This window comes from Neoarius graeffei, chromosome 13 (genome assembly GCF_027579695.1).
Source record: "Neoarius graeffei isolate fNeoGra1 chromosome 13, fNeoGra1.pri, whole genome shotgun sequence".
Lineage (NCBI taxonomy): Eukaryota > Metazoa > Chordata > Actinopteri > Siluriformes > Ariidae > Neoarius > Neoarius graeffei.
Window position 1 is genome coordinate 44,702,201 of NC_083581.1, and position 60,948 is coordinate 44,763,148.

The 60,948-nt window shown below is 42.4% G+C and overlaps 3 protein-coding genes across 4 annotated transcripts in view; all 3 read right to left on the minus strand.

The window, feature by feature from the left end:
• The window catches only part of LOC132896753 (uncharacterized), a 14,052-nt gene extending 651 nt beyond the window's left edge, over nt 1-13,401 (minus strand). Inside the window, exons 1-6 of one of the 2 annotated variants that reach the window (XM_060937797.1) lie at nt 13,266-13,401; nt 4,127-4,377; nt 1,384-1,740; nt 1,226-1,293; nt 409-967; nt 1-316 (exon numbers count right to left, since the gene is read on the minus strand). The exon at nt 1-316 is cut by the window's left edge and continues 651 nt beyond it. In XM_060937797.1, coding sequence (XP_060793780.1) covers nt 101-316; nt 409-967; nt 1,226-1,293; nt 1,384-1,740; nt 4,127-4,273 — 1,347 coding nt within the window. In that variant the 5' untranslated portion in view covers nt 4,274-4,377; nt 13,266-13,401 and the 3' untranslated portion in view covers nt 1-100. Of the gene's footprint in view, nt 317-408; nt 968-1,225; nt 1,294-1,383; nt 1,741-4,126; nt 4,378-6,049; nt 6,214-13,265 lie in introns of those variants that run through there. The other variant, XM_060937796.1, reaches the window with a different exon arrangement.
• A 5,836-nt stretch (nt 13,402-19,237) lies between these two features.
• On the minus strand, nt 19,238-34,868 carry LOC132896755 (protein SOGA3-like). The gene is made up of 8 exons (XM_060937798.1): nt 34,756-34,868; nt 29,668-29,892; nt 28,766-28,924; nt 28,559-28,621; nt 25,407-26,112; nt 24,703-25,178; nt 23,591-23,664; nt 19,238-19,429 (listed from the first exon to the last, which is right to left on the minus strand). Exons 1-7 carry the CDS (start codon nt 34,846-34,848, stop codon nt 23,656-23,658), a joined length of 1,731 nt encoding a protein of 576 aa, XP_060793781.1. The 5' UTR covers nt 34,849-34,868; the 3' UTR covers nt 19,238-19,429; nt 23,591-23,655.
• A 10,751-nt stretch (nt 34,869-45,619) lies between these two features.
• elovl4b (ELOVL fatty acid elongase 4b) lies at nt 45,620-60,594 on the minus strand. Its single transcript, XM_060936846.1, has 7 exons — nt 60,408-60,594; nt 58,063-58,152; nt 57,632-57,819; nt 54,607-54,687; nt 51,372-51,543; nt 49,206-49,333; nt 45,620-45,972 (listed from the first exon to the last, which is right to left on the minus strand). The coding sequence occupies exons 2-7, from the start codon at nt 58,127-58,129 to the stop codon at nt 45,688-45,690; spliced, it is 921 nt and encodes a 306-aa protein (XP_060792829.1). The 5' UTR covers nt 58,130-58,152; nt 60,408-60,594; the 3' UTR covers nt 45,620-45,687.
• Nucleotides 60,595-60,948: the final 354 nt, after the last annotated feature.

A 60,948-nucleotide genomic window follows, 5' to 3' on the forward strand; every position in this document is an offset into this window, starting at 1 on the left:
ATAAAGTCAAGTGTGAAAAGATACAAAAAAATGAAAGATGGAAACAATCTGAAAGGACAAAGGTCAAAGGTGAAGATTTTACTATGTCCATCCCTCCTGCTCACATGATCATGGTTTCTGTGTAGAAACTGTAGTTATTGAAGTGCTGCTTAGTTTTACAGGCGGGACTAAGTGAGCGGGATCGAGGAACAATGGGAGTGGTTACTGTAGCTGTTGGGGTGTGACTTGCCCACCGGGATGGAGGCCGCTGACTGGCTGGACGAGATGGACGAGAGAAACTCCTTCTGGGTGTAGTAGGGGATGAGTCATGGCTTGCCTAGAGAATCATAAGACATTATGAGTTTGTGAACTTTTAACTTGCCCTTGAAGGAAATTTTAGTTTTTGAAAAAAATATTTAGCCCTTTCACCTGGTGTGGTGATGGTGTATTCCTTGGTGATGGTGTAGAGCAATTACCCAAAATCCTCTCTCCCATCTTGAAGTCAGTCTGTAAATTGTCCTTCCCCCAACGGGAGGTCTTGACATCCACTCTTGCACCTCTGTGTTCCCAGTTCTGAAGTGTTACAGGCACTTCGGTGTCCTTGACAGTCATATGCTTTGATCCCCGGCTTCCACCAAGTTTTGGGGACTTGGGCACTAATTTTGGCACCAACGTGGTTACAATTCCATCCTCAGTCAGTGTTTTCCCTTCATTTTCTTGCAACATGGCACCAAATTTTCTCACAACAGATGGGCTGCCACACCTCCGGTCTACTAAAGGGTACTTTGGCGAGTCCGAAAAGTGTGCAGGGCGAGCGGGGACATGGGGGCTGTCTCTCTGCTTCATTGGAGGTTTACTGACTGATTTCTCAGGGGAGGTGGCCTGGTCTTTCCAGCTGACATGTCGGACTCGTGGTTCATCCCAAACTGAGTCTTTATTCTTCCTGTTCTGCGCTTCCTCAAATTCGCCCAGTGACAGACAGTCAATCCTGTGGCAGAGAGGATAACCCAAACAACTAATCAGAGAAAACAAATGGCTCGCAGAAAATAACTTATTTATAACTGAGATGCACTGTTTAGAGGTGTAGCTAGCTTATGCATTTAACATGCTTGCTTTTCTCATGGGTTATTCCTCATGCCGTTTTTGACTAACAAGTGATAAAGACAGGCGACTATTGACAGGTGACTGTTAAAGTTTTGGACGTATATTAGTGAAGAATGATAGAATTGTTTTTTAAAACACAAACCTTCCAGTCACTGGCCACTCATTACTTCTGTTCTGATCAGTGTAAACATTACGATTCTGGATGGAGCTCTGAAAGACAGAGAGAGAAAATGGATAAATCACCAGTCTAAGCACTGAACTCGATAGCGTAACAGCAAAATAAAAATTCTGGATCCTCACCGTATTTGGAGCACCATCTGGTTTCTCTCGACTTTGGCTCAAACTCCCACTTTCCATCCCGAGGTATCCATCCAGAATGTCTAACATCACATCCTGACCATTAACGGTGCAACTCTGAGGACCCACAAAGCTATTATTCTGATAATTAACACCATAACTGCATGTGTCATCACTGTAATTACTCAAATGTTTAAAGGTCTTGTGTTGCACTGGGATGTTGTTTCCATTTCCACCATGGTAACCATTTTTAGGGTAACCACCGGGGTTGTTGACAGGAAGTAAGGTGATGTCCAGCTGAGCATTTGAGTTTGGCTTGATCTCAGTGGCTCCCCTGCGTGCTTCCACTGCCTTATATAACTGCAACACACACACACACACACACACACACAAAGCATAAACCGAACCATCAGATGCTATCAGTACAAACTACCTGTGTGTGTACCATGTGCATAATTTGTTTTGTGTGTGTGTGTCAGCAACCTAACACTTGAATCCTTGTGAGTATTAATGATAGTGAACACAGCAACACATCCGTTGTAAATGCGTGTGTGTCCATTCCAGCATAATGTATTTAGTGTCCCATTAAAGTGCATGTGTATGTCTGAGTGTACATTTCAGTGTTATTACATTTGTTCATATCCACTTTCTGTGTGTGTGCATGTGTGTATGCGTGTGTGCACGCCTGTGAGAATTTGGCTGGAGCTATTCTTATACACAAACACACTCCGAGACACACACTCTGCCAGCTACAGAGATAGACACACTGTGCTACCAATTCTGGGGGTCAACACTCGTTCAACCAATCACAAATCTCGCCCCATCACCACAGCGGCAACAACAACAGCACTGTGCTATGGATTTATGCTTCTGCAAAATTTGCTGCAGCTCATTGGCCAGTTTATGTTTGTGAGTTTGTTCTCACTGTTGTTTGGTTGATGTTTGTTCAGATTGGTGTGCTGTGTATTGCTGTTAGTGATTGTAGTTTGTGTCTGTTCGTACATATTAGTTTGTATTAGTGTTTGTTTGTGTAGCCATTTGTTGGTATTCATTCAGTGTTTGCTACTGAATGGTGTTTGTTAGTTTTGCTGGTGCTTGTTGGTTCTAGCTGGCATCTGTTGGTGTTCGCTGGTGTTCGTAGTATTGTTAAAGGAACAGTCCACCGTACTTCCATAATGAAATATGTTCTTCTCTGAATTGAGACGAGCTGGTCCGTACCTCTCCGAGCTTTGCCCGACCTCCCAGTCAGCACCTTAGGTATCAATGCGCTGTCGAAGCGTGCAGAAGGTGTTAGTACGCCTGTCATTATAGTGCGGACTTTCCATAGCACAGAAAATCGCCACGTTTCAATTTGTGTAACTGAACTTTGTTTCATGTCACTGGTCATATAAACCTATGTAAACAGGAAAAACATGGAAGAGTTTGGTCGCATCTAACTACAGCCCCAAAAAATACCATTGGCCATGCTGAGCCTAGCTACATTGCTAACAGGAGTAACAGCGCGTCTGACTGACTGGGAAGTCGCGCAAAGCTCGGAGAGGTACGGATCAGCTCGTCTCAATTCAGAGAAGAACATATTTCATTATGGAAGTATGGTGGACTGTTCCTTTAATTGTCTGTATTGTAGTTTACTCAGTATTTGGTGCAGAGTAGTATTTGTAACCCTGAGCTCACACCGGCAGCAAAATATACTGACAGGAGATGCGTCAATTTTCTAAAAAAATGTATATCCTAATAAATATTGTAAGTATATCCTCCTGAGAACCAACCCATAGACTTGTGTTCTCTGTAGTTGACATTTGTTTTACGTGCACAACCTCTTACTCTTTCAAGCTATTCACTTGAATCCTGGTGTCTTGGAAAGAGAACATCCTGGGCTTTCCAACGATATATCATGTGACTAGGAGGGTTGCTGGGAAATTCCTAGTAAGGAAATCACAACAAAAGAGGAATTGAGAGACACATTTTTTTCTTGGTTCCCAGGAGGATATATTTAATTTTATATCTATTTATGTTATATTTATGTCATCTTTGCTATACTCATCACGAAGTTGTAGGTTTGTATTTTCTTAAAGGCAGACCTATTAATATATCAGCCAATATATGCGTGAAACCACAAATTAGGTGCATTCCTGCTGAAAAATATGTTTTGGAGGGAATTTATTTTACTATAAATAGTGTGATCTTGCTTCACACACTACTGTTTCACCATGGACCACAAAGTAGCACTCACAATCACCGCTATCCATGCAGGGAGACAACGGCGCCGTAGATCCTTGAGGGTGTACAGTATTCTGCAGACCCCCCACAAGCACGATGAATTCCATGGTAACTACCGTAAAATGCTACTATAGGAACGAAAGTTTAAGAAAATATTTCACAGCAAAGAAATATAAGAGGATCACATCTGCCCTCTGATTGGTAATCACTTGACTCTGTCAGTGCTCATTTACATAAAGTTGAACTTTGCTGAACCTTTTTAGTCGGCAAGTCACAGCGATGATGTCGCCAGGTGACTCGTTGCACCATGCCACTCAGTGTAGCCCAACCTCCATTGGAAATAAATGACTTGCAGTCACTTTGTCGTGTGTTGTTGACGCCGGTGTGAGTGCAGCAATAGTGTTTGGCAGTACTTGTTTGTGTTTGTTGGAGTGTATTAGGAATTTATGGTGTTTGGTATGTCATTGAATTTTTTTCAGTGTTTGTTGTAGTCCGTTGTTGAGTGGTATGTGTTTGTTTGTCTCACCTCTTCTATTTTCCTCTGCACTTCCTGCAGTTGTTCCTCCCATTGTTGCATCTCTGAGTCGAAGGAGTCAAGTGAGTCCACACACTCTCCACTCCACACACACACTCCAGGATCCACACCACAGTGCAGCTCCAGAGCAGCCATCATGTACTCTGTGTGTGTGTGTGTGTGTGTGTGTGTGTGTGTGTGTGCGCGTGTTCCACGGAAGTATCAAAATCAGCTGTAGATCAGAATGGGAGGTAAAACTGTTTCTGAAAGAGAGAAAGACAGTGAAATAGAGAGGGTCAGTACTCTAAACCCTGGGCAGAGTTTATTCTGCTCTGTCTCTTCCTTCTGTCTGACATCTCAGTGTTTCCTGAGTGAGAACAAGAGGAAGGTCAGAGGAGGAAAAAAAGAGTACAGTGAGGAAAGAAGGAAATTTGAAATAGGAAAAAGTGGAACTTTAAGAATGTGGGAGAAGAGAAACAGAAGGAAGGTACTAAAGGGAAAGAAGGGGAAGGTTAAAGATAGGAAAGAGACAGCGGAAAAGAGGAATGGGAAAGGGGAAAGGGAAAAGAAAGAGTAAAAGGGACCAGAAAGAAATGTGCAGAAGGAAAATAGAGGAACTTAAGAATGGGGGGAGGGAAGAAAAAAAAAGAAAGTTGGAACAAGGAAAAATATCAGAAAGGAGAAGAGAAAAAGGGGGGAAATGGCAAGAGAAATGGGGAAAAGGAAAAAGAAAAGAGAACATGGATAAAAGTATTTAGAATCAGCATTTAGTATGCCATACTTCTTCACCTTGTATAAAGTGTATATTTATTTACATTATACACTACAGCATATAGTAATTATATGTAGTGTTTTACAGTAAGTCAGGAAAGTAGTAGCAAAGCTTCGAGATCTTTCCCTTCACCCGGATCTGACGAGGTCAACGACCCCTGATACATGAAGACCTCTGACCTGCTTGGAACAGCCTGGAGTTCACTCCTTTCCAAAATACCACCTAAGTGTTATTCCATAATGTGTGTTTAATTTATGGGTGTGGATGAGCTGTGGGATCAGCAATCGGGCACCTGAGGGTCTCTTGGTTGCTGGATGGAACCAGTGTGTGATGCAAGAAGTGTGGAATATTTAGATCACTGTCACTAGGCTATGGATCAGAAACTGATGCACGGAAATAAATTACAATATCAGTGTAGTCTTTAAATAAATAAATAAATAAATAAATAAATATATATATATATATGGACAGAGTCCATCAGAGAGTTGCAAAAGAAACTTCACATGCTAATTTTGTGTCAGAACATGCTTCAAACATTCCACATCCATCATGGAATTTTAATGTTATTTTCCTTTTCAAACCAATTTAGCTCCTGCGTACGTCATCACAACTTGCTGTTTACTTGTTCAATATAGAAACACAACTTGGCTATTTAAACAGAGTTAGCAGACTAATATAGCTAGCTACTCAGGTTGTATTTCATTAGCGAGCGAAATCTATCTACGAGAACGTTTGTAATTTACAAACAACTATCACAGGCAATCAGAACAGCCAGTAATGCAAGAGTGATGTTTAGCACAGAGGAATATGATGATACGATATTAATACTGCAATACATTGTTACAATATTTTTTCGGCAAATTTAACAAATTTCATCAGGAGAATGATTCACTTAATTGTTAGTGTTACAGTAGCTCAACAAGTAGCTAACTCAATGTTACAAACTATTTTTGTACAAATTATAAATGTTACAATTTAATTGAAAACAGTTTCTTGGAGTTTTTTTTTTGTTCACAAATTTGAATGATTCAAACTGTAGCATATATCGTAAAGATATAAAAATGTAAGTAGGATAATATATTCACACAATAATATATCTCAAGCTATGATATACTGTAGCTATAGAGTAAATATTACACAAGTTTGCACTTCACACTTCTTACCGGTTGTGAGATGTGAAGCCGGTCTATGAGCGTGAATCGTACACAAATGAAGTCACGTATTTGAGAAATTTCTCCTTTTCTCTCTTCAGTCCTCTCTATAAAGTCCCCTGGAGCTAAAATTTAAAATATTTTAACAACACCAAGCCTCTTATTCCTCCTCTCTCCAGAGCAGACACTTACTGAATGATGGTACGGCTGAAGAAGGGAAACTTTATAGTGCTTCTTTTTTTTCTATTTCCACCATGGCGTCACTCAGGCCGATGTGTCATAACAGCAGATTTATTACCACCATGTGAGTGCCTGTCGTCACCGACATCCCCAGGTTATAATTACAGCAGCGCACAGGGCCTGGTTGGACATGAGTATGTTTACATGGCTATGTTTTCAGGTTTATTTTTAATGCCGCTGCTGCCTTTGCTGTTGCTGCTCTGATTTAGGACACGGCAGATCCTGAGCTCATGTGAGTTTCTGCACAGGCTGGAGTTTTTCCTCAACAACAGAATCCTAAACACGGTCACACACGCAGTCCATTGGTTAATGGTTGTTTTTATTGCTTATTATTATTGACTTATTCTAAGAGCAGGATTAGCGCAATTCAATCTGTCTGCATTCTACACACTGGCTGTGGTTTTAATTTAGGGATACGCTTGCACGATAGGTGTGTATGGGGTGCGTCTGCATTCTGTAGTCGTGCATGCTGTTTTTGTCCTCCACTAATGCACATTGTTCACTATTTACACTTGTGTGTCTTGTGTAGCTGTTTAGAGCTGAATTTGATTAATTTTCCTTTAATAGCACTTCCCAATGGGTTTTAATCCTCTCACACCACATATATTTGATAAGGATTAGAATATTTTGTTTATTAATGAACAACACTTCATTTTTTTAAAATATATTTATCATTACAATTAACAGTCTTTACACACACAGCATGCCATGAATAAACTATGCAAAAGTGCAAAATCACTGAATTTAACACAACATTAATACTGACATTAAACGCGATGCAATTAAGCGAGTTCCACAAAAACAATCACGTGACGATGGAGTCCACAAGTGATGATCTGGTGCTTATTCTTTTTACAAAAAAGGCAGGAAAAAAGGACATTTTGGGTGAATACTATCTATCCTGAGAAGTAGGTGAGAACATGGAGAGGTTCACTGCTTGGTTCAGGAGTTGCTGAGACTGATAGCACACTGTCAGGAATAGGGGTACAGTAGGAGTCCATTTCTGTCCCTCAAGGTACAATCTACACTAATGTACCCCCTATGGCTCATGACAGACCTCAAGGTAACTATGTGTACCTTTTTAGGGCCAAAAAGGTACATATATGTTCCCAAGCAGTATATGAAGGGTACAAATACAACCCTGATTCCAAAAAAGTTGGGACAAAGTACAAATTGTAAATAAAAATGGAATGCAATAATTTACAAATCTCAAAAACTGATATTGTATTCACAATAGAACATAGACAACATATCAAATGTCGAAAGTGAGACATTTTGAAATTTCATGCCAAATATTGGCTCATTTGAAATTTCATGACAGCAACACATCTCAAAAAAGTTGGGACAGGGGCAATAAGAGGCTGGAAAAGTTAAAGGTACAAAAAAGGAACAGCTGGAGGATCGAATTGCAACTCATTAGGTCAATTGGCAATAGGTCATTAACATGACTGGGTATAAAAAGAGCATCTTGGAGTGGCAGCGGCTCTCAGAAGTAAAGATGGGAAGAGGATCACCAATCCCCCAATTCTGCGCCGACAAATAGTGGAACAATATCAGAAAGGAGTTCGACAGTGTAAAATTGCAAAGAGTTTGAACATATCATCATCTACAGTGCATAATATCATCAAAAGATTCAGAGAATCTGGAAGAATCTCTGTGCGTAAGGGTCAAAGCCGGAAAACCATACTGGGTGCCCGTGATCTTCGGGCCCTTAGACAGCACTGCATCACATACAGGCATGCTTCTGTATTGGAAATCACAAAATGGGCTCAGGAATATTTCCAGAGAACATTATCTGTGAACACAATTCACCGTGCCATCCGCCATTGCCAGCTAAAACTCTACAGTTCAAAGAAGAAGCTGTATCTAAACATGATCCAGAAGCGCAGACGTCTTCTCTGGGCCAAGGCTCATTTAAAATGGACTGTGGCAAAGTGGAAAACTGTTCTGTGGTCAGACGAATCAAAATTTGAAGTTCTTTATGGAAATCAGGGACGCCGTGTCATTCGGACTAAAGAGGAGAAGGACGACCCAAGTTGTTATCAGCGCTCAGTTCAGAAGCCTGCATCTCTGATGGTATGGGGTTGCATTAGTGCGTGTGGCATGGGCAGCTTACACATCTGGAAAGACACCATCAATGCTGAAAGGTATATCCAGGTTCTAGAGCAACATATGCTCCCATCCAGACGACGTCTCTTTCAGGGAAGACCTTGCATTTTCCAACATGACAATGCCAAACCACATACTGCATCAATTACAGCATCATGGCTGCGTAGAAGAAGGGTCCGGGTACTGAACTGGCCAGCCTGCAGTCCAGATCTTTCACCCATAGAAAACATTTGGCGCATCATAAAACGGAAGATACGACAAAAAATACCTAAGACAGTTGAGCAACTAGAATCCTACATTAGACAAGAATGGGTTAATATTCCTATCCCTAAACTTGAGCAACTTGTCTCCTCAGTCCCCAGACGTTTACAGACTGTTGTCAAGAGAAAAGGGGATGTCTCACAGTGGTAAACATGGCCTTGTCCCAACTTTTTTGAGATGTGTTGTTGTCATGAAATTTAAAATCACCTAATTTTTCTCTTTAAATGATACATTTTCTCAGTTTAAACATCTGATATGTCATCTATGTTCTATTCTGAATAAAATATGGAATTTTGAAACTTCCACATCATTGCATTCCGTTTTTATTTACAATTTGTACTTTGTCCCAACTTTTTTGGAATCGGGGTTGTAAGTACCTTAGAGGGTAGTACGCCATTGTACCCCTAAAGGTATAATAATGTATTTTATTTTCTGAGAGTGCAAGCTTCACTACATCACAAAGGAGGCTACAGACCATGGACTTTACACACACTGTTTTCATTTCCAAGCTCCTCTCCTACTCTTTTCCCCAAGGCATTGGCTGTGTCTGAAATCACTCACTAATTCACTTCTCATCTCATCTCATTATCTCTAGCCGCTTTATCCTTCTACAGGGTCGCAGGCAAGCTGGAGCCTATCCCAGCTGACTACGGGCGAAAGGCGGGGTACACCCTGGACAAGTCATCACAGGGCTGACACATAGACACAGACAACCATTCACACTCACATTCACACCTACGGTCAATTTAGAGTCACCAGTTAACCTAACCTGCATGTCTTTGGACTGTGGGGGAAACCGGAGCACCTGGAGGAAACCCACACGGACACGGGGAGAACATGCAAACTCTGCAAAGAAAGGCCCTCGCCGGCCACGGGGCTTGAACCCGGACCTTCTTGCTGTGAGGTGACAGCGCTAACCACTACACCACCGTGCCGCCCCTCATGTCTCACTATCTAGGGAATTACTATACAGAGGACTATATAGTGAGCTTATTGGTAAAATGGAAAAAACAAAAACAAAAAAAAAACACCCCACTTTCGGACACTACTCCACCGCGTCGTTATTTACGTCATTACTGTTGCACAATTAAAACGTGCCAGATCAGTCGGCTGGTGGGTTTTTAAAATTATAAATACATGCATGTATATTTGTGATAAATACATATTATACTGAGCGTATTTCCCACATTAATCAATACCAAGTACTTTGTGTCTGCTGCATCTTTCAGTTCTTTTAAATCAAGGCTGAATACTTTCTTCTTTGCTGCTGCCTTTTATTAAAACAAATTTGAGGCATTTAATTAATTCCTCACTCTGCACTGGAACTTTTATTCTTGTATTTTATCTGTCTTATTCTCTTTTACCCTTATTTTCTATTCTCTTACTATTTTGAATTGTACTTGAATGTCCGTTTATAATGTGTTTCTTCCTCCGTCCATTTGCCTCAACACACTTTTTTTTTCTTTCAGCACGACCGCAATGCATGATGGTATGTATTGCTTTGGTTAGTGACCATCGGTTGTACACTACTTTTCATGATGCATTGTGGGATACAATGATTCCACTATATAGGGTGTAATAATTCTCACTATACATTCAGACAACACTACAAAATGGCAAACTCACTATATAGTAAGTAGTGAGTGAGTTCAGACAGGGATTGTCTTTAAAGTTGTTATCTTTATAATTCTTGTTTCTCTTGTTAAACAGTGCTGGGTTTTGAGACACAAAGGTACCGTTGGACTACTATTAAATGCCTACTGAGTATTCAGATACCCTATAGTCAAGTCAAGTTTATTTGTATAGCGCTTTTAACAATAAACATTGTCGCAAAGCAACTTTACAGAATTTGAACGACTTAAACCATGAGCTAATTTTATCCCTAATCTATCCCTAATGAGCAAGCCTGTGGTGATGGTGGCAAGGAAAAACTCCCTCAGATGACATGAGGAAGAAACCTCGAGAGGAACCAGACCCAAGTGACCTTAGTGCCGCATTTGATACCATTGATCATTCCATTCTCCTGGATAGACTAGAAAATGTTGTGGGAGTTAAGGGAACGGCCCTCTCCTGGCTCAGGTCTTATTTAACTGATCGCTATCAGTATGTTGATATAAATGGTGATATTTCTAGACGTACTGAGGTAAAGTTTGGTGTTCTGCAAGGTTCTGTCTTGGGTCCACTGCTTTTTTCTTTATATATGTTACCTCCGGGTGATATTATTCGTAAACATTGTATTAGTTTCCACTGTTATGCTGATGACACACAGTTGTATGTTTCTGCAAAACCTGATGAGAGACACCAGCTTAATAGAATTGAGGAATGTGTAAAGGACATTAGACACTGGATGCTTATTAACTTCCTTCTGCTTAACTCTGACAAGACTGAAGTGCTTGTACTCGGACCACATGCAGTTAGAAATAAGTTTTCTGATTACACAGTAACTCTGGATGGCCTTTCTGTTTCTTCACGTGCAGCAGTAAAAGACCTCGGGGTGATTATTGACCCCAGTCTTTCATTCGAAATTCACATTGATAACATTACCCGGATAGCTTTCTTTCATCTCATAAATATTGCTCAGATAAGAAATTTAATGTCACTACGTGACACGGAAAAACTAGTTCATCCTTTCGTTACCTCCAGGTTGGATTATTGTAATGCCTTACTGTCTGGATGTTCCAATAAGTGCATAAACAAGCTCCAGTTAGTTCAAAATGCAGCAGCAAGAGTCCTTACTAGAACTAGAAAATATGACCACATCACCTCTGTCTTATCCACACTGCATTGGCTCCCAATCAAATTTCGTATTGATTATAAAGTGCTATTATTGACCTTTAAAGCACTAAATGGTCTCGCACCACAGTACCTGAGTGAACTTCTGCTCCTCTATGACCCGCCACGCCTACTTAGATCAAAAGGTGCAGGCTATCTGCTGGTACCTCGTATAGTGAAGGCTACATCAGGGGGCAGAGCCTTTTCTTGCAAAGCCCCACAGTTATGGAACAGCCTTCCAAGTAGTGTTCGGGAATCAGACACAGTCTCAGCATTTAAGTCTAGGCTGAAAACATATCTATTTAGTCAAGCCTTGTGTTAATGGTGTTTATGAGGTAAAGGTGTAGATCTGGAGGGTCCTCAGACATAGAGTATTTTGGTAAACTGGGATGTATGGATGCTGTCAGTCCCCCACTCGCTTGCTCACTCGAGTTTGTTGATGGTGTAGTGGCCGGCTGCTTTATGTCCCGGGGCTCCCTCATGCCTGTGTTACCTTCTGGCTCTCCCCTTTTAGTTATGCTGTCATAGTTAGTTGCCGGAGTCTCTGCTTGTACTCAGTGCAATATATATACTGTTTCTACTTATTCAGGTGACATTGGGCATACCTAACAACCTGTTCCCCCCCCCCCCCCCCCCAAAAAAAAAAAAATCTGTCCCTCTGAGTTACATGTCGGTCCTGGGATCGAGATGCTGACCTCTTCTGCTCCTCGGATCTGCCTGATCCATCCTGGTGCCCTGTGTCTGGTTAGAGTCTCATCGCATCACTCCTGTGGAGGACGGCCCCATGAGGACAGTTGAAAGTCACACTTGGCGGATGCTCTGGACTCTTACAGTAATGCTTTTATGGCTGAGGACTACAGTTGACTTGCTAACTTTAGGACTGCAGTTGTCATGAACAGTTTTGCACTCAAGTTCCCATCAGTGAAGTGTTTATAGCATCAACGAAACTGACTTCATGTTAAAACTGTTAATGTTATAGTCATGCTGTCTGTTATTGCCCAAATGAGGATGGGTTCCCTTTTGAGTCTGGTTCCTCTCGAGGTTTCTTCCTCATGTCGTCTGAGGGAGTTTTTCCTTGCCACTGTCGCCACAGGCTTGCTCATTGTGGATAGATTAGGGATAAAATTAGCTAATTTTTTAAGTCGTTCAAATTGTGTAAAGCTGCTTTGCGACAATGTTTATTGTTAAAAGCGCTCTACAAATAAACTTGACTTGACCCAAAAGGGAACCCATCCTCATTTGAATATATACTGCTTTTTACGTACTAATAGTATGGAAGTATGCGTATTCAAATGAGAGACTCCACCAAGCCTGCAGCAGCGTGATGATGTTTCTTCAAACTGTGCCCTGATTGGTCGAATGCTTTCCTTTCGCAAATAAAATATTAGAAAAATCAAACCTGCTGCAAAAAAAAAAGAGCATTGCTTTTTCACACACAGACATTCACCTTTGATATGAAAGTGTTCATTTACGGGACAGTCATTTGAAAAAAAAAAATTTTGGATCCAAATCACGCTGTATGTATAACGACCTTCAGGTTGTAGAACATGAAATAAGTTACTTCCTGTTGTCACTTACGAAGTCACACCAACCTCTCTTTTTTCTCTCTCTTGAAGTTAATAAGAAAAAAATTAGCAGCTTGTCATGTTTTGTCAAATCACAAAGTGTAAACTCCTCCGTCCTGAAGATGTCAGGAAAGTTAAAGTCACAGCTTTACCTCTGACTGTTACAAAGCTCAGACACTGGAGACTCCTCCCATAAATGCTACGTAAATATCTCCTTACAGAAATCCTGAACTTCTAAAGTGGAAATGGATGAAATGATCTCCTGTCATGCATCCACTCACCTGTGGGACCAATCAGTCTTCATTAGGTAGCAGCAGGAATTCTGGGAAATTACATCCTAAATCTTGCAGCACTTTGTGTTTGCATATGTGCTTCAGTGATGCTTGTCGTTTTGGCAAAAATAAAGAAAAAACAGTGAAGATGGGAAAATCATCCGCGACAGCAATGCATTCTGGGTAATGTAATCTCCTTTGGGACTCCCTGTAGTTCAAATTGGATTTTGCATTCTGGTCGAATCTGAAAGGCACTCTGTCTTTGTAATTTAAGTTCCAGTGGCTCTCGTCAGCAAAACGCACTGGGAAACATAGTCCTATGTCCGTTCTGGCTGTTGTGGTCCCGGCTTTCTTGAGAAGTGCGCCTCCTGTAATTCTGCATGAACGGAAAATGAGCACAACATCTACATACGAACAAAACAAAAGGACAAAACATCTGCTAATGAAAGGATGAGACTGAGAGATCACAGCACAAAAAAGAGGGTGAAAAGAAAAACGAGTTTGAACATGGTGGCATAGGAAAGCGAGGAGAAGAGCAGTAGGATGAGGATGAGTAAAATGATCGGCTGAAACATCTAGGCAAAAAAAACAAAAACAAAAAAAACCCACAACAACGGCAGAATTAAGAAAGAGATGTGCATCAAAAACCACAGAGGGATGCAAGAAAAGACAGGGTCAGGGAAAAGAGAGAAATCGTCAGTGATGGTGAATTATTTAAAGCAATAGTTCACATGGGAAACTAAGAGAGGCTAAAGGAAGCAGTTAGCGTCATGTTTTTAATGCTAATTAAGCCGTACCATGTTCAGCATCGACATACAAGTCCAGAAACATTTTAATTCAACCATGGACACACAGTTACACATCAAACCATTCTGTAAAATCTCCCAGGTATTGTAAGTAATATAATCAAATCACCCCTTCAATGCCCTTGGACGAGTGACGTACGTCGTGAAATCTTTTACCGCTGTGCCTTATGACGTACGCTACTCATCATAAACACCTCCGTTTATGTACCTTACATGGCACATTACTTTTACTTCACAGTGGCACATATGAATTACAGTCAATGCCTAAAACATTTTTCCGTCATAAGGCACAGCGATAAAAGATTTCATGACGTACGTGACTCGTCCAAGGGCATTGAAGGGGTTAATTTTATTAATCAGTGAGTTTGTTGTTTAAAAAACACCAACAATCTGCACTTGTTCCATATAGTTAATGAACAGTAACATTTCTCCCTCCATGTGGTTTCCATAGCAACAGGTGACATTGTGTTGTATTTTAGTTTCGTCTGAATATATTCGCCTGTTCCTTGTTCCCTTTTAAATAGTTTGTGTATTTATACGTTCTCGGTTTCCATGTTGTGTTGCCGAATTCTTATTGTGTGCTTGCTGTTATTCCTAAAAAAAATCTGGTTTCTTAGTCAGCATATTAGGGCCATTGTAGATTAAAAAAAAAACGGAGCTGAGGGAGTGGTAATATTCCTAGAAAAAAACTCAGAATTTCTAATATTAAAGTCAGAAATTTATGAGAAAAAATGTGGATATTCTGTGACAGTAAAAAGTCATACATTTACATGAAAAAACACAAGTTCTGAAATTAAAATGTCACAAATTTACCAGAAAAAAAACCCCTGGAAAAATAGTCTTTTTTTTTTGTCAAGGATTCAGGTCCCTTCACTTTGTAAGGCTGGATCAACAACATCACACCACAGACACTACAGCTGGCCGAGACTTATAGGAAATGCAGTCTTTCCTCATCATCTCATCTCATCTCATCTCATCTCATCTCATCTCATCTCATTATCTCTAGCCGCTTTATCCTGTTCTACAGGGTCGCAGGCAAGCTGGAGCCTTTCCCAGCTGACTACGGGCGAGAGGCGGGGTACACCCTGGACAAGTCGCCAGGTCATCACAGGGCTGACACACAGACACAGACAACCATTCACACTCACATTCACACCTACGCTCAATTTAGAGTCACCAGTTAACCCAACCTGCATGTCTTTGGACTGTGGGGGAAACCGGAGCACCCAGAGGAAACCCACGCGGACACAGGGAGAACATGCAAACTCCGCACAGAAGGGCCCTCGCCGGCCACGGGGCTCGAACCCGGACCTTCTTGCTGTGAGGCGACAGCGCTAACCACTACACCACCACTCTTTCCTCATCAATCACACAATATATAAGAATAAAGTGATACGAGATTTTCAACTCCATTATCCAGAATGCACTGCAGCCGGGAAGCTGGAAAGCACATTGATTATTGCACTTCCTGGATGCAACAGGAGATGAATGTATAAAGCGTACAGCTTTGTTTATCCATCAGGCTTGTAGTACTCGAGTTCAGGACTCGGACTCGAGTCCGACTTGTACCCTAATTTTAAGGACTCGTGACTTGACTTGGACTTGAGCACTGATGACTCGGACTTGGACTCAGACTCATGCATAAACTGCATTCAGACTTGTAAATTGGAGACCAGGACTCAGATTTTTTCTTTATTTTTTGCAATAATTTGGCACAAGATATTTATTTCTACATTAATTTTTGTACTGATTTCGTGCAAGTTTTACACCTGCACGCCTTGGTGCGTGCATCAGACAGACTCTTGGGCGCACTCCGGACAGTGCACGTGCGCCATAAACGACTAGCACCTGCACAGGATTAAGGCACAGTCAGCGCACTGATATAAAAACTGTGAAAACGCACTTACTTTGCAAAGTATTGAGTTGCGTTGCTGACACATCACTGAGTCTCATTTCCTTGTTTGGTTTCCTGATCCCTGATTTCCTGTTTCTCGTCTTTGATTCTGCCGAGTCTACGATAGCCTGTTTGTGCCTCACTCTACCTATTGCCCGTTTCACTGTTTTACAATTTTGCCTGCTGTTCTGGATTGTTTACCGTCTTCACTTGTATTAATAAACGCACCTTCTGCACTTCCATCCATCTCCCAGCCATCTCTGACAGAATACTTCACACTGCCTGATAAAGAGAAGCACATTCACCTGTTCATACGGCATGCTCAGGAACAAACTAATGTTAATGGAGCTAAAACAGCCACCGTCAAATGGTGCAGTTGGGGTCTTGTTCTCGGACTCGACTCAGATCAATAGTGGACTCGACTCGAATTTTTTTTTAATGAATTGGACTTGAACCGTGGGGACTCGAGACTGGACTCGGACTTGAAGTTTAGTGATTCGACTACAACACTGTTATCCATGTCCTTGTTCTGTCTTAACTGTTTATAAATGTATAATTATTTGCTTTCTGATGTTTTAATCTGAATTTCTACATTTTTTTGTCTTGCAAATGATTTAATAATCTCAGATAATTTCTAAATCGTTTCACATAAATTTTCGACTTTAATCTCAGAAATTCTGATTTTTTTTCCCCAAAATTCAAGGAATATTACCCCCCCGAGGTTTTTTTTAAACCTATAATGGCCCTAATACGCCGTCATATTGAGTTCCGTGTTGTTCTGGTTTAGTTCTGTGCTGTCTGTGATGCTTGGACCTCTGCTGCAGGTTTCTGGACTGTCAGAAATAAATATCTTACTGACTTTATGCACTCTACCCAACTGTTGCATGAATAATATCCCCTAAACTTTTTTAACTAAAACATACCCTGGAGCATATGGAGTTAAACAGGCTAATGTATAATGTAAACAACACATATAATAAATTATTTCACTTAGAAGTCATAAAGCCGGTGCTGATACAGGCCATGTTCTTTGCAAGACTATCGGCCATGTTGTAATGTTTTTGGATCTGTTTTTTTTCCTTCAATTACGTTCATTATGTCTTATATTGAATATTGTTAGTTTTTTCTTTTTTATCAGACATCTAATTTTTTAGGTTTGTTTACCTGACATGTTTCGATGTACGACTGTCATCTTCCTCAGAGTGTCACCGGATGTTATTGGTGACGCATCTTTTATCAGCTGATGTTTCCGAAGGCGTGGCCTTCCTGTCTGGATTGACAGGTCGGTCACGCCTTCTACTGTCAGTTCGTCCCCTGCAAGATGGCACTCCAGGCACAAAAAGCAGCACTAAGAAACGCAATAGCTGGTATATTGAAAACGGCCAAACCACCACCCAGCAACATCACCAAACAGGAAGCCAAAGCCATGAGAACATTAGCAAAAAATAAAGACATCACAATCCTCCCAGCAGATAAAGGTAGAACAGCAGTTATCATGGACACCGATGAATATGAACACAAAATGATGGAATTACTCAGTGACAACGCCTTCGAGATATTAAGAAAAGACCCAACAGAAGACAAGAAAAAGAAACTTAAAGCACTACTCAAACCGCTACTCGATGAAAATAAAATAGATAAACAGGCATATAATCATTTAGTACCCACAGCCAATGTCATCCCCAGGATTTACGGTACACCAAAAATACACAAACCAGGAACACCATTACGCCCCATAGTAGATAGCATTGGTTCAGTGACATACAACTTATCAAAAGCACTCACCAAAATAATTAAACCATTACTAGGACTCACAGACCAACACTGCAAAAACTCAAAACAACTGGCAGAAGAACTAAAAAACATAAAAATGCAACAAGACGAAGTTTTCATTTCACACGATGTCATATCTCTTTTCACCAGAACACCCACGGAAGCCACCATACAGGTAGTACAAGACAAATTAAAAACAGATAGAACGCTCAAGAAACGCACAAACCTCACTGTACAAGACATTACGCAACTCCTTCAATTCATCGCCACATCCACATACTTTCAGTTCAGGAACACAATTTACAGACAAAAGGAAGGTTTTGCCATGGGAGACCCACTATCAGCCATCATGTGCGGCTTTTTCATGGAAGACCTGGAGCAGAAAGCACTCACTACAATACCAGCGGAATACAGACCAACACTCTGGAAACGTTATGTGGACGACATATTGGAAAAAGTGAAGAGGGGATACACTCAACAATTTACCGACCATCTCAATACTATAGACAATACTGGCAATATAAAATTCACACATGAAGAGGAAATGGAGCAGTCAATAGCATTTTTGAACTTAAAAATACATCACACAGAAGAGGGGGACATCAAAATAAAAGTACACAGGAAACCCACACACACCGACCAATATTTAAACTGGACTTCCGAACACCCCATAATGCACAAAATATCTGTAGTTAGAACATTACATGAACGCGCAGCAATAATTACAGATGCACAGGACAAAGAACAGGAAGAACAACATATACAACACGCACTGAAGGCATGTCAATATCCACAATGGGCAATATCCAAAGGGGCGGAACAGGTCAAAAACAATAAAACACAGAAGAAAGAGAAAAAACAAACCAACAAACAAGAACACAGGGGAGTAGTGACATTACCATACATCAGAGGAATAACGGAACGCATTCAAAGAGCAATGAGGAAATACAACTGTAGCGCTTGCAAAGTGTGGGTGGAGCACAGAGGACGGCAGGACAACGCTTAGAGGCAGAGAAGGCTATTTATTAAACAACTTTTCAGTTTAAATGCGGCGTAAGCCCACATACACACACACACACACACACACACACACACACACACACACACACACACTCTGCTTCTGGTCCCGGGTTGCGCTCCCTCTGCTCTCCCTCTGCCTCCTTAAATAGGGAGCGGTTACTGGGAAAACACACAAAACACAGGTTAACTACCGTCAGGTGTAGCGATTCTGCCACTCACCTTCCCTGGCTCCGCCCTCCTGCCACAGACCGGCGCTTGACCACGCCCCCGCTGCCACATACCCCCACCGCCTGAATCAGGCCGGGCGCCCGTCTGGCCTGCAGCCGACTCCCCCCCCCTTGACAGGAGAGGAAGTCCGTCACGACCATCTGCGCCCCCGGCCTGTGGACCACCTTGAAGTTGAAGGGTTGGAGTGCCAGATACCAATGGGTGATCCGCGTGTTGGCATCCTTCATGCGGAGGAGCCACTGGAGGGGCACGTGGTCTGAACAGAGGGTGAAAGGGCGCCCCAGCAGGTAGTAACGGAGGGCGAGGACCGCCCACTTGATCGCCAGGCATTCCTTTTCAATCGTGCTGTAGCGCCCCTCACGCACTGACAGCTTCCGACTGATGTATAGGATGGGGCGATCCTCCACCTGCTGGGACAAAACGGCCCCCAGCCCTCTGTCCGACGCATCCGTCTGTAACATAAAAGGGAGAGAGAAGTCAGGGGAGTGTAAAAGTGGCCCCCCACACAGTGCAGCCTTTACCTCAGAGAAAGCCCGCTGGCACTGCTCCGTCCACTGGACCGGATCTGGCGCCCCCTTTTTAGTGAGGTCAGTCAGCGGGCTGATGACGTCCGAATAATTAGGTATAAACCTACGATAGTAGCCAGCCAGCCCCAGGAACTGTCTCACCCCCTTTTTGGTCTTGGGCCTCGGGCAGGCTGCAATCGCTGCTGTCTTATTAATTTGGGGACGCACCTGCCCGTTGCCCAAGTGGAAGCCCAGATACCGTACTTCCACCCGCCCAATCGCACACTTCTTTGGGTTGGCGACCTAAGGACGGCCCTCAGGTGTTGCAGGTGCCGCTGCCAGTCATTACTATAAATGATAATATCGTCTAGATAAGCGGCCGCATAGGTGGCGTGGGGCCGGAGGACCCTGTCCATCAGCCGCTGAAATGTAGCGGGCGCCCCAAACAGCCCAAACGGAAGTGTGACGAACTGGTGTAAGCCGAACGGTGTGGAAAAGGCCATTTTCTCCCGGGATAATGGAGTCAAGGGGATCTGCCAATATCCCTTCGTCAAATCCAGTGTCGAGTAAAAGCGAGCCGTGCCTAGTCGATCAAGCAGCTCATCAATACGAGGCATTGGGTACGCGTCGAATTTAGACACTGCGTTGACTTTTCTATAGTCCACACAGAACCGGACCGAGCCGTCGGCCTTGGGAACCAAGACCACCGGGCTGCTCCAGTCACTGTGGGACTCCTCGACGATGCCCATTTCGAGCATGGCCTGAAGTTCTTCCCAAACCACCTTTTTTTTGTGTTCAGATAGTCTATAAGGGCGGCTACGCACTACCACCCCCGGGGGCGTCTCTATGTGGTGTTCTATGAGGTTAGTGCAACCGGGCAGGGGCGAGAACACATCCGAAAACTCGGCCTGCAATTGGGCGACCTCCGTGAGTTGGGTCGGGGAGAGGTGGTCTCCACAGGGGACCGGAGAGGTACGTGATGCCAATGTCCCTTTTTGAACCTCCGGCCCCAGCTCCGCCTTCTCCGGAACTACCGACACCAACGCCACGGGGACCTCCTCGTTCCAGAGTTTCAGTAGATTGAGGTGGTAGATCTGTAGTGCCCCCTCCCTGTCCGTTCGTCTAACCTCATAGTCGACGTCCCCGACTCGCCGTGTGACCTCAAAGGGTCCTTGCCACTTGGCGATTAATTTGGAGCTCGACGTGGGCAACAGGACGAGTACCTTATCTCCCGGAGTGAACTCTCTAAGGCGCATGCCCTTGTTGTACAGGCGGGCTTGCCGTTCCTGGGCCTGCCGCAAATTCTCCTGAGTTAGGTGGGTGAGCGTGTGGAGTTTTGCGCGCAGGTCCATAACGTACTGAATTTCGTTTTTGCTCTGTGAAGGTCCCTCCTCCCAATTTTCCCGCAGTACATCTAAGATGCCGCGCGGCTTACGCCCATATAATAATTCAAATGGGGAGAAACCCGTGGAGGCTTGGGGGACCTCTCGCACTGCAAATAACAAGGGTTCGAGCCACTTATCCCAGTTACGTGCGTCCTCACTTACGAATTTTTTGATAATATTTTTGAGGGTGCGATTGAACCGTTCAACTAAACCGTCCGTCTGTGGGTGATAAACGCTGGTGCGGATCGGCTTAATACCCAGTAGCCCATACAGTTCGCTCAGTGTTCGTGACATAAACGAGGTGCCTTGGTCAGTCAGAATCTCTTTCGGGATTCCAACCCGGGAGATGACGTGGAAGAGGGCCTCTGCAATACTGCGTGCTGAGATATTGCGAAGAGGCACCGCTTCCGGGTATCGCGTTGCATAGTCCACCAGAACCAATATAAAGCGGTACCCTCATGTTGACCGATCTAATGGCCCGACGAGATCCATCCCAATTCTTTCGAACGGGGTCTCGATTAATGGTAGGGGGCGCAAGGGCGCTTTTGGAATGGCCGCTGGATTTACTAACTGGCATTCGCGGCACGCCGTACACCACTTACGGACGTCGCCGCGAATCCCCGGCCAATAGAATCGGGCCATTATCCGGGCTAGTGTCTTATCCTGCCCGAGGTGTCCAGCCATGGGATTAAAGTGAGCCGCCTGGAATACCAATTCCCGGCGGCTCTTTGGAATTAATAACTGGGTGACTCGCTCTTTCGTCTGACTGTCCTGCGTCACTCGGTATAATCTATCCTTCAAAATGGAAAAATAGGGGAAGGACGGGGTGGCGTTCGGCTGGAGCGTTTGACCATCGATTACTCTCACTTGGTCAAACGCGTGTCGCCGAGTCTCGTCTCGTGATTGTTCTAGTGGGAAATCCGCGAGGGATTCCCCAATAGAAAGAGGAGGAGCCGGCAGCTCCTCACTCTGTCGCGGAGGTGACGTAGACGGCTCTGCGACCGCAGCTCCAGCCAAAGCGACACCGGGACCTCCCCCTGTCAACCGGCAGGACCCACTCTTTACTAGGCGTGCCATTAAACCCTGAAATCCCGGCCAATCAGTCCCCAAAATTAAAGAGTGGGTAAGGCGAGGATTAACCGCCTCCTTCACTATAGATTTTTCCCCTCTGAAATATATGTGGACCGACACCAACGGGTATCTGTGAACATCCCCGTGCACACACAACACCTTCACCCCCTGTGCTCCCCCCAATGCCTCGTCTTGCACCAGGCTTTGGCGGATCGAGGTCTGATTGCAACCCGAATCCACCAACGCCTGATATGTAGCCCCTTGTACACTCACCGGTATGCGATATGCTCCGGCCCGATCAAGGGCAGCTTCTGGCGCGTCGGGGATCCGCACCACCGCCCCCACCTCCATAGCTGCGCACTGTTGCTGCAGGTGGCCCGGTTCCCCGCAGCGCCAGCAAACCGGCCCGGGCCTTCCCTCTGCAGCTGTGTTCTGGGGCTCACTCACCTGAGGGGGGGGAGAGACAGACACAGAAGGGAGAAACGGGAGGGCACCACGGGTGCGGCGGGCCGGCTGGCGTGGAGCCGGCCCCCGCCTCCGTGGTGGGGGAATGGGGCGAGGACGGGACACAGAAGGGGGGGGAGAAAGAGAGAGAGAAGAGGAGAGAAGAGACGGCGTCGTCGGCCGTCCTGCTGCCGGAACAGCCGCCAAATGATCCTCCGCCAGTCCTACGGCCTGATCCAGCGACGCCGGGCGGTGGCACTGGACCCACTCTGCGGTTCCGGCTGGTAAGCGGGCGATGAATTGCTCCAGCACCACCTGATCGATGATTCCCTCGGCGTTGCGATCGTCGACCCTCAGCCACCGCCAGCAGGCGTCCCGGAGCTGCTGGCCGAACGCGAATGGCCGGCCGACTTCCTCCATCCGCAGCGCGCGGAAGCGCTGGCGCTGTTGTTCAGGCGTGCGCCCCATGCGCTGGAGGACGGCCCAGCGAAGGTCGGCGTAGGCCAGCCGGCGGTCGGCGGGGAGCTGTAGTGCGGCCAGCTGCACCTCTCTCGTCAGGAGGGGGAGGAGGCACGCCGCGCGCTGCTCCATCAGCCACCCCGAGGCTTCGGCGACCTGCTCGAACAAGGTGATAAACGCCTCGGGGTCGTCCTGCGGGCCCATCTTGGTCATGGTGAGGGGAGACGGGCCTGCGGCCGGGGCGCTGGCGGACCCCGCCGACGCGAGGAGATGCCGGAACGCCTCTCGATCTTCCTGCTGGGCCAGCACCAGGGCTTCAAAGCGTCGCTTCTGCTCCTTTCGGAGCGTGACGAGTGCCTGGTGCTGGCTCTGCTGAGCCGTGGCGAGGGCGTGGACCAAGTCCGCGAACGGGGAGGATTCCATGGGGCTGCAAAGTTGGTGCGCCACCTTTTTCCCGGGTTTCAGCACCACTGTAGCGCTTGCAAAGTGTGGGTGGAGCACAGAGGATGGCAGGACAACGCTTAGAGGCAGAGAAGGCTATTCATTAAACAACTTTTCAGTTTAAATGCGGCGTAAGCCCACATACACACACACACACACACACACACACACACACACACACTCTGCTTCTGGTCCCGGGTTGCGCTCCCTCTGCTCTCCCTCTGCCTCCTTAAATAGGGAGCGGTTACTGGGAAAACACACAAAACACAGGTTAACTACTGTCAGGTGTAGCGATTCTGCCACTCACCTTCCCTGGCTCCGCCCTCCTGTCACAGACCGGCACTTGACCACGCCCCCGCTGCCACAACAACATTAACACACCTGTCAAACCACACACAACACTCCGTCAGATCCTGGTTCATCCCAAAGACAGAATACATCTGGACAACAGATGCAACACCATATATGAGATTCCATGCCAATTATGCAATAAAACTTACATTGGGGAGACAGGAAGGAGTTTCAACACAAGAAAAAATTAACATAAGAAAGAGTGCGAAAAGGAGACAGCTACAAGACAAACCAGAACAATAAAAGAAAAGGCACAACAGGAAAATTATAAGTCAGCCATAACAGATCACTGCAAAAGGGAAAATCATATTATGGACTGGGGGAATGCCAGAGTCATCCGCACAGAAGATAATAAACATCAGCACTGGATCAGGGAGGCCATAGAGATCCGTAAGCGAAGTCCGAGGACCATCAACCGAGATGAGGGAGCATACATGCTCTCCCATACCTGGAGTGCCATCTTGCAGGGGACGAACTGACAGTAGAAGGCGTGACCGACTTGTCAATCCAGACAGGAAGGCCACGCCTTCGGAAACATCAGCTGATAAAAGATGCGTCACTAATAACATCCGGTGACACTCTGAGGAAGACGACAGTCGTACGTCGAAACATGTCAGGTAAACAAACCTAAAAAATTAGATGTCTGATAAAAAAGAAAAAACTAACAATCTGTTTTTTTTATTTTTAATTATTTATTTTTCCAGCCTACAAATTAGCTCCGCCCCCAGCCAGAACAGAGCTGCTCAGCCGTACCATTGAGCTTAAAAGGCAACTCATGAGGAAATGTAGTTTAGCAAAGGAGGTGGAGTCACATGTGCGAAAGGGTGGAGGCATGTCAATATTTCCATTTCAATTGTAATTCCCTTCACAGGCAGCAGAGGGCTCTAAAAATTCCCAACTGCTCCTTTAAAAATTTAAACATGAAATATAAAAAATATGTTTCTGCAATATCATACACACACTCACAAGCGCTGACTTTACATTTTTTAAAACCTTTGACCAATGGGTGTGCATCAAAAACACACATCACTAACACACACACACACACACACACACACACACACTTACAGACAGCCGCTCTTCCGGATGTGTTTCCTCCCGTTTGGACCCGTCCAGTCTCTCTATAAATCCCATAAACCCCTGCAGCTCATTTCTGAACTCGTTCATCTGCGTGCCAATGCGATGCAGCAGCTGCCGTTCACGCGTCCTCACGTCTTCATCATCAGCTCCATCCCCATCCTCTCCTCCAGCCTGCTCTCCGTCAGCCACAAACTCCTGCGTGTGAGCGATGAGGAGCTCGATGGTGTGCGTCAGACGCTCTGCCTCGGCTCGAATCTCCGTCACGCGTTGGCGCTCACGAGGTGAGCGAGGGAGGAGCGGAGGAGTAGTGCGACGGATGAGGGGATGAGGAGAGATAGAGGAGTGCAGCATGTCCTCTGAGTCACTTTCACCTCCGATGGGGCCTTCACGCTTCTGATGGAGAGGGAGGAGTGCTGAAGAGGAGGAGTCATCGCTTTCTCCTTCTCTTCCTCCTTTTTCATCTCCTCTTCCTCCTTTCTCTTCCTCACTTCCTGCTCCTTCCTGTTCTCCTATTCTTCCTCCTTTTTCTCTTTCTTTTACTGAGTCTTCTGTTCTAGTTCTTTCTTCCAAATGTCCTCCTTCTTCTCCTTTTTTTTCTCCTCCTTCCTCTTCTTCTGTTCTTCCTCTGCTTTCTTTTCCTGCTCCTTCTTTATTTCCTATTGCTCGTCGTTCTCCTCTTACTTGTCTTCCACCTCCTCCTTCTTCTCCTCTTTCGTCTCTTCCTCCATCCTGTTTATTAAGCATCACTCTCTTCTCATACTGCAGCTGCATCACTTTCCCGCTCAGCTCATTCACCTGCAGCCTTGCTGCTTTCAGCTCCTCCTTCAACATCTCCATAGCCGTAGCCCCGCCCTCTGATGATAAAGCTCCACCTTCAGCCGCATACCTTGATGCCTCTTTAAACCGCATCTTCTTTAACTCGCTCTTCACTTTCACGTTCTGCTCCTCCACTTCTGCCAAATTTCGCCGCAAAAATTCTGCCTCGTCTTCTACTAGCTGCAGCTGCTGCCTCAGTTCAGAAAGCTCCATCCCTTGATTCACATCAGCCACGCCCTCTGTTGCTCCTGGAGACAGTTCTTCTCCTCGTCTCATGTTTTCGAGCTCCGCCCTGAGAGCTCGGTTCTCCAACTCCAGCTCGATGATCTTGCGCCCCAGGATGTTGGCCTCCTCCTCTACCAATCGGAGGCGGAGCCTCAGCTCTGACTGACGGGCGGTGGGCGGGCCCACAGCTTCACCTTTAAACTGTAAGGTGTCGAAGTCACCGTAAAAGGAGCGATACTTCTGCAGCTCCTGCTCTGCATCATCCTTCTCCTTGTCGAGCTTTGCCATCTTCTTCCTCATGAGTGTCATTTCCTCATTAATGAAGGACAGCTGGCACTTCAGATCCTCGCTGTCTTCCTGACAACAAAGATATTGAATAATAATAATAATAATAATAATAATTTATATGTTTATTTATTTATTTAATACAATATTTATTTCATTCCTATAACTTGTATTTAAAGTACAGTGGTTAAAAAAAAACAGGAAGAATCCTTGTTTTGTTCTGGTCAAAACGACATAAATATGTTTTTAATGAATATACATTTTAAAAGTGACTGTATTCTGTAAAGTTACATGTAAAACTTGTGGTGATGTTTGAAAAAAAAAAATCCTGCTTTGTATAGGTAATCGTATGGGGCCAAGTAAAATTAAGGATTAATTTCACGAGTGGTTTCGAAGTTTTGAAAATTGTTTTGGTCTTTGCTTTCTACGTTATTGATTCCCGTGCGGATTTCCCCAGTACACAAATACTGATGACGTAGTCAGTCAGTAACCTCGTGGTTCTCGAATTTTCGCGATGTGACAACGGGAAGTGAAAAAAAATTTTTATGAAGTAGACCCTCATCTTCCGACTTCTGCTACCATCAATGGTGAGTAGGTTGTATTTTCTAAACATATAGAAGTGATAGCTTAAGTATCTTTCTTGATTAATGCCAAGTTTCATTGTAATCAAAAGACTAGCACATTGGTTTTGCTAACATTAGAAAACTGTGTGTCCAAGTACTGCCAGCGAATGGACAAAAAATAGGACAAAAATTAAGCAAGTTATGGTCATTTACAGGTGGAAGTTGTTGATATCGGTCACAGTTCTTCGATTGTTTTGTATAGGTAATCATATGGGGCCGAATAAAATTAAGGATTAATTTCACAAGTGATTTCGAAGTTTTGAAAATTGCCCGAGCTGCGAAACGACGAGGGCAATTTCAAAACTTTGAAATCACGAGTGAAATTGATCCTTAATTTTACGAGGACCCATACGATTACTTGTTTATCATATATCGGGCCAAATTCATACTTCGGAAGCCATTCAAGTTCACCACATTTGTCATTCACGTTTTCTGAACCAATCAGAGCTCAAGACTATCTTGCACGTTTGAATCAGTTTCTAAAGCATCTTTCATCATGACACGGCGACACGACACGAGGATTTTGAAAGTGGTTTACAAAATTTTATTGGAACTTCTTTACAAAAGCCTGCATTACTTTAAGAGAGTCTGGTTCGTAGTTTTCCCCATTTTCTTTCCTCACTTCTGCATAAAACTGCGATAGCACCTTGTCTAACTCACAGCATTCATCTGCCACTAGAGAGTCGTTTATTTGTCTTTCTGCGGCCCATTTCTTAAACATGGAAAGCCAAAAATTCATACTTTTTTTGGTATTTTCATTTTCACTTGCAGCTTTCAATTGGTTTATCATTTCTTCATCAAATATAGCGAAACACTAGCCTAGTAAACTAGACCCACCCGCCTAGCGGCCAAAAATATTTTTGCCTAGCGAGTGGGTCTAGCCTCGCACCATATAAACAAAAACACCCGGGCATCAAATCGTGCCCGCCAATCACAACACAAGGTTTTTGTTTGGATTCTTTGGGCGGGCTTTTGCAGGAGTGACGATAAGGCTGCGCGACGCTGGAGAAAGCACAACAGGAAAGATGGCTACCGCTAGTGAACAGCGCGCGTTTGACTCCGCTTTGGAATCAGTTTTAGAAGAATTAGACTTGGAGTTTTTGTTGAAACATGAGCAGGAAGAGGCTCTCCGCTCATTCCTTTTCAAGAAGGACGTTTTTGCTGTTTTGCCGACCGGCTATGGCAAAAGTCTGATCTACCAGCTGGCTCCGCTCGTAGCCAAAAGGATGGGGCTAGTTTGTGCAGGACGAAGAATTAATAAACAGCTTTGAAACATTACTTTTTGATTGTTTCTTATTTTCCCGTTATTTTAAATTTAAGGGAAATTATTTCACCAAACACCACTAAATAAAAACTCTCAAAAACAGTTTAAGCAAACCCTTGAAAAACACTTGGAAAAAAAAAATGAGTGTATGTGGTACAGACTCTAAACTTGTGGTCATTATCTCCAAACTTCTTAATATCTAGAACCTGTTTATTAATTAAATACGCATTTTGAAAAATTATTTATTTCAAGGTCTCCCCCACTGCTTTCTGTCGCTCTGACTACGTCACAGTCACTGTTGCGCTGATTGGTCAGAGCGTTGGCCTATACGCACAGAGACAGTTTGAAAGACAGCGGTTTGTTCCTCCCACCCCCTTCAGAAATGTCTACGGATCGAGGCCAGACTAAATATTCACATTTAGTCTGGCTTGCCAGGCTAGCGAAACACAGCATTACTGAGTCAGCAGAGTCAGCCATTTTGTTGACACAATTTGCTAATTTTTGTAACCATAATCAAGCAACGAACTAGCCAATAGCATTTCAGAATATGGCCCCGTGTTGGCCAATCAGAATTGAGTAATTTGGCCCTATGTATTATAAACTCTTTAATGAATCAACATTGTGTACTCACTTCACTGAGGGTCTGAGTGTTCTTCCGCTCACTCCTCTGAACATCTTTACTGCCTCTCTTCTTCTGACACCACACACAAATATTAAAGCAGTGAGCATACATTACAAGTATAAAGATAAAATGTTCTGTCGAACATGCTGATATCCTCAAGTGATAACTGTGTGTGTGTGTGTGTGTGTGTGTGTGTGTGTGTGTGTGTGTGTGTACCTCTCTGGCCCTCTCCAGCTCATTCTGCAGTGTCTCTTTGTTGACCTCCAGCTCGATGAGTTTCTCTCTGAGTCTCTCATTCTCTTCCTCCGTCTTTGTGCGTTTCTCCTCCACGTTCTTCAGCTCATTGTGAAGCCTCACTGACACGTCCTTCGCCACCTGATACAATCCACGCACTCACAAGGCTTACTGCACGTGTGTGTGTGTGTTACTAACTGAAGGTTTTATTGGTTTCACTGTAGTGCACGACTAATCATATTCACACGAGCAGCAATAAAGCAGTAGTACTAGGGCTGTGATCTCAGCAATAGCCACATTATAACTGAGATGTTCTAAATTCTGTGGAGTGTGTGGTCCGACGTTTCTTTAGGTCCCCACTCACTTCACAACTACCTGCAATTAGTTCCTATCTACAAAAGTGGAAGAAAAACTTAATCATGTTTTCATCTTATCTTTAATATAAATTTATCCTTATCCGCTTATCCTGATCATTAAATATGTACAGAGACATTAAGAAGAAAAATAAAGCTTGGAAGGAAGTAGCAGAGATCATTGATGGTGAATGTACATAGCTACTACAGTTAACTCGCTTTTTTATTCTAATCTGAGAACAAAGCTAGTACCAAGCTGATCACACAACACATAAATCACACAAACGATTCTCACGCTGATTAGTGCGTTATTTAATTTGTCTTCAACTAGTTAGCTTTAATATATAACTACTACGGTTTCTCAAACCCACAAGCAGCAATAGTAGCAATCGCCACACACCCACAATTACAGGTGTCACGAGTGGCTTGTCACATGCTAGTGTGAAGGTATGGTAATACCGTGATGATGCAATAGAATGTGCCACTAGAATCTACTATGGTTTGTAAATTTGAATACTTGATTCAGCTCACCTTCAGGTCTTGCTCCAGGTTCCTCAGGAGTTCCTCATCGATCTCTCCACCTGATGCATATCGTAGGGGTTTGCGCTCAGCTTTGCGCACACGGTACTGCAGGATCCTGCAGTTTTTATTAGCTCGCTCAAGCTCTCGTCGCAGCTCATGTAGCCGGCAGGTGTCTTCCTCGTAAAACGCATCATGCATCTCCTCCATCTCCAGACGCATCTCCTGAATCTCACTCTGCACACAAACACACAGAATGTGATTGGATTTTTGAAAAAGCTGTAAGGAAATAAACCACTGTTGCAATTCCTCCCCAATTCCAGTTGCCACCCATCAGTCACCTCTCTCCTATCACACAACAGCTATGAGTCAAAGAGTGTGAAGGCTAACACATGGTCCCTCTGAGACATGTGAAGCTAGGCAATCACATCTTCTACAACTGCATCACAGGGTGTCATAACACACTCAGAGGAAAGCTCTTTCCACCCTCTTCCACATATATGAACTCACAGATGCACACAATTGGCTAGTGTCACTGTGATTAACAGGGGAGAGAGTAAGTCCCTCCCACAGCCAATTTTGATCTCCAGTCTCCTGGCCATCAATGGTCTGTTGTTGACTCATGCAAAAAATGTACTGCAGTGGAGGTTTTGATTTGTTTTTTTCATATTTGGATTCATGATTTTTTTACTTGACATTGTTTGATGAAACAATTTAAAAAAATTAAATAAGTTGATGAAAAAAAATTATTCCATTCTTATTTTAGCATGTGTCAAGAAAAAACAAAAATAAAATAGAAAACTATTTCCTTGCTTCACTTGGAAACGAAAACCCACATGTCATATATTATGACGTGAGCATACATACATACATACACTTTATTTAAAACACGGTAAAATCATCAGTGGTACATACAAACAAAAACAAAAGTTTACATGACACTGGTTTCCATGATTGCCGTGTGTGAGCCCGTTGTCGGAAAATATTTATCAAGACTTTGCTTAAAAATAGAAAGCGAGTTAGCACTTCGCATTTTGCTAGGCAAATTATTCCATATCTTTGCTCCATAATAACTAAAACTATGTTTCCCATAGTTTGTTTTTGGAAGTGGAAGTGTTAACTTATTTTCATTATTTCTAAAATTATATTTTGAGTCACAGGTATATCTCTTAGGTACGTGGGAAAGAGACCATGCAGCGTTTTAAACATCGCCACCCCTAGATGCTTTTCTCTTCTAGTGAAGATGTCATCCCACTGCAAGAGGTGTCTAAGGGTAGCTGACCTAGTGTCATAATCTGACTTTGTTATAACTCTGGCTGCTCGATTTTGCAATTTCTGTAATTTTTCATTTAGCTTGTTACTAATATTATGCCAAACTGGACTGCAGTAATCAAAATGTGGCTCGATTAATGCCTTGTAGATATCTACTGCAGTGCTAAGTGAGATATATGGTCTCACACGTTTAAGTGCGCCAATGCCTGAGGAAATTTTTTTTTACATAACTCTGTGATATTTTTATCCCAATTTAAATTTTTATCTATATAAACACCTAATGATTTTGTATAATCCAGGGGTGGCCAACCAGTCGGAGCCCAAGAGCCACAATTCTTACTGTGTTACGGTAAAGAGCCACATCGGCACATGAACATGGGCACACAAATATTACCCTTCCTTCTGCGCGCGCGGACACACACACACACACACAGCCACATTAATGTCACACTCCAACTTAACCAATGCCCCACACCAACATGATGATACATTTACTGCAGTACCAAGACCACAGGCCAGTCATTTTCAACAGTGGCGACTGGTGAAGAAAATTGTAGGTGGGGCACAAAGGCAGACATTGTTTACATGTGGGGATTCCCCCCATTGGGGGGGTTCCGGGGGGCCTCCCCCGAAAAATTTTGGATTTCTTAGATGCAATTTCCTGTATTCTAGTGGATTTTGGAGTTACCTGTTTAACATCGAAAATGCAAAAGCCATTTTGATTCAGCTTGAATTCTCAATTGCATGACCTGCACAAGACCTGCATTCAAATAAATAAGTATTCAAATAAATACAGTCAGTCGGAAAATGGAAATTACAAAGTGCTAATTTAATTTCCTCAAACAGTACAAGCTCCATAGGCACTGGGAACAGTGATCAGTGCAAGTGCAAATATAGATAAAATATAATACAATGCTCAAATTTTTGAAAGAAGAACACACACGCACACACAAATTGATAACTGGAAAACAAATGAACAAATACATAATGTATATACACTACATGACAAAAGTTTGGACACACCTTCTCATTCAATGTGTTCTGTGTTCTCATGACTATTTACACTTACAGTATACTCTACTCTCACTCAAGGCATCAAAACTGAATGAGCACTCACCCACTACTCAGGCTTGCGCGCCCAGCGCGTATCCCAAGCCTCAGCAGCAGGGATAGTACAATACTCACACACGCACTTAGCATCACAAACGGTCACCCGCTACTTCAATGAGAAGGTATGTTCAAACTTTTGGCCTGTAGTGTATCTGAATTCACATCAGCACACATTCACATACTCAAATGTACACACATATACACACACACAGCAGAAGTGCTACTTGTAGGGGAATTTAGCATATCATCTCACGCACCTGCGCATTTGTCATGATGTGAAAATACCGTAATGAAACCAAGCGAAGCACCTTTAATAAAATAACCGTAATTAACTGCAGTGAAGCGAAAACGCACATAAAACCACAAACGAACACCAACTTGGACGTGAAGGTGAGAGCCGCATGACACCAGGCAAAGAGCCGCATGCGGCTCGCGAGCCGCGGGTTGGCCACCTATGGTATAATCTATGCACGAGATCCCTTTCCCTTCAATATTCACATTTATTATATGACCATTAGTTCTCACTTTTAACTGTTGCCTTGAGCCCATTATCATAAATTCTGTTTTTGTGACATTCAAACTCAATTTATTTGCCTTGAGCCATTGACTCAAACTGGTCAGTTCGACGTTAATTTGTTTTTCAAGGTCATCAAGGTTTGGGGCTGAAAAATGGTCGTATCATCGGCATACATCCTGGGGGTGGAATTTTCTAAGCAGTGTGGGAGATCATTGATATACAAAAGGAACAAGAGAGGGCCAATTATTGACCCCTGTGGTACACCACATGTCAATGTACAGTTGTCAGACATGTGTCCATTGACAAAACATCTCTGTTTCCTTTCACTTAGGTATGACCTGAACCAATTTAAGCTATCATTATTCACCCCATAGTACCTTAGTTTTGTGATGATAATTTCGTGGTCTATAGTGTCAAAGGCCTTCTTAAGGTAGATAAAAAATCACACCATTAAGAAGGCCTTTGTCAATATTAACTGCACAACTATTAGTTGCTTCAAGAAGAGCTGTTAAAGTACTATGGAGTGATCGAAACCCCGACTGACAGTTTTTCAATGAATGATTGTTGTTAAGATATTCATATAATTGATTATAAATGACTTTATAATCATGTACAGGGTGTGGGCAAATTCTTATGTCACACAATTTTAGTTTTAATTATAATTTAAATATACAGCTGTCAGAAAAGTCAGGAACCAATGAGAGTACCAAGAAGCACTATCACTACCCTTTCATCCAATGTTCATGCCATTTTTCACCTGTAAAGAAAAAATAAATATAATAAAAATATATAAATAAGTATAGGCATAATAAAGTGTAAAGGTATCGAAGTAACAGTGTTGTAATCGAGTCACTAAACCTCGAATCTGAGTCCAGTCTCAAGTCCCCACTGCTCAAGTCCAAGTCAAGTCCAAGTCATTTAAAAAAAATTCGAGTCGAGTCCACTATTGATCTGAGTCGAGTCCGAGAACAAGACTCCAACTGCACCATTTGACGGTGGCTGTTTTAGCTCCATTAACATTAGTTTGTTCCTGAACATGCCGTATGAACAGGTGAATGTGCTTCTCTTTATCAGGCAGTGTGAAGTATTCTGTCAGAGATGGCTGGGAGATGGATGGAAGTGCAGAAGGTGCGTTTATTAATACAAGTGAAGACGGTAAACAATCCAGAACAGCAGGCAAAATCGTAAAACAGTGAAACAGGCAATAGGTCGAGTGAGGCACAAACAGGCTATCGTAGACTCGGCAGAATCAAAGACGAGAAACAGGAAATCAGGGATCAGGAAACCAAACAAGGAAATGAGACTCAGTGATGTGTCAGCAACGCAACTCAATACTTCGCAAAGTAAGTGCGTTTTTGTTTTCACTGCGTTTTTTTTTTTTTGTTCGTGGAGAAAGACACATGTTGGCCTTAAGTTTGTCTTGCAACCTGAAAAAAACGTAAGCACCCATAGAGTTTGTTTGACATGACAAAGAACCTCTGCGGCCAGTCTACGGCTCGAAAATCAGCACGTCACACGCGCGCCCTCCATGCGTTTCACGCGCGCCCTCCGTGCGTTTCTTTTGTTTTTTGCACATAGACCGGCCATAGGAGCGCGTACCGTATGGCCGGTTGTGACCGAGGCTTAGGGCGCGCGAGAGAGTCCGCTTGGCGTGCGCTGTCCGGAGCGCGCGAGAGAGTCTATCTGATGCACGCGCCAAGGCACGCAGGTGTGACACTCTTGCACAAAATTAGTACAAAAATTAATGTAGATATGAATATCTTATGCCAAATTATGATGGCATGTTACAAAAAATAAAGAAAAGATTCGAGTCCTCGTCTCCAATTTACGAGTCCGAATGCAGTTAATGCACGAGTCCGAGTCCAAGTCCGAGTCATCAGTGCTCAAGTCCAAGTCAAGTCACGAGTCCTTAAAATTAGGGCGCGAGTCGGGCTCGATTACTACAAGTCTGAGAAGTAAAAAAAATAAATAAATAAATACAAAATCACGAATAGTTTAACTCCCATTTCTTCCTGACTTTTCAGACATCCTGTTTTTATCTCAGTCTTTTTTTTTTTTTTTGCACAAATCAATCATGACATGATTATGTGGTGCCACCCCTTATGGACTTTTGCCCCTCCACCACTGACATATACAACAAATGTGCGTGTGTGTGTCAGAGAGAGAGAGAGAGAGAGAGAGAGAGAGAGAAGGAAACGCACTCTGAGAGCTTCATTCTCATCCTGTAACCTCCGGAGCTGCTCGTGCAGCCCTTCATCCCGGGCCGGTTCTGGTTCCGCCGGTTCGCTTTGCATGTTGCTGCTGTTTGAGTGTTTAGGTCGTTTTCTATAGCCGGTGTGTGTGTGTGTGAGATGATACCGGATCCTCCCATAAACCGGAAGCGCTACCGGGAGGTTGCCAAGTTACACTCATTATCCTTCTTCGAGGTAGTTTTAAAATCCTCATTTTAATAACCTCAGTCTTAAACAGGGACAAAATGTTCAATCATTAAAACAGAAAGCAAAGTACCAACACACATCAATATCTGCTTTTATTCCATCGTAGTACTGAAGAAAAGGGTTACCAGATCTGTTTTTGATCTGATTAAATGGGTTCAAAGTGTTACAAATAGCTATACCGGACTTTATTCATTTTATTAAAATGAAAACTACTTTTTAAACAATTAATACAAATTAATATTAATTGGTCACACTTGGGCAAGTTTTTAAAATAGTGACTGTTTATTATCAGTGGATGTATATTTAGTACATTTTTACATTTATATACTATACATTAAAATCTATGTATTTTATTGAAAACTTACAAAAACATTTGTGCATCTGGGAAAACATCAACGATTATAACAGTGTCATAATATACTACACGACTTGTATGGTACAAATCCCAATCTGGCAACAGCCATCCATTTCAGCACCATGAGGGCCGGACAGCAGCTTCACAAACAGAGTTGCCAGATCCACACTTTTCAATTAAAAGTATCAAATAATTACAGTGAAATTTTAGGGTAGGTTATCACACCGTGACAATTTCAAACTTAACCTACGTATTTTATTTTAAAGGTGGTTATACTGGTTGAATATATGATAGACTTGGGTTTTGTTTCGTTTTTAATGTATAGGAGGTTTTAAACACCTACCTGGCAACCCCGTTCACAACCCGGAACTGTAGCCAAAAGCGGAGAATTAAACAAGTAAATACAGCGCTACAACTTGCGTGTTAATAACATTAATGTAGATAGTTAGAACATTTAGATTACGTTGATATTCAGGATAATACATTATTAAAGAGTCCTATATTTTAATAACTAAATTAGCCAGTCACTTCCGGTTTGCCTCATTATGCTGATAGGTTGCTGTGGTGACCCGTTTCTGAAAGTTAGCTTCGAGCTAGCGAGTGTAGTAAACGTTTATTACAGTTAAACCAAACTGTAATAAACCTAACTGTGTTAATAATAACCGTTTGGTTTATTACAAAGCCAAAATAGACTATTCAAACCTACGTACACGATAAGCTTTATTTTTTATTGATTATTCAAGATTGTTTTAATCATTAAAGGTCATAGGCAAGGGTCGGAGGTGGAATGTTCAATGTAGAATAGATAGTTTTCACATGACGTCACAGAGTCGGGGATTCCCTGGTGGCGGCCATCTTGGAGGGCTAGCTTACCGTACGGGTCACTGAGCACACATTGTAGCGCGCGAGTTACATTCATTTATATATTATTTACATTTATAGTTACATTACTACTATTTAAAGCTAGCAATGGTGCACACCTGTTGTATTCACGGCTGTCGTAATAGGTCAGATGATGACGTCAAGCGGAGCTTTAATGGAATTCCCACTGTACGGGAGCACGAAGGCGAGCAAACAAAGAAACTCAGCATACAAAGGAGAAATCTATGGCTTGCGAGAATCAACCGCAAGGATTATCAGCCTTCCAAACACAGCAAAGTCTGCTCCGATCATTTTATAAGTGGCAAGTTGTTTAAATAAACAATCAATTGTGTTTAAGTTTGTTTTTGGAAACCAAAACATCATGTAAACAATCTCTGGAGAATGCCTAACTGGAACCGCTGAGTGTACGTTTACATTGTAATGTACACTTAATATCGCTCGTTTGTCACGTTTGTATTTGAAACTTGTCACTTCACTCACGCAAGGGTCATTTTTGAAAAACATTTTAGGTCTATTCTGTATGATTTGATTTGTGTTTGGGATGCAAACAGCGCGCCTTCTGGCGGATGCCGCCTGAATCGCGCGGATCCGTTTTTTTTTTTTAGGGGGGGGCGTTGGAGTGTCTGATTATAATTTCAAAGTAAATTCTGTATTAAAATTACTAAATAAGCAAATCCGTTACAGCCCATGAAACAGCAAGTATAAGGATAAGAAAAAAACAGTTTAAATCGGGAAGCTGCGCACATTTGCGCAGCCCGAGCGGTGTGCAGGACTGCGCAAATGTGCACAGCTTCCCGATTTAAACTGTTTTTTTCTCATCCTTATACTTCCTGTTTCATGGACTGTAACGGATTTGCTTATTTAGTAATTTTAATACAGAACTTACTTTGAAATTATAATCAGACACTCCAACGCCCCCCCTAAAAAAAACCCCCGGATCTGCGCGATTCAGGCAGCATCCGCCAAAAGGCGCGCTGTGAATATATAAAGTTGTATATATCAGACAGCCTTTAAAGTTTGATGAAGTCAATTTCAGGCTTTGGAGCAGGCTTTGGCAGTTTCAGGCTTTGACAGCCCTGCATAGTCACTTGAAAATGCATCTTTGTCCACTTCGTAGGGGTCCCCTACGAAGGGGTCCCCAGTCAAGGCCAGTTTGGCTGCATACCGTTGTCGTGAGATGTCATCTAATGTATCTATATACTTCTGTTTGCTTGATTTTGCCGACATTGATCTTTATTTTAGAAAACTGACTATACAACTTCATAAATTCGTCCGAGATAATGTAGCCGGTAATGGCGATGGTCCGTTTTGTTTGCCCTCCAAGATGGCAGCTGGAGGGCGTTCCCCGGAATGCCGTGACGTCAGCGAAAACTATCTATATCAACTTTATTGTCTAGAAGAACGACCCAAAAAGCGAATTCAATCTTCCTGGTGTCTAATTTGCACCCTAAAATTGAATAAAATGGTTAAAATATACTGGTTTGCGCAAGTTCCGAAGGTTTGTTTACATCTCAGTTATGCGCACTTTCACTGCCAGGGGACCGTCGTCGTGACGTCATTCAAGCCAAACAGACTGGGAGCAGTTCTGTGTTTACTTGCGAACCGAGCACACGTGTACGGACTTTGGTCGTGAGAGGTTGTGTAAAATGTCTGAAAGCGATAGCGATTTTGAAGTAGGAACTCTCCAAATTGAATATCGAGAGGTGAAACGATATATGTATGAACCTATGGCCGTTGCAAAGCAATCAGTGAATGTGGCTCACTGGTTTGACCCTGCAGCCTCGGAATCGGACAGCAACTCGGCTGACTCTGATTGCAGTGACCCTGGACCTCAACAAGACTCGCGCCCAAACGATTTATCCTGGTAGTTATGATAAATTCTTACTTTCGTCATAATACTAAATAAAAACCCTTTTGAAGAATAATTAAACCACACGGAGGGCGGCACAGTGGCGTAGTGGTTAGTGCTGTTGCCTCACAGCAAGAAGGTCCGGGTTCGAGCCCCGTGACCGCCGAGGGCCTTTCTGTATGGAGTTTGCATGTTCTCCCCGTGTCCGTGTGGGTTTCCTCCGGGTGCTCCAGTTTCCCCCACAGTCCAAAGGCATGCAAGTTAGGTTAACTGGTGGCTCTAAATTGTCCCATAGTCAGCTGGGATAGGCTCCAGCTTGCCTGCGACCCTGTTGGGCAGGATAAGCAGCTACAGATAATGGATGGATGGATGGGATAAACCACATGGGCACACACATAATCCCTATAATATAACGTGGATTCATTTATATTGCTAACAGTAATACAAGCATTATACTATTTATAGCCGACTCTAAGCGAGGAAATATCCCTTTGTCTCATTTCCACAATGATTGTACAGGATACCTCAGGATTCTTGACTTGTCAATTGCAAGCAAAGGTAAAAATGTTTACCTCCAATCTTCTCCTTTTTGCTTGAGCATTGCTGGTCCGTGTCTTCTTTGACTGCTTGATTTCGTGTTCGAATTTTGTCAGAACAGCGTCAGGTTTGAGCTTCTCTGTCTGACACTGACACCTAAACTCTCCAGATGGGGATTCTTCAAAAAGTGATCGGAGCACAGAGTGGTGTATTTACCCGGCTGCCAACCCTCTCACTTCACGCGCACAATCCACTCTCTCCGCCTCTTCTCCTCTCTCGGAAAAAGGTAAAAACTTCTTCCTGAACCGGTCCCGTTGTTACAGTTCACTGCACAACAATAAGGCATGGTTTTTCTTTGGAAGTTCCCGAACGCATGTCTGCACTCAAGCCGAACGGCAATGCAAATAAACTGAAGTGGACTCAACTCAAGCGATTTGTTTGCCTTGAATGACGTCACACGCCGAGGGGTCACGAAAATCGCCGAGCAGAAATTCGCCGCGATCCGCGCTAACTTACTCTAACTTATTTTAATTATTACTTATTAACAATAATTCTTGGGACCAGAAGAAAATTACAGAGGGTTTTTTAACATATAAAGTTTCAAATGTGCATAAATTGAAAACCTTTGCCTATGACCTTTAAATCACCAAAGCAAATCACTTTCACAGTTACACAGCACCATTTTCTCTGTTTAGCCAACAGATTACAAGGGCTGAAAAGTGGAGGTAAGTGCAATGAAAATGTGCAAAAATGTGTTGTTTTAAATGTTTAAACAAGTATAAATACAAGGTTGTCCTTAACTTAAAAACAATCTCCTCCAGCTGTGTGGCTCCAAAACTGAGGTGATGGAAAATGAGAAGAAATTTCCACTTGAAGCCAATCCAAGTACTTTGATATTATCTGAGGGATGTGATCTGAGATTTGTGATATTCCTAGTTGTGGCTAATTAAATGTATGACCACTAGAGGGGGCGGTAGATCTGAGGACAGGACATCTCATCTCATTATCTCTAGCCACTTTATCCTGTTCTACAGGGTCGCAGGCAAGCTGGAGCCTATCCCAGCTGACTACGGGCGAAAGGCGGGGTACACCCTGGACAAGTTGCCAGGTCATCACAGGGCTGACACATAGACACAGACAACCATTCACACTCACATTCACACCTACGGTCAATTTAGAGTCACCAGTTAACCTAACCTGCATGTCTTTGGACTGTGGGGGAAACCGGAGCACCCGGAGGAAACCCACACGGACACGGGGAGAACATGCAAACTCCACACAGAAAGGCCCTCGCCGGCCCCGGGGCTCGAACTCAGACCTTCTTGCTGTGAAGCGACAGCGCTAACCACTACACCACCGTGCCGCCTAGGACAGGGCATTGAGGCATATATTTCTTGTTCAAGAATAGATGACTTGTAACCACGTGATCAAAATATACTACGTCATGAGCGTCCGCCATGATGGTGGATATACAAGCAACTAGGATGGCAGCCACTGAAAGTGTGTCTGTAAACAGTGTTGAATTTTCTCAGTATTACCACGATTTGAACGGTTGAGCGAAGATTTGATACAAAGAGAAGATAGATATGTGTGGTTTTGACCCATATTATTTTAAAAAGTCAGACTTTTCTGAAGACAAGACACGTCTACCAGCCATCGAGTACCCAGATATCGTGTTCTATCTCATTTGGCTGCCGAAGAATCGAGTCTGACCTTGGATGAAACACAGCCCATTTTCTGACTGGGAGACCAGTCTGGATTGTTTCTCATCTCATCTCATTACCGTTTCTATCATATAATTTTGCTGGCGCTCCTAGAAGCGAAATGGTAATACATGTGTTAAAATTATACCAACGACCAAGTGAACCATGACAACAGAACGCTCATTTTATAGCAAAATTCTAGCAACACGAAATAAAATTCTGCCATGATATTATTGAGAAAGCTTTTGAATCTCACCTGAGATAAAATTTTACTGCAAACACGAGCTGTTTTGGTTTTATCCTCTGTTAGATCAGTCCTGCCGATGTTGTTCAGCCGTGCTCGTCTCCTCTCCGTACTAAACCTCAGAGTTCCCTCGCCCTCTTTCCGAATCACGGACAGAATTCTAAAAAATCGGAACGTGCCATGGTCACGAGTACTGTTGTGACTACAACCATATACAGCACAAAGATATGGCAGAGCTAAAAGAACACTTAAAGCAGTAGAAAAACAAAGAGAATTGCGCATGCGTGACTATGTTTTGTATGGAATGTCGCTTGACCCCGCATTTATATCTCCACCAACATGGCCGACATCCGGGTTTCTATTTTGCTTTGACGTCACCTGCAAGTCAAGAATACATACAAGAATAAAACCATGATCTTTTGAATATCAACCTAAAATCATGTCAAATGTCCTGCTCACCATCCCTGGCTTTATTTTGATGCAGAATTATTTTATTGCTTCCTCTTTACTCTCTTCAGCACAAACAGATAAAAGATGTTTGGATCAGGAGTCTTCAATCTTATCCATAAAGGGCCGATGTGGCTGCAGGTTTTTATTCCAGCCAGATCGGTGGCACAATTAATAGTATATTAGAGACCAAGATGAACTGATTAAACAAGTGGAATCAGATACTTTGCTGGAATGAAAGCACTGGCCCTTTGTGGATAAGAGTGAACCCTTGGCTTGGACTGATATTAGTGGAAAATGATGAAGTCCTGTTGGAGAAATACAGTGTGACAGAACTGTCTTAGTGTTTCCAGGTTAAATAAAAGCCATTTGTGGTTGGTGAACAGCTGAACAGGTTTAACACTGAGGTGAGTCTGCATTATAGTAAGTGGCCCAGTGGAAAACTGAACAATCCCCAATCCTCTTACTGCGCAATCCCTGATCTCTCTCTCTCTCTGTATGTGCGTGAGAGAGAAATTTGTCGACTTTGACCCACTTAACCAACAGAAACTATTTGCTGTAGTAGTGAAAGAGTAGTGTTGAACAAATCTGTCTTTGTCTCCAAAAGCATTCGCAAAAAAAAGATGATTTCTTTAAAATTAAATAAGTTTATTATATGGGGTGGCACGGTGGTGTAGTGGTTAGCACTGTCGCCTCACAGCAAGAAGGTCCTGGGTTCGAGCCCAGCAGCCAGCAAAGGCCTTTCTGTGTGGAGTGTGCATGTTCTCCCCGTGTCCGCGTGGGTTTCCTCCGGGTGCTCCAGTTTCCCCCACAGTCCAAAGACATGCAGGTTAGGTTAACTGGTGACTCTAAATTGAGCGTAGGTGTGAATGTGAGTGTGAATGGTTGTCTGTGTCTATGTGTCAGCCCTGCGATGACCTGGCGACTTGTCCAGGGTGTACCCCGCCTTTCACCCGTAGTCAGCTGGGATAGGCTCCAGCTTGCCTGCGACCCTGTAGAACAGAATAAGCGGCTACAGATAATGGATGGATGGATGGAAGTTTATTATATATAAAAAGTGCAATATAACTTTATAACTGTGTAATATAACTAATGTTTTCAACAGCATCCTTCCCTTGCAGGACATAGATAAAGGTTTAAAACAAAGACTGTTCAACCACTGAAGTTCCTTAAATATATAGTGTTTGCACATTGCAGTTTCTTGATAACATGACAAGCCGCATTTGTTTTTTGTCTTATTAACTTAAAGAGAGAAAAAAAAGAGAGACTGGTGAGGGAACAACCGTTTATAGCTGCTGTTACATAAGTGAGAACAGGAACTAACTTGTTTCACATGTTCTACAGCATTAAATGCAATTAAACATGGATAAAAAGCACAACATGCCATTCTTTACTTAAAAATGTTATTGTTAGAAAACTGCTGTGGTATAAGAGAAATAAAACATTTGGGGATGTGCTGTTAAAGGAATATAATCATCCCATCACAACACCCTGTTACTGATGATTTTGGTTCAGGAGTGAAGGAAAACACACACACACACACACACACACACTATAATAAATTGTCATAAGAGTTTACTATAACCTGTCCTCACTATGCTTAGTGGCCTAAAGACGCACTCTCCTCCATAACCTCTCAGCATGGTGTGTGTGTGTGTGTGTGTGTGTGTGTGTGTCTTTAAGCTCTTTTACAGCTAAAGCCAATTTGCCAGACTGCTTAGGTCAGATCTGCCCGAATCGAGCGCTCCAAGTTATACTGCTCTGTCCTCGGTCACCCTGAGAGACGAGAAGACAAGATTATTTATTTATAATCTGCAAATATTTTATCACAGTACAGTAATTTACTTTAGCCTTTATTCAAATCAGATGTGTTAGAGCTTGAAATTGAAGTATTGTAAGATTTCATGTGGGTGAAAGTCAGGTTGCAGAACCTTATCATAAAATGTAATAAAAGGTCACAAAATGGCGCAAAAAAAAAAACTGCAGCACTAAGCGTCGTGTGTTTGTGTGTGTGTGTGTGTGTGTGTGTACAGTAAAATACTTAATGACAAGGTGGTGTGATGAAATGGAGTTACTGTTATCACCTTGAAGTTGATTATTTTCCTATAACAGCACGACTAAGTGTTTTTCCTCATTTACTGCAGCAATTTATCAACAGTTACAAATTTGTTTTTATTAAAGAATGACAGAACCAGTCACTGGCATTTTGTTTATTCTTTTTCCATCAGCAGACATTTGCTATTTTCAGCAGTCCCATCAAAACAATGGTAAAAATGGGGGGGCGGGGGGTCGGCTTGCTTTTCATCTTTCTACTTTCATATTTCCTACATAAATCTCACACACACACACACACACACACACACACACACACACACAGAGAAAGCTTGCAAAAAATAATCTTACTTATCCCCTTCGGACACAAGGAAAAATCCTATGGAACTTAATGTGTACAACTGTACACATTATGTCCGAAGGGGTTATCAAGCCATACATATATTTTATTTGTTAACAAGTTTTATGTCATGTAACACTGTTTTAACTGTTTGGGGAGAAATTATTTCTAAAAGAATGTGAATGAAAAAATTCTATACTGTACGCTTTTAATAAAATTCAATAAGGTGTAAACATTAACGGAGATTTAATGATGACGTTGGTCTTTAGTTACCTGAATTGACCTCAATGTAACTAACTCAAACGGGAAATATTTTTTTTAATGCAGCTTACAAATATTTCAGGGAAATAATTAATAAATACATGCTTATGTGGTAGTAATACAGTACTGTGCAAAAGCCTTAGGCACTTTTTTTTTAGTACAAACTTTGTTATAGATATTTATTGTATGACTTCTACATTATGGAACCAGTACAAAAACACTTTAGATTTCCAAACATTAGTTTTTCAGCACAAAATTAAATGTTACAGAAAAATATTTGTATGTCAGTAAAGAAAGCAGCATATTACATAAGAGACCACTTTTCAATCAAAAACATAATGAAGGCTGCTGGGTTTTGGTGCAAAATGAAGAAGCGAGTGTGACAGTCAAAGTGTCCAGAAGAACTGTGGCTGCTTCTGTAAGATGCTCAGTAAAACCTACAGCTCATTTCCTTATCAAACTGCCCTCACTGTACCCGAGACTACTTTCTTTTTGAGCAAAGTGTCGTCACACCAAACATTGACTTTTTTCATGCATTACTGCTTACTGATCTTCATGGTATTTTTTAATGTAGAAACATTTATTTTCATTATTTTTGAAGACATCTTTGCTCTACAGCGTTTCATTGCATGTGCCTTAGACTTTTGCACAGTACTGTAGTTTGGCAAAAAAAAAAATTAATCTAGATTTAAAGTTCACACAATCATAACTGGCAACTATACGACTTGTTATATGACTTGTTAGAAATATTAGCCAGATAGGTCCAGTGATCCTACTGATCAACTACCTTAGGTGTGGAAAAGTAAACTGTACACTTTATTATCTTAAATTGAAGGTGATATTCTGCATATAATTAATAAGATATAAAATACAACAATGAATGTCATTGTTGATTTTAAATCTAATAAGCCCAAACAAAACCAGCAGTCCACACCTTAGACTGGTTAATCAACTGTAATGAGTTCTCAACATCGACAGCTCTAAGTGCTGATTTTATCCATAATAAAATGACCACTGCTGGTATTTACACATTAATAAATATCATCTTATATGAGGTCAACAAGCAGAATGTACAATAACCATATAACAGCTCAGAGAAACGACTCCAGCTGAACACTCCTTAAAGCTGTATAGTGCTTTAAGAGTGTGTTTGGAGTGAACTTCACTATGATCATGCTCAGAAGTCGTTATTTACACAAATTATGTCAAACGTGACGTTTTCAATTCACATCGTAGTGCACGATATGAATAGAAACAGTGATCTGGGATCAAGGAAATATTTTAGTAATTGTACTTTGTCAGCATATTTATGTCGTGATTTGGACGATTTGTACTTTATTGAAACTTACATGTTCTTTCTCATCAGCAGAGAAGGCGCTTTAGCCAGTGGGTTTTCTTTTCTGTAGAACAAAACAGCGAGTGTGAAAGCGCACCCACACACCACACGCACACAGATTTAACTATCAGAGGAAACTGGGGTCACACTAAATTAGTTGTAAATATGTCATTATGTCTAAGGTTGTGTTTGAACATTAGCATAGAACCTCATAAAATTTCCTTTGGTTTATTTTGTGTCTGATCTCGATGAGTTTCTTGAGATTTAGATAAATAAATGTTTATGTGCCGATATGTCATTTCCATATCACAGTTATTCTTTATAACACACTGCCATTCTTTACAATAGTAAATTAAAAATGACAGATTAGCAGTACGTTTATGGATTGTCTGTGAAATTATGACAATCCTTGCAGAGTGAATATTGTGATAAATATAACAACAGATGATCAGCACATGTCTGGAAATAAATAAATAAATAAATAAATAAATAAAATGGAATCCAGTGAAATGGCATCCCTCAATCAGCACTGACCCATTTCTTCCCCCCCAGCAGTTACATACTCAGCATCATTGGTGGTTTTATAAACACTATCTAACCCTTCAACAAACAGCCTACACACACTACTTCCCTTTAAAAACCCCACAGTCCCACCGATGCAAAGTTTCCAGCAATCCTCTCTCCTTCCTTTACTCCCTCTTTGTTTGTTCCTTCTTCTGTTTCTTGCCATTCTCCTCTACATGCTCCACACTCCTCACTGAGCCGTTGGTCATGGCTGAGGCAGTGACACCATTGGAGACGTTCATGGGTGATTTAGAACGCGGCCGGAGGCGGTAAGTCTGGTAGTAGAAGTTGGCAAAGAGGATGATGAAGGTGATGGCATAGGCAATGAGTGCCCACTGCATCCATGCTGGGAAAGGGCAGCCAGAGTACAGCGAGTGAGCTGCGTGACCAATAGTAACATGGAACTGGATCTGTAACACACACATGATGAGTGTATGATGAGTCAAGTCAAGTCAAGTTTATTTGTATAGTGCTTTTAACAAAAAAACATTGTCGCAAAGCAGCTTTACACAATTTGAATGACTTAAAACATGAGCTAATTTTATCCCTAATCTATCCCCAATGAGCAAGCCTGTGGCGACGGTGGCAAGGAAAAACTCCCTCAGACGACATGAGGAAGAAACCTCGAGAGGAACCAGACTCAAAAGGGAACCCACCCTCATTTGGGCAACAACAGACAGCATGACTATAACATTAACAGTATTATATGAGTGACTCTGATGAGAATATGACGAGTGTGTGATGGGAGTGTGAAGGAAGTGGATGACAGTATGATGAGTGTGTGTGATGGGAGTGAATGAGAGTGTGATGAGTGTGTGTGATGGGAGTGAATGAGAGTGTGATGGGAATAGATGAGTGTGGTGATATGATTAGCGGGTGGTGTGGTATTATTTCAAGAGGCATGAGATGTGTTTGTAATGAGTATATGATTAGTGTGTAATGAAGATGTGGTGTGGTAAATATATGTTCAGTGATTGATGAGTACATGATGGATGTGTGGTAAGTATATGTTGAGTGTGTGATGAGTACATGGTGAGTGTGTGGTAAGTATATGTTCAGTGATTGATAAGTACATGATGGATGTGTGGTAAGTATATGTTGAGTGTGTGATGAGTACATGGTGAGTGTGTGGTAAGTATATGTTCAGTGAGTGATGAGTAAATGGTGAGTGTATGGTAAGTATATGCTGACTGAGTGATGAGTACATGGTGGGTGGGTGGTAAGTATATGTTAAGTGAGTGATGAGTACATGGTGAGTGTGTGGTAAGTACAGTGGTGCTTGAAAGTTTGTGAACCCTTTAGAATTTTCTATATTTCTGCATAAATATGACCGAAAACATCATCAGATTTGCACACAAGTCCTAAAAGCAGATAAAGAGAACCCAGTTAAACAAATGTCACAAAAATATTATACTTGGTCATTTATTTATTGAGGAAAATTATCCAATATTACATATCTGTGAGTGGCAAAAGTATGTGAACCTCTAGGATTAGCAGTTAATTTGAAGGTGAAATTAGAGTCAGGTGTTTTCAATCAATGGGATGACAATCAGGTGTGAGTGGGCACCCTGTTTTATTTAAAGAACAGGAATCTATCAAAGTCTGATCTTCACAACATATGTTTGTGCAAATGTTTCATGGCACGAACAAAGGAGATTTCTGAGGACTTCAGAAAAAGCGTTGTTGATGCTCATCAGGCTGGAAAAGGTTACAAAACCATCTCTAAAGAGTTTGGACTCAACCAATCTATAGTCAGACAGTTTGTGTACAAATGGAGGGAATTCAAGACCATTGTTACCCTCCCCAGGAGTGGTCGACCAACAATGATCACTCCAAGAGCAAGGCATGTAATAGTCAGCGAGGTTACAAAGGACCCCAGGGTAACTTCTAAGCAACTGAAGGCCTCTCTCACATTGGCTAATGTTAATGTTTATGAGTTCACCATCAGGAGAACACTGAACAACAATGGTGTGCATGGCAGGGTTGCAAGGAGAAAGCCACTGCTCTCCAAAAATAACATTGCTGCTCATCTGCAGTTTGCTAAAGATCACGTGGACAAGCCAGAAGGCTATTGGAAAAATGTGTTGTGGATGGATGAGACCAAAATAGAACTTTTTGGTTTAAATGAGAAGCATTATGTTTGGAGAAAGCAAAACACTGCATTCCAGCATAAGAACCTTATCCCATCTGTGAAACATGGTGGTGGTAGTATCGTGGTTTGGGCCTGTTTTGCTGCATCTGGGCCAGGACGGCTTGCCATCATTGATGGAACAATGAATTCTGAATTATACCAGCAAATTCTAAAGGAAAATGTCAGGACATCTGTCCATGAACTGAATCTCAAGAGAAGGTGGGTCATGCAGCAAGACAACGACCCTAAGCACACAAGTCATTCTACCAAAGAATGGTTAAAGAAGAATCAAGTTAATGTTTTGGACTGGCCAAGTCAAAGTCCTGACCTTAATCCAATTGAAATGTTGTGGAAGGACCTGAAGCGAGCAGTTAATGTGAGGAAACCCACCAACATCCCAGAGTTGAAGCTGTTCTGTACAGAAGAATGGGCTAAAATTCCTCCAAGCTGGTGTGCAAGACTTTTATCAACAGCTACCGGAAACGTTTATGCCATTATTGCTGCACAAGGGGGTCACACCAGATACTGAAAGCAAAGGTTCACATACTTTTGCCAATCACAGTTATGTAATATTGGATCATTTTCCTCAATAAATAAATGACCAAGTATAATATTTTTGTCTCATTTGTTTAACTGGGTTCTCTTTATCTACATTTAGGACTTGTGTGAAAATCTGATGATGTTTTAGGTCCTATTTATGCAGAAATATAGAAAATTCTAAAGGGTTCACAAACTTTCAAGCACCACTGTATATGTTCAGTGAGTGATGAGTACATGGCGGATGTGTGGTAAGCATATGTTCATGAGTGATGAGTAAATGGTGAATGTGTGGTAAGTACATATTGAGTGAGTGATGAGTACATTGTTGGTGTGTGGTAAGTATATGTTGAGTGAGTGATGAGTACACGGTGAGTGTGTGGTAAGTATATGTTGAATGTGTGATGAGTACATGGTGAGTGTGTGGTAAGTATATGTTCAGTGAGTGCTGAGTAAATGGTGAGTGTGTGGTAAGTATATGTTGAGTGAATGATGAGTACATGGTGGATGTGTGGTAAGTATATGTTGAGTGAGTGATGAGTAAATGGTGTGTGTTAAGTATATGTTGAGTGAGTGATGAGTACACGGCAAGTGTGTGGTAAGTATATGTTGAGTGTTTGATGAGTACATGGTGAGTGTGTGGTAAGTATATGTTCAGTGAGTGATGAGTAAATGGTGAGTGTGTGGTAAGTATATCTTGAGTGAGTGATGAGTACACGGCAAGTGTGTGGTAAGTATATGTTGAGTGAGTGATGAGTACATGATGAATGTGTTGTAAGTATATGTTCAGTGAGTGATGAGTACATGGTGAGTGTGTGGTAAGTATATGTTGAGTGAGTGATGAGTACATGATGGGTGTGTGGTAAGTATATGTTGAGTGAGTGATGAGTACATGGTGGGTGTGTGGTAAGTATATGTTGAGTGCGTGATGAGTACATGGTGGGTATGTGGTAAGCATGTGATGAGTTTGTTTACCATCTGAATGATAGTGAGGTATTTCTTCCACCAAAGGTATTTGTGCATGTGTGGACCAACTGCTGCGAGACCGTAGTAGCTGTACATCAGCACATGGATCCCCGAGTTTATTGTTCCACCAAAAAATGCTGTGAGGAAACAAAGTTAAAAAAGGGTGTATCAGGTGTGTAGGATAACAGGTGTGTAGGATTGCTTTCAGTACATCATGTTGTTCGCTTTTTAAAAACATTAGGATCTGAGTTTTGTACATATCAGAACAAGGGGTGTTTCTGAGATCTGCATTAAGCCTGTCATTGGGCAGAGAAAAACCTGGGCTGAGCAGATTGTCTGCTGAACACTGGAGGAAATAAAGAACTAGTCATAAGTCAGCCACTGTAGCACTTAACTTTTTTTTGTTTTTTTTACATTTTCTGAAAAACAAAACTTTTAAAGACCATCTATGAAAAATAAGCCTCACTGTAAACATGTTTGAAATTACTTTTACATATGAAAATCAAAGTAGGTCAAGCTTGTTTGTGGTTTTTGACCAAACTTTGCAGTAGTAACGTCTTTTACTTCAGGGTATGAAGACCTCTCCTTTGCTTTAAGCTGGAAACAGAGAATATGTAGTAGTGTCGTGTAAAACAGCTGCATGAGCCCATAAAAAATCACAGTCTATAAAGCACCAATTGCTTGTGAGTGAATATGCATTTTACACTAGACACATGTTAAACCGTATTGTTATAAGGTGGTCCACTGTGGGACCCCCTGTAGATTTTCAGGTTTTGTGTATTGAGATACTTAAACATATGACAAGTTGAAAAAAATAGTTTAGCTCATGTCACTGAGCCAGTGTAAGGTATCAATGCATACATGAGACATCAAAAAACATGATACTAGTAAAGAAACCCATTAGAATAATTTAATAATTGTCTCAAGTTTCGCCTCTCTACATAAATCTCAACTAAATAGGAGTTAATTCCTTTTTGGACATCATACGGCAATATTTTTTTTGTCTCATGCATTTATTTGTAAACAAGCATGTTTTGGGGCTTTACAATCTTCTGCTTTAAAACGAGCCTCAAAATGTAAACAGTACATGATCTGCCTTATAAACTAAGAAGACATTAGACTGGAGCACCTGCTTCATTTAAGCCTAATCTCTTCTGTAAAATATACTTAATATATCAAAATACTTCTGTTCCTTTAACGATCATTAAGGCTACATCCACACGACAACAAGATTTTTTTTTTAAATATCGCGTCCACATGGGCAACGGATCAGTTACATTTCAGGTCCATATGGCAACGCAACGCTTGCTGAAAACGATGCAATACACATGCCACACCTCTAGGTGCGCTGTAAGACGGTCCCATCGGAGACACCAGAACAATAGAAGAAGAAGTAGACGCATGCGCATAAACCCCTTTTTCTGTAGCATCAGCCACATAAAGTTTTGATTATTAATCAGTAGTGTAAAACGAAAGACGCGGAAAGAGGAATGAATGGGGGTAGATGGAAGCCAGTACGCCAACATTCTGATATCCTCCAGAATTCTTTAATGGTCCGGAATAAATTGAATGCTACACGTTGATGGATTACTTTGTTCTTCTACGCCCTTTTTGAGGAATGTTATTGTCGGACTTAAACCAACATCTGAAGAGGTGAGATCGCTCCTTTTTTTTTCCTATGTTTGCTGGCGGGATTGTTTTTGTTTTTGGAAAGCGCACGGGCGGTGCGCGGTTTTGGTTACTGCTTCCGCAGTGTTTGGACTAGTTATAGGATTTGTTGACAACTCGCATCGAGTTCATTACACTTCTACCCGGCGTGAAGCACTGACAGTCATGTGGTTGTGACGTCATCGTAAACAAATCCGTTCTACTCATCCAGACGACTTCGCAACGGTGCCATTGCCAGATTTTTCCACTCTGGGACCCGTTCTCAAAAGATTTCGTTTTGGGGCACCCAAAACGCCGGTGCCGTGTGGACGCCAGGCCGAAACGATAAACAATTTTATCAGATTCACCTGAATCCGTTGCCGTGTGGACAGGGCCTAATACTGACCCCAACTGACCGTCCTGCCAAGCTGTCTTTCCTCATCTGCTTCCACAATCAACTCCATCTCTCCACTCCTCTGTGTGTGTGTGTGTGTGTGTGTGTGTGTGTGTGTGTGTGTGTTTTCTCACACTGGCCTCCAGCGACCCATTTGACGCCAATCCACCAGAGGATGAACATGGTGCAGTGGTGGTAGACGTGCAGGAAGCTGATCTGGTTAAACTTCTTCCTCATAATGAAGAACACTGTGTCTAAAAACTCCACACCTTTAGAGACGTAGTACCACCACAGAGCCGACGCTATCTACACACACACACACACACACACACACACGTTTTCTGCACACAAACGCATAGTTTTGGTAAAATATAAGAACTGAATATGCTATTCATCGATATGCTGGTGTAAGTTTACTGGTATTTAAATTTGGTCACTGTGGCAACTCAGCAAACAATCTATCCTCAATATTTGGTGTTTAGCTTAACCCCATTCAAACAGAATTAGTTTTCTATGTGGACGTGTGTGCATCCTGTCTGAACTGACATGTTGTTAAGATTGCGTTATATCCTGTTGGAAAAGAGGTTTTGCATTTTATTCTTCAGTATAAAGATGTTCAAAGAAGTGCTCGATCTTTTCTCTTTTATACTGTCTCCAAAATCAGAAGTTTAAAAAACAGAGCAATTAAGCACAGATGATGTTTAAAGGGGCGTGTCAGCGAAGCAATACTTCTGGGGGTCACTTTTCCCATCAGCCCTGTCAATAACTGCAGGCAGCCAGCGATTTTGCCACCTATAAACGTTCCATCACCCGCTACTCACAGTGCCTTTTACAAAAAATAAAATTTTTCCTTGTGTTTTTATGTGACAGCATTTCTTTGTTTTCATTCACTGAGAAAAGCAATCTTTTCAGATGGTAAGAATCATGTTTGTGCTATGACAGTGGCCACTGTCAGTACTGCAGATGCGTTATCTAGCTGAGTGAGATTTACACTTCATAAAAGTGAAGTCTGTTGATTTGCGTATTTTGTCACCAGTAAAAAAATCACATGGTTTGATTGATTGAGATTTTTATCATCATTAACTAGAAAAGCACTTGGAGAACGCAGACCTCCGCTAAGAATCCTTTAAAAAAATCTGGGATCAAGAAGGTGATCCGGATCACCGCCAAAATTTAATGGATTGTTACTTGTGCCCAGTCACACCTCTGGAAAAAATTTCAGAGCAATCCGTTCATAACTTTTTCCGTAATGTTGCTAACAGACAAACCAACAAACAAACAAACCAACGCTACCCGAAAACATAACCTCCTTGGCGGAAGTAATTAAGTAGCAAATTAACAAACAAGTAAAAAGTGTAATTTGGGTTAGCTAATGTTTAGATTAATATAGAATTACATTTGAAGAGAAGTTTCAGTAGGGTGGTGTAGTGGTTAGCACTGTTGCCTCACAGCAAGAAGGTTCTGGGTTCGAACCCAGTGGCTGATGGGGGTGATTCTGTGTGGAGTTTACATGTTCTCCCCGTATCTGCGTGGGTTTCCTCTGGATGCTCCGGTTTCCCCCACAGTCTAAAGACATGCAAGTTAGGTTAATTGGGGGCTCTAAATTGATTGCGAATGGTTGTTTGTCTCTGTGTGTCAGCCCTGTGATGATTTGGCGACTTGTCCAGGATGTACCCTGTGTCTGTGTGGGATAGGCTCCAGCTTGCCTGCGACCCTGCACAGGATAAGCGGCTACAGATAATGGATGGATGGAGAAGTTTCAGTAACCTTTTTGCATTAAATCTTTAATAGTAGTATAAATACACACATCTATAAATGGGCGGCACGGTGGTGTAGTGGTTAGCGCTGTCGCCTCACAGCAAGAAGGTCCGGGTTCGAGCCCCGTGGCCGGCGAGGGCCTTTCTGTGCGGAGTTTGCATGTTGTCCGCGTGGGTTTCCTCTGGGTGCTCCGGTTTCCCCCACAGTCCAAAGACATGCAGGTTAGGTTAACTGGTGACTCTAAATTGACCGTAGGTGTGAATGTGAGTGTGAATGGTTGTCTGTGTCTATGTGTCAGCCCTGTGATGACCTGGCGACTTGTCCAGGGTGTACCCCACCTTTTGCCCATAGTCAGCTGGGATAGGCTCCAGCTTGCCTGCAACCCTGTAGAACAGGATAAAGCGGCTAGAGATAATGAGATGAGATGAGACGTCTATAAATCATATTAAGAATAATTTACATAATTTACTCAAGTTTTAACTCAAGTTCCTCATTTAAAATATTTTGTCTCTTTAGTTCTGATAGTTAAAAATTTACTAAATACTTAAGTTTCACAAGATCTCTTTATTTTCTTTGTTGTTGTTGTTGTCGTTCTAATCTTGAAGCAGCTCTTCTTAGGGTTGCCATTTTCCTACTGAATCCTCGGCCCCAGCAGAATTTTGAAGATAGTCTCAACCTTCGCTATAATAATTGAATATTCAAGAATTTAATACATATATTATAAATTGATCCATGATTGACCTATAAAACTTGAAAATAGGTCAAATTGGCATGAAATCATCAGAGAGGCTTTACTTTCATTTTCATTCATTTTATATTTTTCACATATTACCCACCCAAATCATGAGATCAAGAAGAACATTTTATTTACTCCAAGATGCAAAATGTTGCATTATGGATGTCTCAAAATGCACTATTTTACATGTATGTTTTAAAAATCTTCCAGGGGAAGGACCCCAGGACCCCTGCCTTTTTTCACATCACAGTGACAGCGTAGTACGCTTTGAGTCTGCCTACTACTCTTTTCCAAATGCCTCCGACTCCAAAGCTTACTGACAGGGCTGCCTCTGTGAATCGAATTACTATAAATATCCTCCAGGAACATTACTGAACACACACGTACAGAAATCTAATCCTTTCCGGATAGTACTTTGGACAGTGAAGGACGACGTTAAGTGTGTGTGCATTAGAACACAAAAAACAAATGAGAAACAGACATTAACTGGATTAAGGTCAGCAGCCCACAGGTCAAAGGTCAGAGAGGCGATATGCTCCTATACCTGGCACTGTGCACTAAGCTTCACTCAGGGACAATCAAATATTTATGCACTCATGTGATGAGCTTCTTCAGACAGCACACATGTTAGCATGGAGGGGACAGTGTGTGTATCAGTGGCATTTCAGACATCTGTGTGTGTGTGTGTGTGTGTGTGTGTGTGTGTGTGTGTGTGTGTGTGTGTGTGTGTGTGTGTGAGACTGGAACACAGCCACTTCCTGCCCATGATTACTTTAATCTCCACACTCTCACCATGTGATAAGAAGATTCAGTTTCTTTCACATTCCTTTCAATTGAAGTGACTTACTTATTTGATGTGTGTGTGTATTTCTCACCCTAACTTCGTTGACGTCGTTGGAGTAGTTGACAGGCTGGCAGAGGAAGCTGTATCCTGCTGCTCTGGAACCCAAAAACAGCTGGGGAGAGAGAGAGAGAGAGAGAGAGAGAGAGAGAGAGAAAACAGAAACAAATAAATAAATAAATAAACTGATTTATTCAGGATAGTGGTAGTAGTAGTAATGGTTTATTATTAAGAATACAACTTCATATCATCGTCTCTGCTGTGGCGCGTGAGCAACGGGACATCACTACCGCACCAGACGGAGCGTGAGGCGGGGGCGGGGCAAAATGACTGGCCGTACTTTGCCATTATAGCAGATAGATACCAGCTGTTAGCAGCTAGCACTGCAGATCCCAATAAGGCTCAAGCTAGCCTACAACCACGTTGATTGAACTACAAATGAAATAAACGAGTGAATTCACGAATGATCAAACTGATAGAATGGATGAAAGTTAACGGAGCACAACAAGTAATATTTACATTTATTTACAGAGTAATGTACAGAGACATCAATGAGAAGAAACGTTTATATAAAAAGAAATTCGGACAGCACTTTGGCACACGACTACACTTTCTCGACATCCGCTAGGGACTGACTGATCATGCTTCCGTGTTCTTCGCCGACGCCGAAGTACAGCGACTGCCCTCCTCATGTCTTTCAAACACCACCTCCAATAGAGATCTTGCATGTGACGTCACAGCCGATCCAGATTGTAACAGACGCCATCTTGTCGGTCAAACGCCATATTTCCGCCTTCTGCTTCTACTTCTACCTTTTCTTCTGGAAAACCCTACTATATACAATTCTACTACAACGGCTGCGGCTACAAGCTCTCCCTACCTGTGCACGTTTTTAATGTTTTTTGTGTGTATTTTTGCGTGTTGTTCGTCTGTATTGGACTTCAATATCCACTACAACCGTATGGACTTACTGGACATTGGTTTCCAGCAGAAAATGACGGTTTGTAGCGATTTCCATCGCATGCACAACATTCCAGACGAGATAGCGAGACCAGCGGGGTCTCCGTGGATTGTTATCGGGTCTGGCAGGCGAAGGAGGCGGCGTCGGGAGAGGAAGCAAAAGCGAGGCTGCAGAGCCGGCCTGTTGACTAAGCTCAGAAAACAGCCACTCAAACCTCCACTGCCAAGCCTCTACCTCTCCAATGCCAGATCCATGGTAAACAAGACGGACAATTTGGAATTACAGCTGGAATTACCTTATTCTATTCTATAATCGGCTGGTCAGTGCTATACTAGATACTACTGATATATCTAGTATCAATACTAGTAATACTTAAGTGACTTACCCGTCCAATGAGGATTGTTATTTTCTTGTTTACAAGATGCCACATCTTAGGGGGGCTGACAAATCCTGAATTTCTGTAAAGATAACTGTCCAGAGATTTATAAGCACGCAGTGCTTCACCACTGAACAGCGAGGGAAAGTTGATGAGGTAATTATACACGTCTGGGTATTCCACCTCTGGCAGTTCAAAATCCACTGACACGGTTGTGAAAACTACGTCCGGTAAGCCATAAGGGTCACTAATCTGTAGATCGTTTATTTTAGACATATATCTAGTTATCAGTTCATTAGAAAAATGAGTCGTGTAGTCCGTCGGTTGAAATTGATCCATTCTGTACACGAGTGCAGCAGTATTCAGCTGTGTTTTTTACTGACAAGATGGCGGCTGTTAACTTTCCGGTCACGTGACTGCAAGATCTCTATAATCCTTTATCAGCCCGGCTTCTTGGCCCGCCCATGTCCCGTTTACCCCCAGAGATACCCGGCTTCCCCGGAAGTGACAATTTTGTCGATTTTAACCAATAACAACTAGCCGAAATTGGCTGTTCAGAGCCGTCTCGTAGACTGCAACGGATACCCGGCTGCCAGTCCATAGAGCCCATTGAAATAAGAAAGGTGATTCTCGTAGCGAACTGCAAGTTCGTCAGACATCACTCAAATAAGTTACAGGATGACATAGGGATAGTTATGAACGTAAATACAATCTTGGGCATATATTATGTTATGCAAGTTATTGTTTTAATGAGAATTCAACGTCGTAGATGCCGCAGTTTGGGGAGAGAATTTTAGGGGAAGTTCGGCTTCCCTTGTTGTCTCTGAGAAATCGCCCCTGATTCAGACTTATACTCCTAATTAAAACATAGAAAGAACATTTGAACAGTTAAGTGTTAATTAAACGAACCATGTGCGGGATGGCACTAGTTCTGTAACGTTCAGTTCGACACTTAAGAATGTCCAGATCGCTAGCATAACGGGTTTGACGGCAGCTAATGTTCACTCTTGTAGGCAGTAGAAGATGGCGATATTGTTCAGACACTAAGAGTGATTTGGCAAACTTTAAAGTCAGAGTCAAACGTCTGGAGTGAAGAGATGGCAAACCAAGGTATGCGCAAGCTTCGGCGTAGCAGGTGTAATCATGTCCCATCCAATCAGGATGAATTGGATGAAAGGCTAGAAAGCCAATTTGGTAGTTTCTACTTGTATGAACAGATTCAGATGTGAAAAAGGATAGAGAGATGGAGAAGGATGCCTGAGTGGAGGACTAAGAGATCAAAGATGGAATAAATGGATGGATGAACAGAGGGATAAATGTGAAATCTTGAATGGAGGAGTATGTTGGAGGTATGCATAGATGAAGGAAGGAATGAACAGGGCATGAGCAGAGAGAGACTGATGGAGGCCTGAACACAGGGATAAGTATCAGATGGATAGTGAATGAGTGAGAGATCAGATTGAGGGGTGAATGGATGGATAGGTGGATGAATGAAATAATACATAGGGAGTGATGGAAAGATGGATGATAGGATAGATAATTAAAAGGATTTATGGATGAAGGAATGGATTGATGGACATGTAGATGGATGGATGAACAGGTGGTTGGATGAAGGGATGGACAGATAGATGGATTGATGAAGGGACAGATGGATAGGTAAATTGATCGATGGATAGATTGATGTAGGAAAGGATGGATTAAAAGTGATGGAAGGCAGCGCACCTCTTTGCAGATGTAGAAGTTGAGCAGCACCATGCTGAAGTTATAGGTGATGAGAGTTTTGCGCAGTTTGAAAGCGTCTCGGTGCTGCATGTAGCGAGGTCCCGCCCACAGGAACAGTAAATACAGCATGCTAAAGCCCAGTGTGGGGAAGGGTGATGACATCATCGGCCATTGCTCCACCCGCTTGTCTAAGACAAACACGTGCACACACAAAATCTCAAACTGAGTGGGGGGAGAAAGACTGACACACAGACAGATACACAGAGAGAGATACAGACAGATAGATGCATAGAGTAAGAGACACAGACAGACAGATACACAGAGAGAGATAGTGGGGGGGAGAGAGAGACATTATACACAGACAGAAAGACAGACAGGTACACAGAGAGACAGATCCACAAAGAGAGACAGACAGACAGACAGACAGTTACCTGCTATGGTAAGGCTCCATTTGTAAAACTCTGCTGTGTCATTAATGAGGTGAAGCACCGTATCCATGACAACACTTTTACTTTATTATTCTGTAATTATGAAAAAAAGAAAACAGAAAAGAAAAGAATAAATCAATGGTGTGGTGTGATGAAGCAGAGTTATTGTTGCCACCCCAAAGTTGATTATTTTCCAGTACCAGCATGTCCCCAAGTGTTTTATTCCTCTTAAAGGTAGACTGCCTTTCAGATTTTTCAAGTTTAGGTCATAAAAATAATTTTCCCTGACACACAATTATTTTTGTTTAGTGGACGAAAGCTACTGAATTCAAATCACAGACTTCCAATTTTATTAGTTTTTTTAAATAGAACAATTAATGCTCTGCTATTTTTTCCTGCTTCACCATGACCCAATTCAAGATACTACGTCACGCGGTGGACTTTCCCCGTTCGCACAAGGCATTGTGGGATACAAATTTGAAGCAGGAGACAAAAACGGAGGATGTGAGTGTGAGAACGAAACGTGAAATACTGACTACAGTAACGGAAAGTGAGAAGAAAAAACATTATGTTGCGAAGGAAAGGAAACGCAGGACCAAACTCATAAATATCGGTGGTCAGCGAGCACCTCGGTGTGATCAGCTGTTTGTTTAGTGACAGAATGATGTAACTGTCAGTGCACAGTCAAGGTAAACCTGTAGATGGCAGTAATGTAACACTGTGGATGCCAGCTGCTGTAAAACCCAAAAGAAGAAGAAAAAGAAGCAAGTAAACCTGTGCATGCGCACACGGACCTCCTCTGTCTGCTTGACTGCGCGAAGCGAGCGATTTCATGTACATTATTTGCTCGAGAATCCCCTCAAATTAAATAACTTCCCAGCCACAGAATGGCTTGACATTTTGTGAGATCTTACAGAAATAAACATATCACAATGACCACATTTCAGAGCGAACTAAATTTCACAAATTTTATGAAATTGAAAGGCCATATAGCTTTAAACTACATCAGTTTATCATGTGTCGTTAATGTTGTGAAATTTCCTCAAAACAAGTTAGTTCCTTTTATTATCAGTTGCATTACAGCAGCTATAAACACTCGTTCCCTCACCAGTCTCTCTATTTTCTCTCTCTTAAAGTTAATAAGACAAAAATAAACCACAGATTGTCATTATACTGAGAAACTGCAAAGATGTCAGAAACCTTAAAGTTACAGTTTTACCTCTGACTGTTACAAAGCGCTGACACTAGAGACGCCTCCCATACATGTAAATAAACACATTTTTCCTTAGAGAAAATTTCACCATAATAACTACATGCATTTTTAATCTGTTTATGTGATACTGAAGTGAACAGCAAAATTATATCTCATTTCTCCTAATGAGTGCATAACTCATTATTATAAACAATTCCGATATTTCAGATAAATTCACGGTGTGTGTGTGTGTGTATACGCAAAATTGCTGCATTGACATCAGCCCAAAAAAGCTCATTTGTTTTGGCCAGTCTTCACTCATGACACAACTGTGCTTACATGCAACCATAATACACTGTATTTTCTGTTTAATTTTTGTCAACATTACAACTTGCAGGCTTCATTCAGTGTGTGTGTAACAGCACAGAGTGAATATGGATTAAACACCCAGACTATAGGAACTTGTTCACACTCCAGGCCCCAAAGCTCTGCACTGTGTGTGTCAGCAGCTTTCACACACACTTGTCACTGGACCTTAATTCCATCTGATCTAAGAGCTTAGAGGATGAGTGTGACATCTGACACACACACAAAGGTTCAGTTTACAGTTCGGGGTTTGTTTTTTTCATATTACACAAATTTTCATAGAATTCTCAAAGTTTTAGCACACTAACTGTTCACCCTAACACACATGTGACCAGCTGTGATCACACACACACTGCAATATTATTATTATTATTATTATTATTATTATTAAGAATTTACAGACTTATTTCAGTGTTACTTTTGATTTAATTTTGTGTTACATATTTTACAAAGCAACTGTGTGTGTTAGAAATGCAACAAACAAGTAAACAACCAAAAACAAACAAGCAAATCAACAAACAGGCAAGCAAGCAAAAACGTAAGCAAGTATATCAGCAAACAAACAAATACATTACAAAATCAAGCAAGCAAGCAAATAAACAAATTGTGGGAAAAAATTTTTTTGTTTAATTTTCCACCTATTTCTTATTCGAGCTGTGTTTTCTGGATATATACTCTGTGTGTGTGTGTGTGTGTGTGTGTGCAGGAAACATGCTCGAGTTCAGATGAACATAAACTGTATAAACACGAAATATTTCCACAGACTGACATTTCATCCTGCTGCTCTTACCTGCAGGTCAGTAACTTTATACCCGCATCCGGTGCAGTGGAACCGCTCTCTCTCTCACACACACACACACTCTCTCTCTCTCTCTCTCTCTCCTTAACTATCTCCGAGTCCCAGAGAGCGCGGCAACATCAAAGCGCATTGAATGTTAGGTTTGAAGTTTTGTTTAGTTTGACCCTCTCCTGGTCACGTGCCCTCCGCGCGCCTCTGTTCTCTCCTGCGCCTGAACAGCTCCGTTCAACTCCGCAGCAGCGCGAGCGCGGGGGGCGGAGTCTATTCCCCGATCTGCCCTCCACAAGGGTCAGGGATGGAGGAGAGCTCAGGGTGTGTCTCAAACTGAACAACACTTGCTGAACTTGCACCCTACTGCTGTGTATTGAGTCTGATGTAGCTGTGCCCCAAACGCCAGGAGTTCATTTTTACTTTTTTGCATCACTCATCTCATCTCATCTCATTATCTCTAGCCGCTTTATCCTTCTACAGGGTCGCAGGCAAGCTGGAGCCTATCCCAGCTGACTACGGGCGAAAGGCGGGGTACACCCTG

What these genes read in the sequence shown, in the direction of transcription:
- LOC132896755 (XM_060937798.1), bottom strand. Translation starts at nt 34,848, where the DNA reads ATGCAAAGCGAACCGGCGGAACCAGAACCGGCCCGGGATGAAGGGCTG. An exon ending in ACCTGGAGCAAGACCTGAAG is followed by an intron (nt 28,925 to 29,667) that starts GTGAGCTGAATC and finishes GGATTGTATCAG; the next exon opens with GTGGCGAAGGACGTGTCAGT. An exon ending in ACACTCAGACCCTCAGTGAA is followed by an intron (nt 26,113 to 28,558) that starts GTGAGTACACAA and finishes CTTTGTTGTCAG; the next exon opens with GAAGACAGCGAGGATCTGAA.
- elovl4b (XM_060936846.1), bottom strand. Translation starts at nt 58,129, where the DNA reads ATGGATACGGTGCTTCACCTCATTAATGACACAGCAGAGTTTTACAAA. An exon ending in ATGGGTCGCTGGAGGCCAGT is followed by an intron (nt 49,334 to 51,371) that starts GTGAGAAAACAC and finishes GTTTCCTCACAG; the next exon opens with CATTTTTTGGTGGAACAATA. An exon ending in ACCTCACTATCATTCAGATG is followed by an intron (nt 45,973 to 49,205) that starts GTAAACAAACTC and finishes TGTGTGTTACAG; the next exon opens with ATCCAGTTCCATGTTACTAT.